Source organism: Osmia bicornis, unplaced genomic scaffold (genome assembly GCF_907164935.1).
Source record: "Osmia bicornis bicornis unplaced genomic scaffold, iOsmBic2.1, whole genome shotgun sequence".
NCBI classification, from domain to species: Eukaryota; Metazoa; Arthropoda; class Insecta; order Hymenoptera; family Megachilidae; genus Osmia; species Osmia bicornis.
In genome coordinates, this window is record NW_025791458.1 from 2,588,925 (window position 1) to 2,661,013 (window position 72,089).

General features: G+C 37.3%; 1 protein-coding gene and 1 long non-coding RNA gene across 2 annotated transcripts; one reads left to right on the forward strand and one right to left on the reverse strand.

The window, feature by feature from the left end:
* The first annotated feature begins 20,016 nt into the window (after positions 1 to 20,016).
* Positions 20,017 to 23,493, forward strand: LOC114882371 (SCAN domain-containing protein 3-like). The gene is made up of 3 exons (XM_046290002.1): positions 20,017 to 20,865; positions 23,125 to 23,349; positions 23,470 to 23,493. The coding sequence occupies exons 1-3, from the start codon at positions 20,017 to 20,019 to the stop codon at positions 23,491 to 23,493; spliced, it is 1,098 nt and encodes a 365-aa protein (XP_046145958.1).
* A 5,136-nt stretch (positions 23,494 to 28,629) lies between these two features.
* Positions 28,630 to 33,169, reverse strand: LOC123989279. The gene is made up of 2 exons (XR_006830501.1): positions 32,476 to 33,169; positions 28,630 to 28,765 (listed from the first exon to the last, which is right to left on the reverse strand). It is a non-coding gene; the product is annotated as an uncharacterized LOC123989279 (long non-coding RNA).
* Between the last annotated feature and the right edge of the window lie 38,920 nt (positions 33,170 to 72,089).

Sequence of the window (72,089 nt, forward strand, 5' to 3'; positions counted from 1 at the left end):
TGCGCTACACTTCCAGAGGAATGTTTCAAATTGTTTCGGGGTATGATTTCTTTTATAAATAGCAGCCCTAAACGAGCTGCAATTTTCCGGCAGTTTCAGGAAAGCTATCAGAACTGTCCGCTAAAAGTTCTGAAACTGTCGGACACGCGCTGGTTGGCGATGCACCAGTGCGTTCAGCGATTTTTGGAAATTTGGGACAATTTGATTAGATTCTTCACAGAACAGGTATTTTCCGAAAAATCTAATGTCGCTGAAAATTATTTATTATTATTCAATGACCCTCTTATTAAAGGGTATTTTTATTTTCTCGAATATACCTTAAACATTTTAAATATCTATAATGCCTCTTTCCAGGGTAGAGAAACTATGATCCCGGAATTGCAGCCTGCATCAGCGAGGCTGCTGCAATTTTTCTTGTGCAGGTTTTTGAAACCTGCTCTAATTAAATATTCAGATTTAGTTAGGCAGATGGATTTCTCCTGCCAATCTAACCAACTTCCACTAAATGAAGTGAAACTTGGAAGTGAGTGTGAACTGCACTTGGAGGAGGCATTGCAGAACGGTGTTACAGAAAATGATATTGGAAACTTCCGCGAAAATTGCTTACGGTTCTACGTTACCGTAAGTAATGAAATACGCAATCGTCTTCCTCACGACGATGTATTTTTACGGGATGTAACTGTTTTATCATATGCCAACGTTTTCGGGAGTAGGGATAGGAAGCAAAGTTTGGTTAAGGTAATTGCGGTCGCGCGTAGGTTAGGCCACTTCGATATTGCAGGTTTAGGAAGGGAATGGGATTCTCTATATTTTGCATCAAGTCGCGAGGATAGAAAACAATGGTTTCATTCTTCTTTCGACGAGCTGTGGATCGATATAGCGAAAAAGGGTATAGTTTCACAGCTCACCTCGTTGTTAAATGTAGTTCGATGTCTTCCGCATTCTAATGCAGAATCGGAAAGAATTTTCTCCATGTTGCCTGGCGTGAAAAATAGAAAGAGGACTAAGGTAAGCAGCGATTTACTAAATTCTATATGTTTAGTGCGCACAGCGTTCAAAGCTAAGCAGGAATGCAGTCGCACAATATTTGTTGACGACAGGCATTTAGAATTGATGATAGTGTAACGTCCCAGCGGTTCCCCAATTTAGAAATTAATCGTAATATTAAAATAAGTCGATAAATGTTCAGCCGGTAAGCTAGATCATCGGTAAATTATCGACAAGCGACCACGTGTGCGCCAGCAACCCCGATGATCTCGCGGTGGGGTAAACTCCCAGAGTAGGGAGGCCGCGTGAATTAAGGAGCGGGGATGCTCGACCGTCACGTGATGGGAAATTCCAGATACCTCAAGTAATCCTATATTGAAAAAAAGCGCTAAGTCAGCAAAACCTGACTATAAATAGAGGCGTGCAGCGCGAAGAAAAGTCAGTTTGGTTTCGACCATTCTCGGCTCGACTTCGACTTAGGTCAAGGGCAGCTACCACTCTATCATTAGAGGAAAAGCTACGGTTGCTCAGCGCTGGACCACTTAGGTAGGAATATGGCGACAGAGTAACCGATGCTAAACTAAATTCCTTTCAGCGACACGTACAAGTTTCTACGGATCTACAGACTTTCTACTCATGGTACGCAACGCGTACACTACATGTGGGTTTAGTCACCTATCAAGTGTAAAGAGCTAGCGAGGAGCGGAGCTCCTTGATCAAGGCCTGTACTACACATAGCTCTGGCTTGCCCAGAAACCGATTGCGACCTGTAGAGTGGTCTGTTCATATCTGAGGGAATAGTACAAGTTGCTTTTGATAATAATTTCCAGTACTTAGCGTAGTTGGTATTTATTCAGAGTGTTGGCTGTACCTATAGTCAGCTCCGCGCTATTATCGATTATTATTAATTATCATTTATTACTAATTACTTAATATTAATTCTAATTATATATATATATATATTTTACTAATCATATATTTTTCACTGTATTTTCAAATCTAGGGCGAATTCATTATAATTTCTTATTGTATTCCTATTCTAGCCGCACCTATTGTTATACCAGCGATTTTATTTCTTATTACATTCAGAGCTATATTCAATTAACATTCACTTACCTTCTTGAATAAACAAACAACTATTAGTCTGATACATTGATGTTTGGATTTTACTCCTCAACCGCACACCACACGAACCTATAATCCCTGTTTCATTATTACGAGTCACCTTCTAAGGGAACCGCTCTCCCTACAAGTCGGTGCAGTGACGTACCTATCGTTGGGTCGTTACAGTAGGTTCTAATTTGTACACTCCGCGTAGTGATAGTAGTAATTTCCAACAATAAACTTTACATAGTGACCATTTAGAGTAGGATGTCGTAGGTTTTTTTGTAGTATTGGCGAGTCAGTTTTGAAATTGTATACAATTACAAATGTATTTTTTTCGTCGCGTATAGTTTTTCCACGTGTATTTCCGCCGCGTGTAGTTTTTCCGCGTGTATTTTCGTTGTGTGTACACTCAGTCCCATCGAAGTTGTCGCAGTGAAGTTGGCGCGCTAACGCCGCTGCGGCGTGAATGCGTTAGCGCGCCAACTTCACTGCGACAGCTTCGATGGGACTGAGTGTACGTTTCCGTGTGTATTTCCGCCGCGAGTACTTCTGTCGCGTATACCGAACATTTTCCATTTCAGGCTCCATCTCACATTTGCATCGACAGACTATTTTTGTGAAAAAAAAAAACGGGTAAGTTACCATTCGGATTTTAATCTTATTTGTGTGAATATTTCTTTTTACAGGTGGACCACCTACAACTCCTAATGTTACGTTCATTAGTTAATAAAACTGCCATCTTATGACAGTCATCCAGTTGAACACGCCTGTACCTTGTTTTGGTTGCAAACGGGTAATTGTTTAGGTGATATTGGCAATTAAGGTTTATTTTTTACATTCTAAAGCATAATGCACTAATACATACAAACGGTTTCGCTCCATGGTTAGGCATGTGATTAAAAATCCGAAGATCCTCTGTTTCATATGCCGGCTCCCCTCTAATTTTTTGTTGGTAGATGCTTTAACACGTCGAGCGCGGCGTCGGTCCTTGGGGACCGACACTGAACTTTCCGTTTAGCCGGCGTCGGTGTTAGTGGGTCGTCTGGTGTGCCTGGTTCTTGGATAAAATTCCGAAAGACGCAACCCTCCGATTACGGGAAAAGGGTATAGCCGGGTAAGATAGGTAAAATGGCCCTTGAACCAAATTAAAAGAAAATACTGTACACCAATTTTCAATCCTTTATCTGAACCAGGGGAGCAGTGGGGGGGGGGGTAAAAGAGACGCCAGATCGTGCCCCATTTCTCCTATTTAATAACATTCGAAAATTATGAAAAAATTCTGATCCACTACAAACACGGTAGCGCATATTAGAGAATTTTTTCAGATTTTTTGTTGTGGTGCAACATAGTTAAAAAAGCAAAAACCAATTATTTCGCATGAAAAAGTAACTTCTACTTTGAATTTTTATTTCCTGTTTGTTAAGAATATGTATTACATACTTGACGCTGGGCTCGCGCCGGTTGATTAGACTAAAAGTCGTTGTACTTCGTCGTCCTCCATGGAGTGAACCGCCACGTGTTGTTGCGACATTGCACGTTACTATATTGTCGTTGGCCTTTTCGTCGAGTCAGGACGGTTCCTGACCGAAGCCATTTTATGGTGAGACCATTCGTTTCTCCTTTCGCAGTACACTGCTTTTTTCCTACCTGGTTATATGCGTTATTCATATATTATCTTTGCTTAATCTTGATATATTATATATCACATTCTTTATATTAATTTTCGTTTCTGCTTATACATACATTCTTTTATATAATTTTCGTTTTTGCTTATACATATATGTTCTATAGTATATTGCTTTATTGTATTTCTTTTTGCCTTTATGTTTAAATATTGGACCATTAAAAGGCTCTCTTTTTTTTTGGCAAATCTAGTCTTATCAATTATTTCGTCCACAGCACGGCCTTCTTTGATTCTTGTTTGTTTAACAAGTGCTCCGGTACAATGTTCCCAATCCCAAGAAATGAATCGGAAACGTATCGTCACAAAGGAAATAAAAATTCAAAGTAGAAGTTACTTTTTATTCATGTGAAATAATTGGTTTTTGATTTTTTTAACTACGTTGCACCACAACAAAAAATCTGAAAAAATTCAAGAATAATACCTATACTAATATGTTATTACCACAGTAATATAAAAGTAGTGCTTTTCCATTTTCAATAACAAATCGCGTTTCTTCAGATTGTTTGTTCGGGTTTTTATTTTTTACAACTAGGATTTGCAATGAAAAAATCTGAAAAAATAACTTAATATGCGCTACCGTGTTTGTAGTGTATCAGAATTTTCGGATGTTATTGAATAGCAGAAATGGGGCACGATCTGACGTCTTTTGCCCCCCCTTACTGCCCCCTTGGTTAAGATAAAGGATTGGAAATTGGTGTACAGTATTTTCTTTTGATATGCTATCGAATGACGCATTCTGAATTTAATTTGGTTCAAGGGCCATTTTGCCTACCAACCCGGCTATACCCTTTTAACCAACGTTTATCCTTATAATTCCTTAAAAGGATTTTGGCGACGAGGCCTCGAAAAATCTCGAAAAATATTGATTTCACAGAAAAAAGCTTGAAACAAAAAATGAAGCTCTTAACAAGCTCTACAAAAAATACGAATAAATCTAATATTAATAAATATTAATATTAATGAAAATATTAATAAACCTAACCTAACCTAAATACATCAATAATAATTATACGTTGTAACGTGGTGACACCCGTGCCCCCCCGTTACAATCGCTGCGCTTCTCCCACCTCACACTCCCACCTCAAGATAACCCTTAACCCCTTTCTCACTTTACCCCTTTTCCCAGCCCACCAGTGTCGGGACGATGGAGGCGACGGACAGAACCACGAAGGACCACTCTCAACAGGAGCTTCGAGGCCGGCGACAGATACTCAACCCTCCAGCGAAAACGGAGCAACGTGGGACTTCGAAAAACCCAAATGAAGCTGCCCAAAGGATTGCGAAAACGCCCACCCGGAGCCATCTGTCGCCGAGCCCGAAGACCTCAGCCCACCCGTCACCGCAGGATATCCGTCAGCCCCATCGACCCCGATCACCGACAAATCGACAATCGATCATGGATCTATCCCGTTACCGGAAGAGGCCCCATTCCTAGTCCCATCCCCTCCCCAAAGTATCCCGCGACGATCTCGTCGTCGCAGCAGCGGCGACGAGCCGTCATTGAGCCCTAGGCAAAAATAGCGAGCGTTTAGACAGAGTAATAGAAGCGTTTAAGGAGATTTTTGGAGAGAGATAGAAAGGAGAGATTTATAGAGAGCGATCTTGAAGTGAGAGTGTCTTGGCACGTGTGAGGAGTGCACCGTTTGGTGAGCCCTTTGGATTACATACATAAAATTGTATCTCGGTATTGTCTGAGTTCCGGCAACGGCGATCTTCGACTGCGTATTCGGGTTTGCGTATTGTTTGCCTCTTCCATATTATACACTGCGAAACTCCCTTGCCCAACCCCTATCAGTCCCGTCTACAATCATCTTCCTACGCGTAACGTAACGAACTTCCTGAGAACCCTTCCCACCCTGAGACTTCCCTTCCCCCGACAATCCTCCCTGCGTACTCCCCCGCGACATATTGTACGGACGTAAGTGCCACGAGTCCCATCCCCTGTAAAGACCCCGCTTCTACCCACTTTGCCTCCACTTTTAGATTGCCACGAAACGTGGCTGGCGCCCAACGTATTATATAATTGCGATTAACATTTGTGTTGAAGTGAAATATAGAGTGCACCCACGTTAAAACGGGTCACAACGTATATAACCTTTTTTGTAGAGCTTTTTACGAGCTTCATTTTTTGTTTAACTTTTTTATCTGAAATTAATATTTTCCGAAATATGCAGTGCAAACTGTCCAAACTTTGAGGAGATGTAGAAGGTAAACGAGGCCTTGTCGCCAAAAATCCTTTTAGGAACTTTCTTTTATAATCAAGGATAAACTTTGGTTCAAAGGGTATAGCAGGATAAGATGGTCAAAAGTGCCCTTGAGCCGATTTTACTTCGCAATGCACCATTCGATAGCTTATCCCAAAAAACCATAGTACACCAAGTTTCAACCCTGTACCGTAATAAGACAGGTCATTATGCCAGCAACTGCAATGCTAAGGTGAATAAAGCACGCACTACACATAATCCCAAGTTTAAAACAGATGGAGCATTTCTATTATCATTAAACAATGTAGATTTAGACACAGCATGGTTATTGGATAGTGGCTGCACACACCATGTCAGTAATCGTAAAGACTGGTTTGTAACATTTGAGGAATTAAACAAAGAAATGGTCAATACTGCAGCAAATCCACAGAAACACAGTGGTGCTATGCTCCAAGCCAAAGGTGTGGGTCGTATAATATTATATATGAGGGTAGGAAAAACTACAAAGAGAATAACCCTTGATAATGTGTATTACGTACCAGATGTAAGAAAGAACCTGATGTCTGTTTCGCAAATAGAAAAAAGAGGACATGAGTTGTTAGTCAAAGATGGTTTAATTAAAATAAGACATCAAGAAACAAAAACGGTCTTATGTATTGCTCATAGAAAGGATGATGTTGTGCATACAGTAATTGATGATTTTGACAAAGCTTTGGAATCACATGCAGTGAATATCAAGCATGAAATGCTTTGGCATGAAAGGTTCTATCATATTAATAATGATACAATTAAAAGGACTTTTCAGCTGCGAAAAGTATTGGGACACGAAGACAGTGCTGTGCAAAATACAGTGTGTGATGCATGTTGTACAGGTAAACTAACCAAAGCAGCATGCAAACCAATAACTACTAGACAATCAAAGGACATTGGAGAATTGATCCATTCAGATTTATGTGGACCAATGCCAGTCAAATCTATTGGTGGCAGCAGATATTTTATAACATTTGTGGATGATTATTCCCGTAGAATACATATACAATGTATCAAGTCGAAAGATGAAGTGAAGGACTGCATTCGGAATTATATTACAAAACTTGAAAGGCAAACAGGTAAAAAGGTGCGAAGGTTCAGATCGGACAATGGCCTTGAATATTGTAATAATGAGGTGAAACAATATTTCAATGAATTAGGCATTAAGCATGAAAGAAGCAATGTCGAGACTCCACAGATGAATGGTGTCGCTGAACGAGTAAATCGGACATTGTTAGATCTAACCAGATCCATGTTACATTCCGCGAAGCTATCAAAGGCGTATTGGGCTGAGGCAGTCAATACAGCCGCATACGTCAGGAATAGGGTCGGTAACTCGAGAATTGACAACGAAACTCCACTAGGGATGTGGATTAAACGCCCACCTAGTGTAAAACATTTAACGGTATTTGGATGTTTAGCCTATGCGAAGTTGCCAATGCAAGGCATGAAGAAGCTGGATGGCAGAGCATCACCATGCATACTAGTTGGTTATGCATTGAATACCTCTGGCTACAGGCTGTGGTGTCCTGAAAAGAAAGACATCATAACGACAAAACACGTTAGATTTTGTGCAACAATAAAAGGATCCGAGTGGTTTCATGAAAGAAATGGAGCGCAGTGCACACAGCAAGATACATGATCAGATGGTGACATTGACACTCCTGTAATGAATGCTAGTGAAGAGGATGCTGAATCAAGTCTGCTACCAAAATATAGCAAATCTAATGAATCAGAAGAAGAAGATGCTGAGACAGTGGGGGTACAGGAGATGTCAAGCGATGCGCCACAAAGGGGCAGACCAAAGAAGAAGATAAGAAATCCATACGGCAGAAAGGGAAAACCGAAATTGAATGAAGGCAAACAAGATAGCCAGACTGAAGTGGACGAGTGTTCAACTGATATTGAGGCGAATCTATTACAGATAGTTGAACCAGAAAATGTGGATGAAGCATTATCCTCGCCTGAATCGGAGTTCTGGAAGCAAGCAATTAATGAGGAAATTAATAGTTTAAAGGAAAGGAAAACCTGGGTCGTTACGGATCTACCTAAAGAAAAGAAATGCATTGGTTGTAAATGGGTTTTCAAACTCAAAACCAATTCTGATGGAGAACCAACTAGGTTCAAAGCGAGGTTGGTCGCACAAGGATTTGGTCAAGAAAAGGGAGAGGATTACAATGAGACATATTCGCCAGTTGTAAATATTTCTATAATTATAACATTATTAGCTCTCTCAACAACGTTCAAATGGAAGACCAGACATATTGACGTCAAAAATGCGTTTCTATACGGAAAGTTAAAACAGGAAATATACATGAGATTACCTCCATTGTTCGAGAATGAGGATGGAAAGATGGCGAAACTGTTGCGCCCTATTTATGGCCTAAAACAAGCAAGTCGAAGCTGGAATGAGGAATTGGACAGCTTTTTTATAATTTGGGGGCTCCAGAGACTAAAGACTTCAAATTGTGTATATAAGTCACGAAAGGATATCATATTAGTGGTATATGTTGATGATATTTTAATATTTTCCTGTGAAACTAGAATTATCGATAACATTGTAAAAGCAATCTCTAAGAAGTACGAAATCAAAGATTTAGAGGAAATTAGTTTTGTACTAGGAGTTAAAGTAGAGCGCGATGCAGAGGGCAACATGCGTTTATCACAAAAGGCGTACATAGATTCAATTTTGAAGAAATATGGTATGGAGGAATGTCGTGGCGCTGCAACGCCGCTAGAGCCTGGGATAAAATTGTCGAATCAAGAAAGTGAGATATCAGGAATACCATATAGGCAAGCTATTGGTTCGTTAATGTACTTAGCATTATGCACTAGACCAGACATATTATTTGCAGTAGTAAAGCTATCACAATATAACGTTAAGCCAGGTAGGGAACATTGGCTCCAGGTAAAACACGTATTTAGATACTTGTATAAAACACGAGACTATGGAATCGAGTATACTTGTAACGAGGGCAAAAGTATAGAAGTATTCTGTGACGCTGATTGGGGTAGTAACTTAAGTGACAGACATTCCTTCTCAGGTTTAATTGTACGAATTGCAGGTAATCTGGTCCATTGGAGGTCGCAAAAACAAAAATGTATTTCAATGTCAACCATGGAGGCTGAATATGTATCGATGTCGTATGGAGTCAGAGAAATTATGTGGCTCAATATGTTGTTTAAAGAACTAGATTTATTGCATTGTTTTACAGGTTTTCAAATGTTTAGCGATAATAAGGCAGCAATAGACTTTTCAAAGAGTAAGACAGACAATACAAGAACTAAACATATCGATATAAGTTATCACATAGTTAGAGAAAAGTTACAAGAAGGATTGATTCAAATGCAATATGTACCAACGGACGAGAACCCTGCGGACATTCTTACAAAGGGATTGAAACCAAAGAAGCATATCGAGTGTATAAAGACAATAGGATTGAAGTCTATCAAATAATTTTTAAAGATTGGAAGGATACCACGAACGTCGCGAAAGTGGGGGAATGAAAGATGTTCGCGACATCTGTGGTCACTCTTTTCTTGGCGTCACAGCGTGTGACGACTTCCGCTCTTTATAGTGCATATATATATGTAGCTCTCGTCGTACGTAAGCCATGCGTTTTTTTTTGTACTATTAATAATTATAATTCATCATTTATGTTTTCTTATTATATATACATTTAGTTTAGTGCTATAAGTTTTTCATGTTCACTTTTAATAAAATAAATATTATCTATCATAATAAATGCGTTTGTGCCAAATGCGTTTCAGCGCGGTTGAAAGCCAACGCTCTCGTAGTTCGGCCCGCCCTAAAGGTGCGCTCTGATTGGCCAGTGTTTCTCGTTAATAACTCAAAAACGAAGCTTCAAACGACATTTTGGTAAAGGAAAATGTTGTTCAGAATCACCCTAGCAACTCCCCGTTTCCGGGAGCTACAGGAGTTACAGGACATCTTGTATACCCAGATACGCGTGAAAAACATAACCCTGTCTTTGCTGTTGCGCAGTCGGGTAAAAATCTCCCTAGACCTAGTGAACTGCGCGAGGTAAGTATGGTCTCTCGTGAACTGCAGTCTACATGTATAACGTGAAATGTTATTACGTGAACATTGTTAGAGTAGTATGGCGACAATGTCGTGGAAATATTTATCGATGGTCTGTTGTATTGATATATATCGAATATTTAAAGGTCGAGGACCTTTGTATCGATAGTTGTAAATTAAGAGCGAAATTTAAACCATCTGTGCGTGCGCTCATGTAAACTAGATAATTAACATATTCTTTAAAATATTTAATAAATTATTAAATTTTGTAAAATTGATGTATTGCTTTGCCCGCGATTTTTCTTACGACGATACCGCCCACAAGCTGTCTGATTGTACGCGGAGGGATGACGCTCCAACCGTATCTTCCACCACAATAGCTGCGTGGTTTCATTACTGCCGCGAAATGATAGTAGATCAGTTTTCAAATATGCAGGCGGAGAAACCAAAATTAGGAGGAATTTCTGCACCTTTGTACAGGTGCATTTCATATTAATTCGATATTTTGTTATTATTCCACTTGCGTTATTTTTATCTTATTATTTTGACATTATTCAAGATCGATGAGGCGAAATTTGGAAAACGGAAATACAATCGTGGAAGAATTGTGGAAGGACACTGGGTGTTGGGAATGGTTGATACAAATAGTAACGATTGCCGAATAATCGTTGTTCAAAATCGAAAAGTCGTAAGTTAATTAATATTATAAAAGAACACGTTGTTGCTGCCAGCGAAATTCATACTGACAGTTTTCGTAGCTACATGGGACTTATAGAAGCCGGATTTATCCACAAAACTGTTAATCACAGTGTAAAATTTGTAGGAAAGTAAATTTGATACTGTCCGAGTTAGTTAGGTTTATATTTATCTTACAAGGAAGGGTTTTTAGGTGTCCGCCTCCGATTGTTTTGATTTATGGATATGTTTTAAAGGACCGAAAAATAAGGTATAAGTACTTTTTTATTTTTGCCCGTTTTCATATTTAGGGGGTGAAACGACCCCCTAAACTTTATCAGAAAGGCTATCTCAGAAACTATCATAGATAGAAGAAAACTTTCGAAGGAAAAGTTTCATGGTTTTTTATGAACATATAATAGATGGTCATTGTCGTGACTCGTGGCAATTTCGTAAGTTACCCGAACGTCGTGTTAAATTCAAACTTAATTTTCTTTAACTAATTGTCCCTTTCTGGTCTCCGAAAAGAAAACGGTGAGACCAGACGATAAATTTTGTTTGCCCGAAACGATGGCGAATAAGTGCGCTCGTCGCGTTACGAGCACCGCTATATCACCTCTGATGGAGATGTCAAGTTGGGGGACAACGCGCTGATTGGTTTTCCTACGAAAAGTCAAAATTCCAATCGGTGTGCCCCCTGAAAATCGGTCCCACCCTCTCTAGCGCCCTTAGCGCGTCTTCGTCTAGAGAGGGTGGGGCGACGTCGGTGAGTGCACGAGCACCTCGAAAGTCCGGCTACGCCGGGGTTTTTCCATCCAGGTTGTCCCTCGAAGGCTGGGGTACCGTTACGGAGTACCGAAATTTTAATTTACCCTTCGGAAAGACCAGTTTATGACATGAGCGGAGCTATTGAGGACGAAAACGAAAACTAAAATCGGACTCTATTGTTCAAAAAAAGGTAAACGGTTATTGCCCGGAAATGCTAAAATGCCTAAACTCAAAAATAGCTTTCCGTCGAAGAACTGTCATAAACTCCTTTAGAAATTCTCGTACATCTGTTCCGTTGAACGGTCGGAACAGTCATAAATTTTGTAAAAAATAATTTGTTTATAACATTGTTTTAAAAGTAAGCACAATTTACATAATAACAACAAGGAACATAAATTTGTTTCTGATTCCATTGATGTATTATATGCTATATTTGCCTCTTACATTTTTGCATATTTTAATATCATATATGCATCGCGCACATATGTCGGGTCGCGGGCATACCAGATATGACGTACAGTCAATATCTTTCTTGACAACCTCCACGCGGTACACCTTGGCTACTGCTAATGCCGACGGTACTTAAACTTTATCGACTCATATCTCGAAAAGTACTCAACCGAAAGAAGCTCATGACAGTGTTTTGAAAAGTTCTCGATGTCAGCTACAAGAATATTAAATAAAAAGTGGGGGTTCCATTAAAAATTTTTAACTTGACCTTGATAGCTCCTCCATACTTACGCTCAAGGTCAAATACGTACCACCGTTTGATGTATCTATTGAAACCCTACAATTTATGTATGAAATATTTTTTCCTAAAATGCTTTGTTTTCGAGATATTTTACCGGTACCGGACTTTTTTCTCACCCTGTATATCAAATAACCAAGGAAGTTTTGTCGGCCAAGCAGAAGTCATATCATTAAATCGATATTAACGCCATGAAACAGTATCAGTGAATGCATAGAGAAGTGATACTTATTACGCACTTAACAAACAGTAGACAATTAATCATATGTGTATATATAGTTCTTCAAACCATTATTTATGCGCTTTGCACTTTCTTGAGAAGTTCTGCCACTCATGTACGAGTCACTTGATATTTTTGTATGCTTAATAATAGCAGTTTATCAAGTCATGCGTTATATTTTGCGAAGCTTTGCTACTTATATCCCGACAGTTGGTTAGTTCTTTAGTCAAACCCGAGCATTCAACTTTATCACAGCATTGATTTTGTAATACAGTGATTAGAAATGATTATCAATCCGATGAACGTGATTAATTTGTTATTAGCAACATTTCAAACGATGTATCTAATGGATACTCCTATAACAAGAGAGGAAGTACAATTGAAAGAAGCCATTCAAAAAATGTTGCTGATTGGACTTTTTGGATCAATTTAAAGAATGTGAGGCTGAAGCTGTTGAAGAAGATGATGCAGACGAAAATGGGTCTGGGGAGACATATATTGGAGTTTGTTCACAGCGTGATGAAGATGTTGATGTTAATTACAAACGGAAAGCAGTTGCGTTTTGGACAGAGGGAGAAAAAAGACGTAAACTTGCTACCGTTCAACATAATTTTAGACTTGTGTCTTCTGAACGGCAATTACGAAGATGGGCTCATCAAATTGAAACAAGTGGAACTAAAAAAGAAAGATTAGCTCAAATTTCCGAGTTCGTGATAACAAATATGAAAAAAGCTATTGAATCCGGTTATATTTTGCATGATAGAGATATTCGACGATGGGCTTTGCAAGCATATAAAGAACAAGGTAACGATCATATGACATTTAAAGCTTCCAAAACATGGCTGTATAATTTTAAAAAACCTCATCGTATTGTTTCTCGAAAAATAACAAAATTTGTAACACGAAAAGCAATAGAAGACGATGAAGTATTGAAAGTTAAAGCGACAGACATTGTCAATGAAGTAAACCCTTTGATTACGTGATACGGAGATAAAACTATGTACAATTCAATTAGAAATACATTCTGGACGAACTTTAGCAGTGAAAAGCCAAAAGAAAGTAGAGCGTGTTGTACAATTTGTACATTCAACAACGCATAGTTACACAATACAATCAATAATAACTGCTGATGGAAGATTATTGTCGCCCCTTTTTGTGGTTTTGCAAGAAGCAAATGGACAATTTGGACCAATAGTTCAAAAAACATTATTCAAACCAACTAATGTGTACGTGATTGCATCAAAATCTGGGAAACTCACTTCTGGTAATCAATACCTTCAAATTATTTTTGATTGATAACTACCATTACACATGTGTATAATTATTAAAGATTTCAATTTAATATTGTAGCTCATTTCAAAATCTGGTTGGAAGAGGTCTTTTTTCCTAATACTAAAACAACGTCTGTGTTGTTATTACACTCTTGGAGTGGACACTGTGAACAAGATACACATACATAATGCGAAACCAACAGGTAAAGAAATTATAATTAAGAAAAAGGTACCACTGGCCGAATCCAACCTCTAGATGTTTATGGATTTAGGGTGTGGAAGAATTATGTTAGGCGTTTCTCCGATGATGTGCTGTTACATGATTACGATGTTAATCTTCATTTAAGAAATAATAAACAAATTATGTTTTACAAAATTTATGATCAGCTGTTATATGTTCATAAAAAACCATGAAAGTTTTCCTTCGAAAGTTTTTTTCGATCTATGATAGTTTCCGAGATAGCCTATTGTAGTCGAAACCTCAGGGGGTCGTTTCACCCCTTAAATATGAAAACGGGCAAAAATAAAAGAATATGTATACCTTATTTTTCGGTCTTTTAAAACATATCCAAAAATCAAAACAATCGAAGGTGGACACCTAAAAACCCTTCCTTGCTAGTATCGGACAGTAGCTATATATCCGATATATATAATAACTGCAATGTAACAAAATCAGGGATGGAAAAAGAACCGTTTCGGAAAAATCAGTGCGGTTCCGGTATCGAAACCGCTTCCGATTTTGTCATTATCGGTTCTATACTAAAGAACCGGAACCGCTTAATTTTTGTAAGAACCGGTTCGGAAAAATCAGTGCGGTTCCGGTACCGAAACCGCTTGCAGTTTTCTTATTACCGGTTTTGTTTTGTTGTCTGGCACGAAAACAAATGCGCTTGCATTATTGTTTGGCTGTGCATTATTGGAACAAAAATAGTCATTACCAGTACTCCGTTGAACGCTCACAGTTGCGGTATAAAAACTGCTTTTCTTTACATATTCATTAAAAATGTCCGATTCGGGTTGTGATTCTGAAACTGCTACACAACAACCTCCTGCCAAGAAATGGGCCGCCAGGCCACATGAATTTATAAGAATTTATTTTAATTACGATAAGAACACCAACGTTTCGATTTGCAAGATTGATGGCTGCGGAAGTGCTATTAAAGTAAGTATCATTTTCTTTTTACCTCCTGTTATAAAAACTGTATCTGAAGTGCTTGAAAAACCTTCTGCCATAAAACAATTTTGCTAACCGTACCGTATAAAATGACGAAAATTATTATGCCGTTGTAGTCTCAATACACCACCAATCTTCAGAAGCATATATATGCCAAGCATCCAGTACAACATGGTATTATCACCATGAAGCGTATTGAGATGCTGAAAAATAAAGCCAGCTCATCGCCAAAGGCACGAGAAGCAGAAAATTCATCCATAGGTGTCCTCAGCAATTCAACACCCGCATATGGCTTCAGTTCTTCAAGTTCCTTCGTGCAAACCCCATATGTTCTTGCTGAAAATCAGAGTCGCAAAAATAAAAAGAGGAAGGTCAGCAAGGAGCCCGTCATCACCATTGCCATTGTTACGTTGCGCGACGTGAGGCGAGCGCGCAACGTAAAGTGAATGGAAATTTACAAGGAAAGAAAATTGGAAAAGATCGATTGTTAATTTTCCTTGATTTGATTGATCTTTGCGATGAGAAAGGTCTCGCTGCCACCAGCTCTGACCGCGTATGACGCGTTAACGTCCTCTACGATCAGAACAATTTTTAAAAGACGGAAATTTAGATAGAATTTATTTCCGTTGGGTTCGTCAGTGTTCTAGGTCCCATACGGGTCCTTCCTTGAAACGTTGTGTTGGCGTGCGTGGATTTGATGTAAAAATAGGCGTTGTAACTCAAAGAAATAAAGTAGTCTGGATAGTGTGCAACAAATAAAAATGTAATTCAAAAACTATTGAAAGTAGTACAACTGAAAATGACTATTGAGTTTAATGCTATTAATGCTTGATAATATTTATTATTACTATTAGATAAGTTCAATTCAAAAACAATACTGGTTTGACAAGGGTAAAGATGCTTAACCTATTTCATATAATAATGACTATTGTTTGTCCGAAAATCGTGTAAAATATGGATAGCCTTTGATTCGCAGTTGGACTTCGTATAAATGATGATTTTAAACGTGTTATCGAATCTAGGTGTAAGACGACTTCCTCAACTAATTAATATATTAATTGGATGGAAAATTAGCGGTGTTTGGCCGCGAGGTAACGACCTGAATGGAGAGGCTCTCACAACCCCCGAAAGGGCTTTACAGGTCGCCCCTGACAAAATATCGTAGTCGAGCAATCGTCACACACACAAAGACGCGATAAATCAAAATTCGGAATTTTAGAATAGCGTATTATTTATAAACGGTACCTGAACGTGAAAATCAGGACGATCTAAAATGGAGTGACTCTCATAACCCGAAGGCTTAATAGATCGCCCGTTTTGCCTTGTTGAAAATTCAATGATAATGCCGTGCTCGAGAAATTAGTAATAAACAGGCTTACCGTGAGATTGGAGAATATAATATACGATAATAAATCGCTTTGAAATCTTTTGCAGTTAATCGTGGAAGAATCGCTGTTGCATCTGGAACACCAAGAGAGAGATGAGGAGATTGTCGCACTAACACTTGTCGCGCGCCCGATTGCCCTTTATTGCGTATCAAAATTTTACTATAACGATCACAAGACGATTACGATTTTTGAAGAAAAATGATAGAATAATTATAAACGCGATTGAATTTAATACGATATTACGCGATCTAACGGATTAAAACGAAAGAGAAAAAGATAGAAATATTAATAGTGTGAAAAGGCTTTACGTGCGCGTCACTGAGTCTTTGTCGCGTATTCGCGAAATTCACCCTCACGATACTCTGCCTAACGGGTAGGACTTGCCGCGCAGCTAATTTACACAAAGTACAAATCGGCAACTCTATCTCTAGACGCACGGGCTCCCGTCACGACTTACTCGATTGTTCGACGAAGAGTGATCGGAATCGATCGCGATCCTGGCCGGAAGGGCCCGTCGCGAGGATGATGTCCTGCGTGGGGACATTCCAACAAATCATAGCGCGTGACGACAGCGTCGCGCGCGTCGCTATTGGTCGAAGACGCGTGCTAGCTAAATTCCTCTAGACTATGTTCTTTCTCTCTCTTGGTGTTCCATCTCTGTCTAACGGCTTTTCGGTGTTCCTACGCCGTAGATTTTTCTGGAATATTCCATTTCTCGCTTTCGATAATCAGATATAACGAATATCAGCAATTATTTAAATCTGAATTAATGTTTAAACCAGAACCATTCAACAATGAAGCGAATAATTATGAATAAAATTTATATCCATCATACCATTATGTATTAATAATTTGATCGATTGGCAATCGCACGATTTAGACTAGCAGTCGGCGTAATTAATTAACATTATCAGTAGTCGTTTGTTCATAAATCGCAACGCGAGTTTCGCCGGCGCGCATGTTGTAAAACATTCGATGTTTGGATGAAATTCTCGATTAGCTAACATATTCCTTGATTATTAAATCGAATATAAGTTATTTCATTAGCAGCGTAGCTAGTTCTAGAACGTTCTTGCTATTTGAAAAATTACCGTTGGGTCTTGGTTTCAGGCAAATTCTCGGAATTCGATACAAAGACTTTTATTGCCCCGTTCGACCCTTCGCCCCTAAACAGTCGTCGAACGCTTGCTAACGCTTGACTGCGAGGGTTCTCATTCCTCGTTCATTCTATCAACCAAATGTTCAAATAGATAGATTAATCCGCGCTTCCATTCCAGCACTCATCTCACGCATACGATCGAATTAGGGGCCGACTGGCGCCCACGCGTGGAAAAGAGGAGAGATTCGGTTGAAATTCGAATGATAAATTGATCTTTACGCTTTTGCGCAGTTAACCTGAGGAGACCCCTATAATGCGAAGCACTGGCTAACTGCGCAGCGAACGCTGTTTATGATACCTCTCCTCTGTCGAACCCGTGTTTTTGTATAGTTCGAAATCTGTTACTACGCAGTTGAGCACGACGATAGTCTCAAGGAGGGGTAATAACTAAAGAAAAGAATTGAGAGATGTAAGGAGAATAAAGAATAGAAAAGACAAAATAGAATAATTATAAACTCAAACTCTTCCCTGTGCCTTTCCCACATGAAGAAGACTCTCATAACCCGAAGGCTTGATGAGAAAACACAGAGTCGAGGAGAAAATTGAAAAAGATGAAGTAGTAATTCGCCCTCCCCACGTCCCTTACATGAGGAGACTCCTATAACCCGAAGGCTTGATAAGGAAGCGTGAGGCGGACAAATTTGCAAAATTTTCCAGACGTAACACCATGGATAGAGCCCGCGTCATAAACGCACTGGTGGAAATGACGACTGTCAATGGCCGCCCTTTTTCTGTGGTAGAGGACTCCGGCTTGCGGAAAATCCTCAATCCCATTATTTACGCTCTTCGCACACAGCATAGCATCAACGTGGGTATCAATCGACATAACATTCGGGACTTTGTCCATTACGAAGCTCAGCAGTTGAAAGAAAAAATTAAGAATGAGATCCAAGGCAGAATGTTGTGTCTGAAGCTGGATTCCGCCACAAGATTGGATCGTTCCCTTCTTGGAGTGAACATTCAGCTATGCAAGAATGGTCGAATCTGCCTGAGGAATCTTGCCGTAAAAGAGCTTTTCTTACGACAAACGGCTGAAAATCTGAAAAGAGAAGTGCTTACTGTACTCTCTGATTTTTACATAAGCTCAGAGCAAGTATATAGCATTACCACCGACAATGGCCACAACATGATAAAATCCATCGCTCTCCTGGGTGAAGAGGTATCAGTTGCAGATTCTCAACGATCAGAAGAATAGGACATCGAGGGCATCCTTGCATCTGAATTAAACGATGCCAATGAAGAAACGCTGGAAAACACTCTTTTGGCGGTTGCGGAGGAATGGCCCAAAGTTATGGAAAACGTGCCACAAGTAGAGCCAGCCGTGGGAATTATTGGTCAGCGTTGTGCAGCGCACACATTGCAGGTTGCCGTGTCGGATGCACTTGGCAAGTTTCAAGAGCCGATCTACAAGGCAAGGAATATTGTGAAGAAGCTGCGCAGCCCAATAGCTGCTGGCGTTCTCGCAGGGTTGGGACGCAACAAACCTCTACTGGACGTGGAGATTCGTTAACACTCCACACACGACATGTTAACGAGTCTGTTATCTGTGCAAAATGTGTGTACGCAAGTTCTGATGGAAGCCAACAAAAATAATAGAGACGAAAATGTAGTATTAACGGAGAGTGACTGGATAACAATAAAGGAGATAGTTACCGCTCTCCACCCCGCCAAGTTTTTAACAAAGAAGCTTCAGTACGAGCAACTTACAGTCGGCGACTTTTTAGCAGCATGGTTGCGATGTAAAATAGTCACAAAGAAGGTGAAGTCTGCCCTTGCCATAGCCATCCATACTGCCATGGAGAATAGAGAAGAGGTTCTTCTGCACTCAATATGTGTGGCGCCCCGAGGCGCCGCAACCTCTTCGCAGGGGCGCCGCAAAATATTTTAAACGCTTCATAATTCATTGAACCAAGACATTTGGCTTAGCTAAACAAAAAACAAAATGAGAAATTAAAAATATCTAGATTTTTTACTCGCTCGGGACCGGCGAGTTACTTATTACGAGGGAAGGATCCTATTCGGCTTGACTTTGATCTTAAGCTCGAACTCGAATAGGTGGCACATATCATAAAACCGCATGAAAGAAGCACGATAAACTGTTCGACAATGTATGGCCTCTGGCTTTCATGCTGCTCTCACTCCTTCTCAGATCTCTCACTCGGTGGGTGACTTCAAACAAAAAGGAGGCGATAGCGATTTGCTTATTTCAAGACACGAAAGTGTTGCTTATTTCGGGGCAATATTGTACACTCAGTCCCATCGAAGTTGTCGCAGTGAAGTTGCCGCGCTAACGCCGCCGCGGCGTGAATGCGTTAGCGCGCCAACTTCACTGCGACAACTTCGATGGGACTGAGTGTACATATTCTTCGGCGAATTCCTTCACAACAGATTTGGACTGTTCTAGAAGATCTTGCGGAAAACATATAAGCAAGCGTTGCCGGCTAGATTTAGTCAGTCGGTTTATAAGCTAAGTCAAATGAAATAAACGTAATAGTCCAGATAAAGAAAGTATGGCTTCAACCAGTGACACGACTGTGAAGAATCGAAAATATCGCAAATATGATGAAGTTTGGTTTTACGTCAACAGAAATTAATGGTGAAGAGAGACCACAATGTGTATTGTGTATGAAAGTTTTGGCAGCGGAGTGTATGCTTCCAAGTAAATTGAAGCGTCATTTAGAATCTAATCACCACAGCATGGTTGGCAAACCTCGGGATTTTTTTGCCAGGAAGTTAAAAGAACTGAAACAACACAAAAATACATTTTTTAAGACTGCATCAATAGCAAACAACGCTTTGCTAGCATCTTACAAGGTGGCTTACAGAATCGCGAAATGTAAGAAACCTCATACCATCGCAGAAGAACTTATTCTACCGGCTGCTGTAGACATGGTGACCATCATGGTTGGTGAGTCTGCTGGGAAAATGCTTTTAAAAGTGCCTTTGTCCAATAACACAATTAGTCGAAGAATACAATATATGGTGGAGGATATCAACTATCAATTAATTGAAAAAATTAAAGGAGTGGAATTTGGATTGCAGCTAGATGAGGCTACGGATAATAATAAGGATGCTCATTTGATATGCTATGTACGGTTTATAGATGGTAATAATATTACAGAAGACCTTCTGTTTTGTAAAAGTATCACTGCAGGAGCGAAGGCTCAGGACCTGTTCGAGATTTTTGATACATTCATATCTGAAAATAATTTGAATTGGTCTAAGTGCGTTGGTGTCTGTACTGATGGAGCTCGCTCCATGTCTGGCTGCTATGGAGGATTACAGGCACTTATTCGAAGCAAATCACCAAATGCACTGTGGACCTATTGCATTATTCATAGAGAAGCGCTTGCGTCAAAGCATCCGAGTCCTGCACTGAATCAGGTGTTAGAATGTATGGTGAATGTTGTAAATTTTATAAAATCTCATGCATTGAAAGCAAGGTTTTTTAACAAACTGTGTGAGGATATGGGAGCCGAACACTCGTCTTTGTTGTACTATAGCAGTGCACGATGGCTCTCTCGTGGTAATGTTTTATCACGTACCTTTGAATTACGGCAAGAAATTTTTATTTTCCTTAAAGAGAAAGGATACAAAGATGCAAAACATTTTGCCGATGCCGATTTTTTAATAAAACTGGCATTTTTATGCGACATTTTTGAAAAGCTGAATTCCCTTAATCTTTCTCTGCAGGGAAAAAACATGCACCCTTTGAAGTCAACGGACAAAATATCAGCTTTCATAAAAAAACTCAAACTATGGAGAAGAAAATTGAATGAAGATGCAGGCAAAGATTGTTTTTTAATATTGCAGCAATTTTTGACGTCAAATGAACTTGATCTTTCTCAAGATATAAAAACCATGTTTGGAGCGCACTTATCACAGTGTAAAGAGATATATATACAGGGTGTCCCAGAACTGGGGTAGGAACGGAAGAGGAATGATTGGTGAGGTCATTCTAAACAACTTTTTCCTTTGCCAAAATGTTGGTTAAGGCTTCGTTTTCGAGTTATTAACGAAAAACACTGGCCAATCAGAGCGCGTCGTTAGCGCGGGCCGAACCACGAGAGTGTTGGGTATGTTCCGCGCGGTCGTGATCAAGTGCCTCGGCACTACGTCGGTATGATGAGATTCGTTGAGTAGAAGTTGCATCGGATAATGAATAAAAAAAAGAAAAGAATAATTGTATCGAATTATTGATTACTCATGAACAACGAACAAAGTGATGAATTGTTGTTCATGTAGAATGAATAAATCGAATTGATTCAACACGTTTATTAGTGTACGATAGGAATTAAAAAAAAAATACTTTGTAATCATTTTTGAAAAAATATGGAAATACAAATATACGATTTGGAAATAAAAAACGTTTCCACATAATAAAAAAAGGATTGAAATAGAATAACTAATAAACGTGTTAAATTGGAAAACATTCAAAATTAATGTAAATAAAATTTACCCATTCGTCCGTAAATGACCCAGTTGCAATGAAAACGGTTTGCTATCACTGGGTCATTGTGCCGACCCTAACCACTCCAGGAGAGAACACGTTACGGTGAACAGCTGATCTCCGGGTGGGTTCACTGAACTCACTCAACTGCACGATCGCTATCACTGTTTAGACAATTTCTTTTTTCACTTCTAAATATTCTCATTCAATTGATACCGACGTTAGTGGTACTTCTCCGTACGATCAAATAATTTTTGGCCCCGAAAGGGGCCGATTTGTCACAGGTGAGTTATAACAAATATGGCTCCAAGTGCCCCCCTTCCGCTGTAATACACTGTACGGGTGGCCCCTGTCACGTTATTTAACATTTAATATTTAATATTCCGCACTACTTCATAACGTTTTGACGACGTTAATGGTGTTCCTTGCCAACTTCAAATGGGAGTGCTACTGTTTGTTGGAGCGACTGCGAGGTCTTTTCCGCTCTTTGTCCTTTTCTATGTTTGCCAATATTGTGACGCACGTGGCCATAAACCGGTTTCGATAACTGAGAGTAATCGAGAACCTAGATAAAGACAAAGAGCGAAAAAGGGAGGTCCGAGAATTAAAGGGATTGAAAAAAATCATATCGATAAGACAATATTAACTTTTTTGTTTTTTATTTCTTCTAAATGAAACTTTTTCCCATGTAATTGTGAAGTTCTTCTGATTAAAATAAGACCAAACACGATATAATTTGCATGATATTTACTCATTTACTTAAGATATCATGCAAATAAATAAATAAGTAGTTATAATTCAAATTATGTTGTGTTTGGTCTTTTTTTAATCAGGAGAACCTTACAAGTACAGTAGTAAAAGTTTCATTTAAAAAAAAATGAAAAATTTTCATTTTTGGAGTACTATTGTCTCACCGATATTGAAGCTCATATCATGTTACGCACTCGTTCGTTGGCTTTGCAAGTATTTGAAATCAGAGTGATTGAAAAAAGGTATCGTTTTACAGCACATCGTGTACGTAAGAATGCTAGCTTCTTTTTCCAAATATTCTAAATTTGTTAAATTCTAGGAATATCCCTTCCCGCGTTAAAACTGTTCCCACCTCGAAAATGCTAAAGCTCTCAGTCCCATTCCAAGTCAGACAGTTGAAGTGATAATAAGTAAAATGGCAAGATCTAGTGCAGAGTACTACAACATGTTTGTTGTATTTGCAAAAGCTGATTGCAACGCGGAGGCTGCAGCAAGAATCTATCGGGAACGTTATGGCGGGGAAAACACCCCCAATGCCAAAAAGCTTCCGAATGCTGGCGAATCGTGCATATTGCACCGGCTCATTAATGCCGCAGCGGCATGATGTGGGTCGCACCACGGAACGCGTCGTTAATGAGACCGATGCAATATTGCACGAGTTCGAAAAAGACCGCACTACCAGCATCAGTGAGGTAAGCTTGAGGTAAGCTTCAATCTGAAAGAAATCATAATTATAAAATGAAAGTATAATAATTTCTTTTATGAAAACATAATTTTTCTTTTAATTATGTAATTTCTATGTTTTATTTTAGTGTCAGCCAGAGCACGGTACATAGGACACTCAAGGACCACGCGTTTCACCCGTATAAATATGTGCGGGTGCAACATTTGAATCCCCAGGATTACAACCAGCGAGTTCAATATTCCCGGTGGTTGTTGGGGGAAATCGCGCGGAACCCATCGTTCTGCAAGCGCGTCTTGTGGACTGATAAAGCCCTCTTCACCAGGGAGGGGTGCTTCCATGCCCACAATTCGCACGTGTGGGACGATGAGAATCCGTTTGCGATTAGAACACGAGCAGGACGAGTGCACTGGTCAATTAACATATGGGCCGGAATTTGCGGCCCATAGATTGGACGGCTCATCGTACAGAGTGTTTTTAAAAGATGTCCTTCCGAATCTCTTGGAGGAAATTCCTTCAGATATTCGGCCGGGCATCTTCTATCAACATGATGGTGCACCTGCACACTTCGCCGCAAATGTTCGCGCTCATTTGTGTCAAGCCTTCCAGGACAGGTGGATTGGCCGCGGAGGTCCTGTTGCGTGGCCCCCAAGATCACCGGATCTGAATCCGCTGGATTTTTTTTTCTGGGGATACTTAAAGGTACGTATGCTGTTACAGCTTTTAATTTACTTTAAAAATATTTTTTGATACGTACGTACACGTATTCACCATTTCGTATTTTTATTTACTATTTCAGAACCACGTGTACAGGGAGTTCATCTCCTCCCCCGCGGAAGTAGTGGCGCGCATACACGCCGCTGCTGTCTGTATAACCCCAGCGATGCTGCAACGAGTGCGGCGAAACATAAAAAAAAGGGCAGAAGCTTGTGTTGCAGCGGAAGGGGGGCTCGTGGAGCCATATTTTTAATAGAAGCTCAACTGTGACAAATCGGCCCCTTTCGGGGCCACCAAAAAATTGGAAAACATAGAAACAACTACCGCAAATGTCGGTAATATTTATTTATTTGACACAATCGGCCCCTATCGGGGCCAAAAATTATTTGTACGTAAGGAGAAGTACCACTAACGTCGGTATCAATTGAATGAGAATATTTAGAAGTGAAAAAAGAAATTGTCTAAACAGTGATAGCGATCGTGCAGTTGAGTGAGTTCAGTGAACCCACCCGGAGATCAGCTGTTCACCGTAACGTGTTCTCTCCTGGAGTGGTTAGGGTCGGCACAATGACCCAGTGATAGCAAACCGTTTTCATTGCAACTGGGTCATTTACGGACGAATGGGTAAATTTTATTTACATTAATTTTGAATGTTTTCCAATTTAACACGTTTATTAGTTATTCTATTTCAATCCTTTTTTTATTATGTGGAAACGTTTTTTATTTCCAAATCGTATATTTGTATTTCCATATTTTTTCAAAAATGATTACAAAGTATTTTTTTTTTAATTCCTATCGTACACTAATAAACGTGTTGAATCAATTCGATTTATTCATTCTACATGAACAACGATTCATCACTTTATTCATTGTTCATGAGTAATCAATAATTCGATACAATTATTCTTTTCTTTTTTTTATTCATATTCGATGCAACTTCTACTCAACGAATCTCATCATACCGACGTAGTGCCGAGGCACTTGATCACGACCGCGCGGAACATACCCAACACTCTCGTGGTTCGGCCCGCGCTAACGACGCGCTCTGATTGGCCAGTGTTTTTCGTTAATAACTCGAAAACGAAGCCTTAACCAACATTTTGGCAAAGGAAAAAGTTGTTTAGAATGACCTCACCAATCATTCCTCTTCCGTTCCTACCCCAGTTCTGGGACACCCTGTATACATCAGCAGACTCGGTAGGATCTCCACGCCAAGTAGTTCAGGCCGAAGGCTGGTCCGGCGACGACAGCGAGTCACTACCGAGTATATTATCCCGAAGCAGAGCGTTTTGAGCGTTATGCAAAAAATAATTTGCTGTTACAGAAAAAGTACGCAACTGAACTTCATTCTAATAACACAATCTGCTTCGGCTTGTCTTTCTCTTTCTTTTGAGCCCAATAACACCTCAATCGGTGCATTTATTTATGAGATATTAGTTATATTGTATCGATAAATTTCGATCAGTTTCATTTCATGAACACCTATGTCTTGCCTACGTCAGCGTGGATTACACATTTTTGCTGCTAGAGGCGCTGTTAGCGCTGTGGGTTACGTTACGCACATGCGCCGTTACTAATGTTCGCGTTTGTTCAACATCATGGCGAACGATACTCTAACACGTTAAGATCGTATTGCGACGGCGCGCGGCAACAGCCGCGTCATGGCGGAGCGTACAAAATTCAAAACGGTAGTATGTACATCGATCGCCTATGCATCTACATAATGTAAAACTTAATTTACACCACAAATTATCACAAGATTATTTCAAACAATATCCAACTCTGATCATCCCTTATGAAAACAATAAACAGTCCGTCTATTTACTTTCCACGCGTATCATAACCCAAGATCATCTTACTATTACACATGAAAAATACTTTCTGTAACCACGACCTTTTTTCATTGCTGAGAAATGACATATACAGTGTAAAAATATTTTTTAACAAAAAGAAATCCGACTTCGAAATGCACTAAAAAGTTTAAAATAATTACTATTTCATTTATACCAGTATTCCACAGCTATTAATATGCGACGACAGCCGCGGATCGGCGTCGCGCATCGCAGGCCCCACCGCGGCGGCATCCCCACTCCCGTGCGATTAGACTATAAGTAGGACCGATCGGTGCGATGATCGATGAGTTGCCTCGGGCAGTGATGCCAGAACCGTGGGACGTGGGACAAATTTTTACCCTCTCCACGACGTCCCATGACGTCCCAGTGACTCCCCTACCGCCGCTGTTTCATCTAACACAAGCGCGTTGTCCCACGTGTCCGTGTGAGCTCTGCGGGTTTAGCAGAGTTCGGCTGCTCTCGTCATTTCTACGTTATCGGCTCGATGCTGAAACCGCTAAAGCACGTGGCAGCAGCATCGACGAATCGACAAAATAATATAATTTCGTCCATGGCAATATGGCTGAATTAAGAAACCAGGAGAATCAGTTCGAATCCCGATTTTACGGTTTCAGTTCTGATTCTTAATGCATTAACGGTTTTTTAATATATAAAAATACATTTTTAATACATTAACATTGTGACGTACATGAACTTGGGAAGCAGTTAAAAAAAGGAGTTGAACTGCATGTTTCTTTGATATTTTTTTTAATATTTCAGTTTTATATATACACATATGTATGGACGTACATGTAATAAAAGAACGTGATATAGAAGTTATTTGTACAATTAGATATTACCGTTATTCTAACTATTGCAATACGTAAATGCGAAGAAAAACGAGGAAAATTGGTTAGGTTAAATTGTAAGGATATAAAGAAATTTCAATCTTTTACGGTTTGTTAGTTTTATTTTTTATTCGTTACAACTATTATCATTTTATTCTGTGAATGGTCATTAAAATGAAAGACAGAAAAGTAAAGTTTAATTTTTTAGTTAATTTGTACTGCATATTTCATCAGGTTTCCGGCAACTGTTGAAGCTGGTCCACGCTTATACGATGCTGAATATTTTACCTTTCTATAATATATTTAGGAAACAAATAAAAATATAGTTTAGTAATTGTTATAATACAGTATCAACTGTTATCCTTATTAAAAACTTATCTTATTTTGCGTAATTATTCTGCATTTTCGCTTCCTTGCTTTGTAATGACTGATTTCTCTTTTAAGTGAAACTTCCACTAGCGTATTGATGAATTTTTTCGATTAAAACAAGATGAAACATGTTATAATTTTTATTTACTTATTTATATCTAAATAAGTAAAACTAATGCAAATTATATGGTGTTTGGTTTTATTTTATTTAGAAGAACCTTACAATTACATTGGTAAAAGTTTCATTTAGAAAAAATGAAAAATAAAAAAGTTATTGTTCAGTAAATATTGTCTCACTCAAATGTTTTTTCTCGGGCCCTTTAATTCTCGGACCTCTTTCTCTTTCGCTATTTGTCCTTTTCTACGCTCGCCAGCATTCAAGAACTCGCTCGAGCTATATCGGTTTGTCAGCTTCACATTTTCATTACCTATTCATGGAATATTTGGGCATAACGCAAAATGAAGACAGTACAGTATAACACATTCTACGCTGAAAGAATATACGAAGTTATCTGTCTAAAAAAATGTTGAGATATCTCAACAGATTTTTCTCGAACTGCTTTTCTTAAGTAATCAGCATTTTACCAGTCTCCTGTAATAAAATCATGTGTATTACTTTCTAGCAGAATAACTTAACATTTCGCATAATACAAATTATTAGATCGTGCAAGTAAAACAGTAACCAAATTTCAACCACATGGGTTATGCCGATATCCGACAGATGAGCGAGGTTAAGCCTACGTTGACTGCGGTTCACAGAAAGATGGGTGAACGCCCGCTTTGCTGTGGTTTCTTTTATGTTAGCAAAGCAAGCCAAAGAGAAAAAATTAAATTAAGTGTGGATGGATTATTAAATCTTCGAGGAAGATTGAAGTATGTTGGAGTGTGAGAAATGTGATTGAAATTTGGTCGCTAAGAAATCGAACTTAAAATAATACTTCCAGATTTACAAAGAGAAGAGTTGGTAGACAAAATTAAATTAAATATAATGTACACTCAGTCCCATCGAAGTTGTCGCAGTGAAGTTGGCGCGCTAACGCCGCCGCGGCGTGAATGCCTTAGCGCGCCAACTTCACTGCGACAACTTTGATGGGACTGAGTGTACACTGAGTTGCAATGAACTTGTCGCAGTGAAGTTGGCTCCAGATTTACTGACACATTCACGCCGCGTCGGTGAGACGATGGGCGAGATCGACTCACCGACGCGGCGTGAATGTGTCAGTAAATCTGGAGCCAACTTCACTGCGACAAGTTCATTGCAACTCAGTGTACACTATCCTTGAAACAGAAAAAAAATCTATCAGTTCTGGAGGTGCGATTTTTTATACAACAAAATTTTATTTTTTTTTTCCTATACATTTATGAATGAATGTATGTGCATATGTGATACGTACAGAAGTTATATTTTCATTTAAATGTTACTTCAACTATTACAATACTTAAAGGCGAGTATAATGCGTAGGAAAATTGGTTAGGTTAGGGTTAGGTTAGTTGATAAATAAATCTATGATCTTTTCAGGTTTGTTTCTTTTATATATTTTTTATTTTTGAAAGATTAATTACAATTAATATTTAGTATATATATATATATATCTTGTGGTTGTTGACATCCGTTGGAGCTGACCCACGCACGGACGATGTATCAAGGTCTTCTTCCGTCCTATGCATAACAGAAAAAAATAGAATTTAAAGCTTAATGATACATGTTGAAAATATATATATTGCTATAAACTTATCTTTTTTTTGTGTTGTTCCAATGCATCTTCCTTTCCTCCCTTCTTGGTTGAATCTTCTGTTGTGCCCGAACTCATACAGCTGATCCACGCACGGACGATGTATCACAATTTAAATCTTGGATGTAATGATACATGTTAAAAATATATATATTGCTACAAACTTATCTTTTTTAACCGACTTCGAAAAGGAGGAGGTTACTCAATTCGATCAGTATATATTTTTATTTTGTGTGTGTTCACCGAGTACTCCGAGATGGATGGACCAATCGGAACGAAACCCTTTGCATCTTGTAGGGTATGTCTTCCGATTGGTCCCTTAAAAAGAAATTTTTTCATTATTTCATTGTTATTGCAAAATACAGGAAGTTTTTAATCTCAAGATTGGACAATTTCAATGACCTTTTAAGATGCTGTCGGAGGCATGATTCTGAACAACTTTTTCCTTATGCATAATTAACGGAAAGCTTTACTTTCCGAGATATTCGTGAAAAACTATTGTTACTACTACATTGAATTCTATGTATGCCTACGTGTCTCTACCCGTGTATGAGTCAGCATGTAGTCGCTGATTCTCTACTGTTTCTATTGTATACATGCATATGTATACTCTGTAAAGCATGTACCGATTGCGATGAAACCTTTCACATCTAATAGGAGATATTTTCGCGATATCTCACTTGCAAATATTTATGCAATTTGTTATTGTTAATAACTATTGTTATAACAAAAACCCAAAATTTAAAATACCCGAATATACGATGCTGCCAATGAACAGAAAAGGCACACTGAGAAAATGTGTTAATCTTCGACGAAGATTGAAGTATGGTGGAAAATGCGACTGAAATTTGGTCGCTAAGAAATCGGACTAAATACTTCCACATTTGTGAACAGTAGAATATCTCCGAATATATAAATCGTCGTGAGGAAGACGATTACGTATTTCATTACTGACGGGAATGTGGAACCTTAAGCAATTTTCGCGCAAGTTAATAATTTCACTTTCTACTTGACTTCCAAGTGCAGTTCACACTCGGTTCCAAGCTCTACTTCATTTGGTGGAAGTTGGTTAGATTGGGAGGAGAAATAAATCTGCGTAACTAAATCTAAATGTTTAATTATAGCAGGTTTCAAAAACCAGCACAAGAAAAATTGAAGCAGCCTCGCTGATGCAGGCTGCAATTCCGGGATCATAGTTTGTCTGCTCTGGAAACAGGCATTGAAGCTATTTAAAACATTTAACGTTTGCTCCAGAAAATGAAAGTACCCTTTAAAAATAGGGTGATTGAATAATAATAAATAATTTTCCGCGACATAAGATTTTTCGGGCAATACCTGTTCTGTACAGAATGTAATTAAATCGTCCCAAAATTCCAAGAATCGCTGAACGCGCTGGTAAATCGCCGGTTTCCCGAACGCATAAAACATTATTGATGATTTGTGTACATTTTGTGCGGCCTACTCTCATGTTGTCTAATACCCCTGGCTATTTTCCTGCACAAGAGCAAGAAAGTCTGACGCGATGGATAATGGTACATTATGTTCCGCGATCTTCACTTTGTCCTGAAGGGATAACGGAGGAACCTCACTTTGCTTCACTTCCTCTCATTTCCGTTATCTTTTAATAATCATATAGGTTTATATGTAATTAGTGGAGTCCGACGTTTCGACCTCATAAACGGAAAAGGCACACTAAGAAAATGTGTTCATCTTCGACGAAGATTGAAGTACGGTGGGAAACGCGATTGGAATTTGGTCGCTAAGAAATCGGACTAAATACATACTCTCAGATTTGCAAACAGAAGAATATCTCCGAACAGAGCATTATCGCAACTAATCGTCATATTTTGTAGTGGAATTTGCATTTTCAGCAATTGATTTTCAACAAATTTCACTATCTTTTCCGGTGAACATTTAATATGTTGAATGTTGTGAAGAATACATTTGGTTTCCCGGGCGCATAAAACATTATTTACAATTCTAGTACATCTTAATGCGACCTACTTTCATTCTCCCTAATACCCGCGACTGTTCAATTGTGCCCATAATTATGAAAGTGGTCTAAGTCAAAATTTGAAAAAAAATGAATTTATCACTTATTTCACACGACATGATTTTAAACTAAATTTATTCAATGTAATTTTTACGATATCGTCAAAAATGAACCTTTAGATAGTAGTTGTAATTACAACGTTATACGGAATTCATTTAGTGTTAATTTTGAAAATGGTCTAATTGTAAGTCAATTCAAGCTTTAAAAACAACATTTTCCCATGAAATTCACACAAAATTTCATGTCTATAATAAATTTCCATTAATCAAGACTAATAAAATTATAAATTAAAATGTCGCATAATGTAAAAATATTTTTTAATTTATTCAAATGCGATTCATTAAATATCTCGAAACAAGAAATATATGACTTAGACCACTTTCATAATTATGGGCACAATTATCAGTCATTTACTTCATTTCATGCTGTTCATTGAAGAAAACCAATCCGAAAAACAAATGTATATTGGAACGAATATGTGTGACGCTGGGAAAAAACTGCTCGAGCCGAGTCCTCGAATCTAACCGCTGAACGCAGAAAAGGACAAACAGCGAAAAAGAAAGATGTCCGAGAATTAAAGGGACCGATAAAAACAGAAGGGGGACAAGTTTAATTCCAGAATTATTATTTCTTTTCACTTTTACTAAATGAAACTACTAGTGTAAATTCACTTTGCAGAAATGAAAGAGTAGTCATTGCAAAGTAATAAGCAAACACTTTAATAAATTTCAATAAGACCTTGAAAAATAGTTTCAACGAAGAAGAATGATAAAAAATGGGAGTAGAACTGAAGTAACAAAAAAAGGACTAATGTTATTTTATGTAAAGAAATTAAAATATATTATCATTTATAACCACAATTTGATTTCTGTTCCAAACTCCATCATTAGACTGTACTGTGCGACGAGGAAACATCGTACAACGAAGAAACTCGCAGAAAGAGCCGACAAAAGCGATCTCGAACGCTTTGTTTAAAACGTCCATTCGACAACGGTTTGGCTACGTATCGTCACGGATATTCTAACCGTCGAATGGAATGTTGTTGATTTAGACGACTTTGTCCATGTGTTGTTATGTTTCTGAATATAGTCTATTATATTACCATCATCGTACCGCGACTGTGTATATTTCTTCATTACTAATCGGGATTAACCGTTGGATACAAAATTGAACAGAAATAATTTCGAGAACCTTCGTGTATATAACATAGAACATGGTACTAGCGGCATAAAAAAAAAGGTGTAATGCGAGACAGTTTATAATTCTTATATGTTGTACCTAATATTAAAATGTGTACCTTTCTGCTTTTTTTTGTCGCGATCGGGCGTTGCCGACATTCTAACAGCCAACGCTATGTAATTGGAATTTAAAAAATTTGATGGCGCTACATTTTTAATCAGACAAAAAGACAATTGTTTAACAATTTACGTAATTTCTGATAAAATATTATTTTAATGTACGAAATGTAAATACATATTTTCTGCTTCTTAATGTTTACTGGAATTGGATAAAATTGTTGAATGAACATTCCACGAAGTTTCTCATAATAGTTAATAATGTAAAATAGAATGATTGGTACGTTACTCATAGTTGCGCAATTTCCGTTGCGGAAGTTCGTTGCACCAGCGGTTGCTTTTCCGATGGAGAGGAGAACCTGTTGTTTCCTTGTCGCAAAAGCAAGTTGGATCCTTTCTTCTTCGATATGTTGTTTCCTTCAAATCGCAATCGTGAAATTAGAAAATGTTTCTTTCGACTTCGTTCTTGACCTTGTAATATAAACTGACTTATGTTTCATAAATGTCCACAGTGAACCGTTTTATTCAAAATTATAGCTAGTATTATTACATTTTACGAATCGGTGTGTTATAAATTAGAATACTTTTGGCGAAACGTGGAAATTCGATAGATTTCTTAGCTGTCACGTCAGTTTATATTACAGTATAAAAAACAAAATAGTGATACATTTTAGATAATAATAATGCCGAGATAATAATGTAATAATAAAATGTGGTTTACTTATCTTCTTTGCTGACGATGAATGTTGAATCTTCCCTTATAATCTGCGTCTGGACGTCGCGTCGCGTGATGTTCCTTCACCGATGTTGCTTCCGTCAGTCGTTCGAAACAGAAGAGATCGAGAAATTCCCGTCGCGGTCTTATATAGTCGTCGACGGCGGGCCAACGTTGCCATTTACGCAAAATGCGTATTATAGGCGAATCCTTCGCACGACGCGCGAATTACAAAGCAATTAATTGCTTCTGACGCATTATAATATTCAAAAATATAAAAAGTGGTGACAAAATACACACGTAGCAGATGTTTTATTTAATGAAGAAAGGCACAGAAAAGTTCTTTAATTTATATAAATATATTCTTTTCCCCTCTCTCGTGATCACGAAGGTTTCGCATACACGAAAATGATCGCCAAACTTATATTTATCAGCGTGCACCCCGAGCTGAATTTTACCGATAACTGAGCAGCAATCTTACGCTTTAATGCAACTTTCCAGATATGTATATAGAATACTGGAACATATTCGACACTTGTCGTTTAGTTGCCTAAACGTATCGTGTATACATATATGTATCTTCTTTGCATAATATATTTCTGTTCAGACTTAAGAAAACTATAGTAAATTTGAAAATTATTAAACCTGAAAACTGAAACCAAAAAATTGTAAAACATTGGAAATACAGGAATGGCTGTTTTGAAACCAATAAAATTGAAACCTACAGAACGAAGTGAGAGAACAGATATAACAGGAGGAAGTGAGAGAGCCGCTGCACATCCAGCAGCGGCGCGGCGGGGCCCCGCGCTTCAAAAAGATGCCGGGAAAAGCGGCACCTCACAAAGATCAGTCGAAAATTACTGAAACTATAGCATATCAACAGTAACTTTTTTTTGCTCGCGGCATCTTTTGGAAACGAATCTATCTCATTTTCACGTCTTAAGGTCAAATAATACATCGCCTAGGCGAGTTGGAGCCGATTCGTTTGTATGTATTTTCGTCGCCTCTACGAATACAGAGAATAGTTGAAAATAGGATGTAATACACTATTGGCTCGTATTCGACACGTTAATGTAGGAACCTTTATATGAGAAACACGTTAAATTATACATCTTTATACTTTTAATTATTCTCTGAAACGAATACACACATATACATATATATTTATACGGATTTGAAACAATTACAAAATATACCTGTCCCACATTTTCCAGCATTCAGCATATCTGCAAAGTTCCAAACAAATCTGAGAGAGATCAGGGACCGTTTAGAATTCTGCGCGGGGGGGTGTATACCAATAGTGGTTGCGCGATCATCGTTGCCAACGTGATCGGTTTAAGATGACGGGTGGGAGAATAACAATGGTCGTTAAAGAACTGCAATTCGCGGGAAATGTCTTAGAAAGCGAGCGAAAGCGAGCAAAGACATTACGAAGCTGCCATTTTGCATCCAAGTTATTAAACACTTTCCGTCCGTTTGTTACGAGTTTTCGTGTTATATAGTGCGTTTGTGTGGCGTAAAATCGTTTAATATATATATATCTATTGTATAGTGAATATAAAACAGGTGTAATTGTATCAACAATGGATTGCAGACCCGCCAAAAAATGTAAGAAGCGATTTCAGCATCACTGGTTAGACAGTGATGATTCTTTGAAGGTATGGTTGGAACCAGTTGCTTCAGATGAATCTAAATTTTTCTGTAAGGCTTGCAACAAAATCTTCGAGTGCGGCCTTTCAGAAATAAGAAAGCATTCATCGAGACAGGTGCATGTAACTAATATGGAGCAAATGCTCCATAATAGTAATATCTCAAGTAGTGTGGATAGGATAGATTTAAGTGTAGGAAATTCTCCATCAGAGGAATTAGGATGTGACATAGTGAAGGAAAGTGAGGTTTGTTCGTCGTCCCTTCAGGACAAAGTCAAGATCGCGGAAATTAAGTATGCCGCATTCTTCGCGGAACATAATGTTGCATTATCCATCGCGTCAGATTTTCTTGCTCTTATGCAAGATATAGGAAAAGAGCCAGGGGTGTTAGAGAGAATGCGAGTAGGTCGTACAAAATGTACACAGATTATAAATAATGTTTTATGCGTTGGGGGAAACCGAACGCATTGTAGATAGCATTCGTAACGCGAAATTTTCGATACACGAGGACGAAACGTCGGACTCGACTAATGATAAATGGCTTACATTAGCAGTAAGGTATGTGGAGCCATGTAGTTTCTCAGTGCGCACCGAATTATTGCAATTAATTCATCTGGACGCCAGCGATTGCTCTGCGGAAAAGATTTTCAAATCCTTCGAAAATCAGATGCTGAAGATGCAAATTCCGCTGCAAAATATCGCGGCCCTTAGTTGCGATAATGCCTCTGTTATGACGGGGAGGAATTCTTCTTTTAAAACGAAATTGCTGGAGAAAAACAGTAATGTAATGACCCTCCCTTGTGTTTGCCATTCGGTAGCGTTGGCAACGAGTGCTGCTTGCGCTACACTTCCAGAAGAATGTTTTAAATTGCTTCGGGGTGTGATTTCTTTTATAAACAGCAGCCCTAAACGAGCTGCAATTTTCCGGCAGTTTCAGGAAAGCTATCAGCACTGTCCGCTGAAAGTGCTGAAACTGTCGGACACGCGCTGGTTGGCGATGCACTAGTGCGTTGAGCGATTTTTAGAAATTTGGGAGGATTTGATTCGATTCTTCAGGGAACAAGTATTTTCGGAAAAAACGAATGTCGCGGAAAATTATTTATTATTATTGAATAACCCCCTTATTAAAGGGTATTTCTATTTTCTAGAATATACATTAAATATTTTAAATATCTATAATGCCTCTTTCCAGGGTAGAGAAACTATGATACCCGAATTGCAGCCTGCATCAGCGAGGCTGCTTCAATTTTTCTTGTGCAGGTTTTTGAAACCTGCTCTAATGAAACATTTAGATTTAGTTAGGCAGATGGATTTCTCCTGCCAATCTAACCAACTTCCACTAAATGAAGTGAAACTTGGAAGTGAGTGTGAACTGCACTTGGAGGAGGCATTGCAGAACGGTGTTACAGAAAATGATATTAGAAACTTCCGCGAAAATTGCTTACGGTTCTACGTTACCGTAAGTAATGAAATACGCAATCGTCTTCCTCACGACGATGTATTTTTACGGGATGTAACTGTTTTTTCATATGCCAACGTTTTCGGGAGTAGGGATAGGAAGCAAAGTTTGGTTAAGGTAATTGCGGTCGCGCGTAGGTTAGGCCACTTCGACATTGCAGGTTTAGGAAGGGAATGGGATTCATTATATTTTGCATCAAGTCGCGAGGATAGGAAACACTGGTTTCAGTCTTCTTTCGACGAGATGTGGATCGATATAGCGAAAAAGGGTATCGTTCCACAGCTTACCTCGTTATTAAACGTAGTTAGGTGCCTTCCGCATTCTAATGCAGAATCGGAAAGGATATTTTCCATGTTACCTGATGTTAAGAATAGGAAAAGAAATAAGGTAGGGAGCGATTTATTAAATTCGATTTGTGTAGTGCGCACAGCGCTAAAAGCTAGGAAGGAGTGCAGTCGCACTATGTTCGTTGACGCTAGGCATTTGCAATTAATGGTAGGTTCGAATTTGTACACTCCGCGTAGTGATAGTAATAATTTGAAACACCTCACTTTGCGTACTGACGATTTAGAGTAGGATGTCATAGGTTTTTTTGTAGTATTGGCGGGTCAGTTTTGAAATTGTATACAATTACAAATGTATTTTTTTCGTCGCGTATGGTGAATGTCCCTATTCCGAATCACGTCCCGATTTCTGCTCAGTGCGCATATCTTTATTTAATATGAAGAGTGAAATAAGAAATTAGTTTTACAAAAATTATTACAAATTAGTTCAGTATTCCCGTACAAAATGCTACAATCCGCTGTTCAATAGATGGCAGCATTTTAATAGAAATAAATTTAATAAGTGCCTCCGCCATAACGATACCGGACTTGAACGATTTGGTTACGATCGCGAGTAACACGTGGACATCCGATTTTTGTTAAAAAAACGTGTTTAATTGTTCATATTTTTTGCCAAAATTTGGCAGAAACGTGCAGTATAAAACTTGAAGTGCAGAGTGTTATTTTTTTTCAAGTTTTACTTTCTATTTGCAGAAAAAATAGGTGAGTAGTAATACAGTCACTCACATAACCAATAAGTTCCTATTTCTAATCGGATAATTTCAATGAGATGACCCTCGAATATAAATATATAACTGTCATTAAAAAATTAATACTTTCTTTGGACGAATTTAATTATTATATTTAAGGTTAAATTTATTTATTTTATCGTTTCTTAGTTGATAAATATGTCCCGAACAAATAAAAAAACTACATTTACAAAGAAAAAAGAAAAAACGAAGACAATGAAGAGGGAAAAACGTAAAAATAAATACTTATGATTTACCGAAAACGATTTAATAAATGCATTACAAGCTGTAAAGAATGGAATGCCCATAAGAGTTGCGAGTAAGCAGTTCAAAGTGCCTTACTCTACAGTCAGAGCTAAACACAAGGGCATATATGTTATTGGAAAGAGAAGTGGCCCTCCAACAATTTTAAGTAAAGCGGAAGAAAGTATGCTTGTGGATTGGATCCTTTCAATTGCTAACAAAGGTTTTCCTTTTACTAAAGATGTCTTGTTGGATAGTGTACAACTGTTAATAAAAAAAATGAATAGACAGAATCCATTCACTAATGGAAGGCCAGGCAGGCATTGGTTTGAAGCCTTTATGAAACGCCACCCCCAGCTTTCATTAAGAACACCCCAGAATTTATGTGAAAGACGTGGTCAGGTGTCTGAGGGAAAAATACGGGAGTGGTTTAAACAAATTGAAGATTATCTTAAATCAAACAATCTGCTTGATATTGACTCATCTAGGATTTTTAATTGTGATGAATCAGCTTTTTTTTTAAACCCAAAAGGCAATAAAGTTATCACAAATAAAAAATCTAAAGGGATTTATAATTTAGTTGGTGCAAATGATAAGGAGTGTATAACAACATTGATTACAGGTGACAAATAAAATAGTATCTTTAGTTTAAAAATATATAACTGTTTCTAGTAAATTTAGTAACCCTATTAAACTTATAGGTAATGCAGCAGGTGAGCTATTACCACCAATGATTATGTTTTCATACCAAAGGCTACCATCAAGCATCATTGATAAAGTGCCTCCAGATTGGAGTGTAGGAAAATCTGACAATGGCTGGATGACTGGAGAGTCATTTTATGAATACATGACCAATGTATTCTACCCATGGTGCATTAAAAAAGAAATTAAATTTCCTATAATCATGTACCTAGATGGACACTCATCACATGCTACAATGGCACTAAGTGACTTTTGTGTAGAACATGAAATAGAAATTATTTCATTATATCCTAATTCCACCCACATTACCCAACCAATGGATGTTGCGTTATTCCGTCCATTGAAGGAAGCCTGGAAAAAAGCCGTCACAGACTGGAGAATGCAAAATGGTGGCAAAGCTGTAGAAAAACAAAACTTTGCACCTGTTCTACAAACTGCTTTGCATTCTCTTAATGTTAAAAATATTCTAACACAGGGCTTTATTGCTTGTGGACTTGCACCGCTTTCTGCAGATGCTGTCAACTATGAAAAATTATTGAATCACGATCAACTCTTGCAGCAGAAAAATCTTACAAATATGAACAGTTCCACAAGCTCCCACAATAACTATGAATGCACTTTAACATTTATAGAAGATTACATAGATGATAAAACAGTGCAACTTTTTAAAGTAGCTGAAGGCAGAGATGGAAAATGGTATGGAGAAGAAAAATATGAAGTACTATTTTCAATCTGGCTGGAATGCAGAAAACTTATGTTAAATAAGAGTGCGGGAATGATAGAGAAGAGAAGCATTGAAACGTCTTCGGTACTAACTGTTTAAGATTTCTATTATAATTTCTGAATTAGTTTAATTTTTTATTCTGATTTATTTCAATTATTTATTTTTATTTATTTAGTAATTTATTTAAATAATTGAAAACACATGATTATATATAATTTTATGATGAAAGTAATATTGATAAATGACTACATTACAACAAGTAGATTTCTAAAAACTTTTGTTTGATTGTTTTCTCTTATAGGCAGATACAATTGCTAATCATGAAATAGTTAATATTGAATTTATTAACGATAAACAGGCAGGTAGTAGCAAGTGTGATGGAAACATCATAGATAATAATTTAGAACACGTAGATTTAAGTTCTATTAGTGAGGATATATTAGAAAATAATTTAGACATAAGCAAATATGAAATAGTTTCATATGACTCAACTAAGATTTACACATCCACACAAATTACACAATTAAACCAAATAAAATCTAAAAATAATTCAGATATAGCAGAGCAGCCAGACATTTTATCACACGACGTGATAGTTGATTATAATAGTGAAGTAACCGATGAAATTGCATGTCCAAATAAACATGGTAAGTATTTAAAATAAATATTTTTGAAGAAAAAATAAGTAAAACAATTATTTATAAATAAATCGTTAACTAATTACAGATAATAATAATACATCTATTCCTACACTTTTTCAAGAAGTGCTGTTCTGGCCAGAAGAAAATTTGTCTCGTAAAAGGAAAATAAACAAAGAAAAGATTCCAGCGGTTGCAACCTCCGATAAATGGAGGGAATATCAAAAACGAAAGATTGAAATAAAAAAAGAAAAAGAGCAACAAAAAGAAGAAAGAAAGCGATTAAAATTAGAGAACATAAAAATAAAAAAAGAACAAGATGAAGAGAGAGCTAAATTAAAAAGGCTTCAAAATGAAGAAAAAGCTAGAATAAAGAAAGAGAAAGAAGAAGAAAAGGCTAGAATGAAGAAAGAGAAAGAAGAAGAAAAAGCTAAACAAAAAGAAGTGAAAGAAGTTGCTCTAAAAAGGAGCAAGAAAAAATAAAAAACATACATTACTATAAATATTTAGTATTAATATATTTTGTACCTTGTATCATAAATAAAAGGCATTTTTATATTTTAAGTGATGTTATAATTATAAACATTTCAATTGCAATATAAATCGCATATTTGACCAGAAACTGAGACTGGATATTTGAGCACAAACTGGGACACGCTCGTGAGCAGAAATGCGAGCATTTCCATTTTCGCTGAGCAGAAATAGGGACATTCTGTATTTCATATTAAATTAACTATTATTAAGTTAAAATAATATTAAAAATACTTTTCATTAAATTTAATGTTAAAGGGAGATATCAACTTAATATCTAATAAGTTTGTTCTTAATTATTGCATAAACAAATAATAAAGAATCTATTTTCGCGACAGCAGAACTCTTACATGGTTAGAAATAGGGACATTCACCTTATAGTTTTTCCACGTATATTTCCGCCGCGTGTATTTTCGTCGCGTTTACGTTTCCGCGTATATCGAACATTTTCCATTTCAGGCTTAATTTCACATTTTCATCGATGGACTATTTTTCAGAAAAAAAAAACGGATAAGTATATAACAATATCTTTATTTCATCTTAAACTATTACCACTCGGATTTTAATCTTATTTGTATGATTATTTCTTTTTACAGGTGGACCACCTGCAACTCGTACTGTTACGTTCATTGGTTAATAAAACTGCCATCTTATGACAGTCACCCAGTTCAACAGGCCTGTACCTTGTTTTGGTCGCAATCGGGTAATTGTTTAGGTGGTATTGACAATTAAGGTTTGTTATTTTTTACATTCTAAAGCATAATGCTCTAATACATAGAAACGGTTTCGCTCCATGGTTAGGCACGTGATTACAAATCCGAAGATCCTCTGTTTCATATGCCGGCTCCCCTCGAATTTTTTGTTGGTAGGTGCTTTAACACGTCGAGCGCGGCGTCGGTCCCTGGGGACCGACAGTGAACTTTCCGTTTAGCCGGCGTCGGTGTTAGGGGGTCGTCTGGTGTGCTTGGTTCTTGGATAAAGTTCCGAAAGACGCAACCCTCCGATTGCGGGGAAAGCGTATAGCCGGGTAAGATAGGTAAAATGGTCCTTGAAGCTAATTAAAAGAAAATAATGTACACCAATTTTCAACCCTTTATCTGAGCCAGGGGGGCAGTGGGGGGGGGGGGGCAGAAGCGACGCCAGAGCGTGTCCCATTTCTCCTATTTAATAACATCCGAAAATTCTGAAAACATTCTGATACACTACAATCACGGTAGCGCATATTAGGGAATTTTTTCCGATTTTTTCTTGTGGTGCAACATAGTTGAAAGAATCAAAAACGAATTATTTCGCATGAAAAAGTAACTTCTACTTTGAATTCTTATTTCCTGTTTTTTCAGAATATGTATTAAATACTTTTCAATGGATTCACATTCATATTGTAAATAGGAATATGGAAATAAAGGAAATTAAAATTCAAAGTAGAAGTTACTTTTTCATGCGAAATAATTGGTTCTGGATTTTTTTAACTACGTTGCACCACAACAGAAAATCTGAAAAAAATTCAAGAATAATACCTATACTAATATGTTATTACCACAGTAATATACAAGTAGTGCTTTTATATTTTCAATAACAAATCGCGTTTCTTCAGATTGTTTGTTCGGTTTTTTATTTTTTACAACTACGATTTATAATGAAAAAATCTGAAAACATTCCCTAATATGCGCTACCGTGTTTGTAGCGTATCAGAATTTTTCTAGAATTTTCGGATGTTATTAAATAGGAGAAATGGGGCGTCTGACGTCTTTTGCTCCCCCCCCCCTACTGCCCCCCTGGTTAAGATAAAGGATTGAAAATTGGTGTACAGTATTTTCTTTTGATATGTTATCGAATGACGCATTCTGAATTTAATTTGGTTCAAGGGCCATTTTGCCTACCTAACCCGGCTATACCCTTTAAACCAACGTTTATCCTTATAATTCCTTAAAAGGTTTTTTGGCGACGAGGCCTCGAAAAATGTCGAAAAATATTGATATCACAGAAAAAAGTTTGAAACAAAAAATGAAGCTCTGAACAAGCTCTACAAAAAATATTAATCAATCTAATATTAATAAATATTAATATTAATAAAAATATTAATAAACCTAACCTAACCTAAATACATGAATAATAATTGTACGTATATAACCTTTTTTGTAGAGCTTTTTAAGAGCTTCATTTTTGGTTTCAAACTTTTTTATCTGAAATTAATATTTTCCGAGATATGCAGTACAAACTGTGGAAACTTTCAGGAGATGTAGAAGGCAAACGAGGCCTTGTCGCCAAAAATCTTTTTAGGAACTTTCTTTTATAATCAAGCATAAACTGGTTCAAATTTCACCGCAATCGGAGGGTTGTGCTTTTCAGAACTGCACCCTTATACGGGAATTTTTCAACTATAATGAAAATTTAAAATTTTATCCAGTTTGGTCAATGAAAAAATTACAATTTCAGAAAATCGCGACGTTTGATCTAAGAACGTGACTAGTTCTGTTCTGGAATCTAATAATTGTGGCATTAAAATTGTTCTCCTGTTGTTTTCCTCGGTCCCTTTAATTCTCGGACCTCTTTCTTTTTCGCTGTTTGTCCTTTTCTGTGTTCAACGGTAACATTCAAGGACACAGCTCGAGCAGTTTCTTGCCAGCGTAACACATATTCGTTTCAATCCGCATTTGTTTCCGGATTGCTTTCTTTAGCGAACAGCGTGAAATGAAATAAATGACTAACAATTAGTAGTATATACAGTAGGTATAAAAAGGCTACGTACACCGTTTCAAACAGAATACGTTATTTAAAATTGGACGGAAAGACTGCAGGTTTCTCGAAAAGCTATACAAATCAATCTATTAAAAACAGAACTAGTAACGTTCTGAGGTTCGATGAAAAGTCGTGATTTTCAGAAATTTTAATTACTTGTAATTTCTAAGAGTATTGATCGATCTCGATGAAATTTTCAGTATACACATAACTTATTTGAATCTATACAAGACATATTTTAAATTTTCATTATAGGCTCACATAAAAAAGTTGGGAATAGCTCCCACACCCGATTTCCTTAACCTTGACATGTTATCAAGGACACCCTCCTGAGTAACATTCAATAGGTTTAAGTCGGCGATTATTGTTTATTCAAAAGTTATTAACAAAGAAAGATCGATATATGCGCCGCAATTTTCCCAGAAATCTGAACATTTCTATGGATATAATGTTTGTTTCGATGATTTGTTTCGTGAAGACACTTTTCGTGCACCCCCGCCCCAAAAATACCCTAACCTAACCTAACTTTCAATCATTTCAATTATGAAATAGAAAACCGGATTGAAAGTTAGGTAAAGTTAGGGTATTTTTGAGGTGAGGGTGCAGGAAACAAATTGAATGTTACTCAGGAGGGTGTCCTTGATAATATACATATATGTATATCAAGGTGAAGAAAATCGGGTGTGGGAACTATTCGGAAGTTCAGTCTAACCGACACACCGGACGACCCTCTTAAAACTCCGTTTATCCGGATCAGTTGAATTGTTCTAATACAAGTAGGTCTCGATTAGTGGGAGTAATAAATCCCGATCAAAATTTTGAAATATACCTTTAATACGTATATTATTCAATTATAATAGCATAAACATCGCACTATGTGAACTAGCATTAACCCTTTCGCGACGGCGAATGTACCATTGCACGCACTGTTCGTGCAAAACCTACAATATTTATTAACACAATCTGTGCCGTATATAGTTGGCGTCAACCGCTGTAATGCACCAAGTGACTGCCGTATATAGACGGTACCCGTCGCGAAACGGTTAATCGAGACTTACCTGTATTAGAAACCCATCACTTTATATTAGCTTTAGAATTAAACGGAAATATATCCGTTTTTAATGTTCTATTATATGGAACATTATCATAGCAATGTTGCGTGTCACTACAGCCGGGAACTATGTATTGCTGTTATGGAAACATGTGTTGGGAAACGTAGAATGAGCCACAGCCAAAATTGTACACCGTAATTGTCTTCTTACTGTGCTTGATAATTAAATTGTATGAACGTGATGGCTTTGTAATACACGTTATTATATAAATTAAGATCAATCAAACACTTCTTGTAGATGTACAATTTTGGTAGTGAGAACATTTTGTATATGTCATTATATATACATTCAATTTGTATTCAACATTTGCTAAAATTTGACTTTTTTCACATGCAAGCAATAAAAATACAGTAAAAGCGGGATAAATACAAGAGAGATTGGGACCTAAAGAATGTATTATATTCAGCCGAGGCGAGGTGTCGATTCTATATTTACATGCGGCTCCAGCTGACGATGAGCGTGAAAATAGAAAGGGACAGATAGTGGAGGATAGAAATAGGTCGAAGGAAACAAAGAACGGGACCGAAACGTATCGGTGTGACTAATACCAATTCAACGATGAACCTTTTTTATTTTTTACTTTTTCTTAATGAAAATGTTACTAACGTATTTGTGAGATTTTTCTGATTAAAATGAGACCAAACACGATATACTTTGAATTATATTTACTTGTTGATACTGATGAAAAAGCTGGATAGATGCAAGAGAGATTGGAACTGAAACATTACATATCACCAGCCTAGGTATCGATTCTATGTGCTGCATTGATCTTTTATATTATTCCCTTATTATTACTTTATTAGGAACAACGTGTTTCTGTACTTCCTATAAATATAATTATGCCCATAATTATGAAAGTGGTTTAAGTCAACAAATCGCAACATGAAAGTAGCATTGACATGGCTGAAAATTGTCCAGTCATCGAATAATAATATTGAAACGATAGACCACAAATTTTTGGTATCGGGTCATTCCTTTCTACCGAATGACTGTGATTTTGGTTTCATAGAGATGAAAATAAAAAAAGCAAATTACTTATACAATCCTGAACATTACTATGAATTGATCGAAAATTGTAGACAAAGAAATACATTTCCGATCAAACGAATGTCGCAGCCGGATTTAATTTCAACGAAATCACTTGAAAAATCAATAACAAGGAGAGTAAAAAATACCGTGGGCGAATCTGTCTCTTGCCTAAAAATTGAATGGATGAGATTCTTGAAAAATGAACGTTATAAAATGTTTTATAAGACTTCTTTAGATGATTCTGAATTCCAAGTTTTGGATCTTTCACGTAAAAGAGGAAGACCAAAAATATACGAAAATATTCAATTACTTCCATTATACAACACCACTAGACCAGTAACGGAAGAAAAACATAAAGATCTTATGTGTTGACTACCATACATCCCTCCAGTTTTTCAGGAACATTTGAAAAATCTGAAAAACTCGAAATTATGATAAAAATGGATTACTTTTTAAAAATGATTAATAAATGTTTATGAATTATTTCGTTAAAGTTGTTGTTTCAAATAAAAATCACAATTTTTTATTACTTTAAGTCAATTATAGGACATTCAGTTAATTTTGAAAATGGTCTAAGTCAATTCAAGCTTTAAAAACAACATTTTCCCATGAAATTCACACAAAATTTCATATCTATAATAAATTTCCATTAATCAAGACTAATAAAATTATAAATTAAAATGTCGCATAATGTAAAAATATTTTTTAATTTATTCAAATGCGATTCATTAAATATCTCGAAACAAGAAATATATGACTTAGACCACTTTCATAATTATGGGCACAATTCAAAGTATATCGTATTTCGTTTCATTTTAATCAGAAAAAATGTGTTAGGAACAGTTTCATTAAGAAACAGTAAAAAATAAAAAAGTTTCATCGTTCAATTAATATTAGTCACACCGATATTCGAATTATATTACACCGATTCCTTGTCAAGCGTCGAGCTTCGCCAAAGCAGATCCCTCCACGTGGAGGGGATAGTCACCTTGCATTTATTTAGCTTTTACTGTACACACGGAATATTGTTACATGCATTACAGAGGTGTCGCGTTAATACACTGTATTTTTTAGCCAAAATAAAAAATGATAAGTGGTGTACAATTTCGGCTGTGACTCACTATACATGACATAAGATGGCACGCAACGTTGTTACGATACAGGTATTTGTTATAAGTGGATACGATTGTCTGTAATCGGATAATAGGAGCTGAGCTATAAGTTTCTGTATTTGAAGCTGATGATTAACTGATTCCGATAAACGGAGTAAATAAATGTTTCCAAGCGAAAGATACCGCCCCCTTATGGGTGGTGGAACGAGGGGGGGGGGCACTAGCCTCATCTTAAAAAGGGACGGGTAGGCTCAACAAGTTTCACAATCACTGAATTAGCGAATTATTAGAATTTCTGAATGAATGTAATCGGCTGTACTAAAAGTACCCGCAGTTAAAGAGTTAATGTGTCGAATGTGAGAAACTATTCACATATGAATCGCATTGTACAAACGATGCAACTGCATTATCTGCAAATTCGTCAATCGACGAAAGCGAACGTGATATTCAATATATGGATATCAAGAAAGAAGAATATTTGTAAGATAAGAATTTATCTCCTTTGCTCCGAGTGACGACTATAGTCGGCGCTAAAGTAATGGTGAATTCATGTTTCCCGACGCCGCGCCGGCCAAACGGAAAGTTCATAGTCGGTCCCCAGGGATTGACACCGCGCTCAACGTGTTGAAGTACCTATCAACAACGAATTCGAGGGGAGCCGGCATATGGAACCGAGGATCTTCGGATTTGCAATCATGTGTCTGACCACGGAGTTAACCGTTTCTATGTATGAGTGCATTTTACTTTCGAATGTAACGAGTAACTAACTTCAATTGTCAATACCTCTTAACAATTACCTGCTTTCCCCCATAATGGGGTGCAAACGTGTTCACCTGGATGAACCATAGTAAGGTGGCAAAGTTGATTAACAACTGAACATAACACGTGGAAACTTTCCTCGTGAGAAGTAAAGAAACGTAGATGCATTGTAACATCACGAAAAAAAGATAAGTTTATAGCAACTTATATATTTTTAACATGTATCATTACATTCAAGATGTAAATTTTATTTTACTTTCTTATGCATAGGACGGAAGAAGACCGTGGATGAGCGGCATGGGTTCGGACAACAGGAACAATCAACCGAGAAGGGAGGAAACGTAGATGCAGAACAATTACATACGAAAAAAGATAAGTTTATAGGAATCTATATATTTGTATTATATATCATTATATTCGCAATTTAAATTGCATTTTTCTGATGTATAGGATGGAAGAAGACCATCAAACATCGTCCGTGCGTGGGTTAGCTGCAAAGGTTGTCAAACATCACATGATATATACTGAATATTATTTGAACAATACAAGAAGTAGTATCTTTGTATCTTTCAAAAATAAAAAATATATAAAAGAAACAAACCTGAAAAGATCATAGATTTATTTAAAAACTAACCTAACCCTAACCTACCCAATTTTCCTACGCATTATACTCGCCTTTAAGTATTGTAATAGTTGAAGTAACATTTAATTGAAAATATAACTTATATACGTATCACATATGTACATACATTCATTCATAAATGTATAGGATACATAAAAAATAAAATTTTGCTTTAGAAAAAATCGGATCTCCAGAACTGATAGATTTTTATACATTATATTTAATTTCATTTTGTCTCCCCTCTCTTCTCTGTTTCTAAATCTGGAAGTATTTGAAGTCCGATTTCTTAGCGACCAAATTTCAATCACATTTTCCTCACACCCCACCATACTTCAATCTTCCTCGAAGATTTAATATTTAATTCTCCATCCCACACTCAATTTCATTTTTTCTGTTCGGCTTTGCTTATTTCAAACAAACCACAGGCAAAGCGGGCGTTCACCCATCTTTCCTGTCAACCGCAGTCAACGTAGGCTTAACCTCGCTGATCTCTTGGATATCGGCGTAACCTATGTGGTTGAAATTTGGTACATAGTTTACTTGCACGATCTGATAATTTGTATTATGCGAAATGTTAAGTTATTCTGCTAGAAAGTAATACACATGATTTTATTACAGGAGACTGGTAAAATGCTGATTACTTAAGAAAAGCAGTTCGAGAAAAATCTGTTGAGATATCTCAACATTTTTTTAGACAGATAACTTCGTATATTCTTTCAGCGTAGAATGTGTTATACTGTACTGTCTTCATTTTGCGTTATGCCCAAATATTCCATGAATAGGTAATGAAAATGTGAAGCTGACAAACCGATATAGCTCGAGCGAGTTCTTGAATGCTGGCGAGCGTAGAAAAGGACAAATAGCGAAAGAGAAAGAGGTCCGAGAATTAAAGGGCCCGAGAAAAAACATTTGAGTGAGACAATATTTACTGAACAATAACTTTTTTATTTTTCATTTTTTCTAAATGAAACTTTTACCAATGTAATTGTAAGGTTCTTCTAAATAAAATAAAACCAAACACCATATAATTTGCATTAGTTTTACTTATTTAGATATAAATAAGTAAATAAAAATTATAACATGTTTCATCTTGTTTTAATCGAAAAATTTCATCAATACGCTAGTGGAAGTTTCACTTAAAAGAGAAATCAGTCATTACAAAGCAAGGAAGCGAAAATGCAGAATAATTACGCAAAATAAGATAAGTTTTTAATAAGGATAACAGTTGATACTGTATTATAACAATTACTAAACTATATTTTTATTTGTTTCCTAAATATATTATAGAAAGGTAAAATATTCAGCATCGTATAAGCGTGGACCAGCTTCAACAGTTGCCGGAAACCTGATGAAATATGCAGTACAAATTAACTAAAAAATTAAACTTTACTTTTCTGTCTTTCATTTTAATGACCATTCACAAAATAAAATGATAATAGTTGTAACGAATAAAAAATAAAACTAACAAACCGTAAAAGATTGAAATTTCTTTATATCCTTACAATTTAACCTAACCAATTTTCCTCGTTTTTCTTCGCATTTACGTATTGCAATAGTTAGAATAACGGTAATATCTAATTGTACAAATAACTTCTATATCACGTTCTTTTATTACATGTAAGTCCATACATATGTGTATATATAAAACTGAAATATTAAAAAAAATATCAAAGAAACATGCAGTTCAACTCCTTTTTTTAACTGCTTCCCAAGTTCATGTACGTCACAATGTTAATGTATTAAAAATGTATTTTTATATATTAAAAAACCGTTAATGCATTAAGAATCAGAACTGAAACCGTAAAATCGGGATTCGAACTGATTCTCCTGGTTTCTTAATTCAGCCATATTGCCATGGACGAAATTATATTATTTTGTCGATTCGTCGATGCTGCTGCCACGTGCTTTAGCGGTTTCAGCATCGAGCCGATAACGTAGAAATGACGAGAGCAGCCGAACTCTGCTAAACCCGCAGAGCTCACACGGACACGTGGGACAACGCGCTTGTGTTAGATGAAACAGCGGCGGTAGGGGAGTCACTGGGACGTCGTGGGACGTCGTGGAGAGGGTAAAAATTTGTCCCACGTCCCACGGTTCTGGCATCACTGGCCTCAGGGCTTCGGCCCCGAGCAGGCCCTCCAAGCTCCACTCTTCTGAAGTTGATGCAAATTTTAACTCACCCCCGGACTTCCAGGCGGCGCTGATGTCGCTTCTCTACATACATAGCTTGTATCACTGATTGTAACATACACAACTAAAGATATCGTGACGTCATGTTCCCGCGAAATTTGTCGCCGCGGTTTTCAATTGTTTCAAAATTTAAAGAGACTAAAGAAATATGGCGATTATCTATGATAACCGTCATTAATAGCGACAGCGTGACAAAGACGATTTTGATTATTTCTTTTATTTCTATTATTACAATTATTATTATTATTATTATCATTATTACTATTATTATTATTATTACAATTATTATTTTTTTATTATTAGTAGTTTTTTTAATTATTAGTATTACTATTATTATCTCTATTATTATTTTTTTTAAAGATATTTTATAAGGTTTTTTTTAAGTTTTCTTTAGAATTTTTCAGATTTGTCGAATATTTGTACTTAAATGCAGCAGCAGCAGAAGAAGATAGAAATTAAGTAAGTACAGAATTTTTTAAAATTGGTATTGAAAACAATAACTCTTTATACATTAATGATTTAATAGTATATTGTTTGCTTTAATTTAAGCAGTTTCTTTTTAACGTAACGTTTCTAAGATAAGATTGTAATTATCAAAATGTATGTTTAAAGAAACAGCAAGAAAAAATGCAGTGTGAGAGGATGCAGGAAGCAAGATACAAGGATGTTTACCCTGCCCCCTGGAGAACAGGATAAGGAGAGGATGATGCAGTGGGTGGAAGCATATGACAACCCAATTTTGTCACTGCTTCCACCTGAAAAACTAAAGTACCGGGTAGTCTGCAGCAGCCATTTCGAGAGCAAATACATTATGACGAAGAAGCTGACAACGTCAGCAGTTCCAACGCTCAATTTACCAGGTAATATTCTTACATAATTTGTACAGCGTATGTAGATAATTGTTAATGAAACTATGTATTATACAGTGTCAGAGGCTGCCTCTATTCAAATAGAGCAAGACACCCGGATGGAAATACCAGAAGAAGAAGAAGAATGTAAGTTTTCACTTATACCTGTATACTGAAAATACATAATAATACTTCTAGCATAAAATGTATCTATAATGTTATTTAATTTTGTTCTGACAGGCAAACCTGACTGCACCGGGGGAGTGGACGATAAGAGTGGCATCGTGGGACATGTGGAATACACAGCAGTTCCTGGACCATCCAGAGGTTAGTCTGTTACCATAAAGGAATATTACTTTTGGTTTTACTATCTTTCTTAGTTGTAGACTGGTATGTTTAACAAATATTCTTCTGTTGTTTGTAGAAATCCAATGCAACGACTTAGACAGACTAAGTCTAAAAGAAGAGAAGCCATTGCATAATGCAGGTATGAGTTCCTATATTACTGGATATTAGTATTAAATATGCATGAGTCATTTAAAGGGAACTTTTATTTAGTCTTTTATACAATTACAGATTGTGCTGTCCCTGGAAGAGAGCATCAGCGATCACAAGCCCAGAAAGGCCAGAAAGGTATGAAATAAGTATTCAAATATTAGGTTAAGTAATCATAAGTGCAGGACAACACTGCAAAGAATATAGAATAAATAAAAAAATATTTGAAGTTATTAACTCAAAGCGGTACAATTTAATTAATTCCATTAAACATTCCTTGTTACATCCATATGATAAAAGGGGAGAAATGTATACAATTTTATTTCTTACCGAAACGAAATTGTTGATATTCTACTCCTTTTTTTTTATCATTTGTACATGTTACTGGCCATGTATGAAAAGCAAACACTGTACAGAATGCCTAGTCAGTACGAATCCAAAGTTGATATAATATTAAAATAATTGGGATATTTTATACTTTGCTCAAAAACGCCAGGCATTCTATACAATGCTTGCTTTTCATACAATGCTGGTAACATATACAACTTAAATTTTTATTTTATGTATTTCTTACGTGCATTATTTGACGTACTTTTTCTTTGCAAGTACAAGGAAATAATATACCCCAGATTGATGTACTCCAAATCGGATAAACTTCCTCGTAACTGGAGGTACTCTCAGAGTTATACTGAGTTATACATCCTCCATTTAAGGTCTCGCTCAGTGCGCCACCCTAGTTTGTACATACCTTCAGTCGATATTATGCGTTTGCATGTGTAAATTACACTGTGTATACGGTATACATGGCAGTAATACACATGTAAACTGTATTGTACTTTATATAACTTTGTATATCCTTTACAGAGTAATTTTATTGTATGTTTCCTTCTGCAGGTAATATACTGAAGATGCTCAGGGACAACATCGTGGAGAAGCCCCTGCAGCAACGAGTCTACAGCGCCGTGGCAGCGGTACTGAAGACGGCGCGGCAATGCAAGCGGCGGCAGATGGCAACGAAGGACCGCATCAAGAAGATAGAGCGTCTCGTGCAGGTAGGTGTATGCCAAGTTTTGGAAAACTTGCCAACACCCCTGCACGCGATGATTTCCGCCCAGATGCGCAACGAGGGAAGACCCATCTTCGGACGACGCTTCACGGAAGAGGAGAAGGTACTAGCACTAAGTACAGTATTGCCTCGAAATAAGCAAGTGGCTCGGGACCGAACCGTTGCTTATTTCGAGGGAGGTAGCTATTCGGCTTGACTTTGTTCTCGAAACGGGACGATAGAGAACGCGAGAAACGAGTGAGAGATCCGAGGTAGCGGCAAATCATATAGTGATCGGCCGAGCAGCGATGTTATTTTTTGAACAAGGATAGAAAGCATTATATACATATATTCCATCCTTCTTCTACTAACCGATGTCACTGCTCAGTCGAGCGTGAAATTTATTACCCTAAACATCGGCTTCGCGCTTTCATGGACCTCTCACTCATTTCTCGTACCTCTCACTTTGCGGGCGACTTCAAACAAAGAAGAGGGGATAGCGACTTGCTTATTTCGAAGTCGAGACCACTTGCTTATTACGAGGCAATACAGTATTTATAAGCAAAGTCCAAAAGCGTTTCGATATTTGTCAAAATTATTTCTTTTGCCAAGTATCGAAACGCTTCGGAAATTATTGTCGCACATTCCACTAAGAGCTGGAATTTGCGACAACGTATTCCATGAACTCGAAGAGCGGTCCGAGTCCTTTCAAGACGAGAAAAGCAGATACGCTATTCTGCTTTTCGACGAAATTAAATTATCGCCGTCACTGGTCTACAATCCTTCAATGGACATAGTTGAAGGATTTGTAGACTCCGGTTTTTCGCGTTCAGTAGATATCGCGGATCATGCCATGGTGTGGATGTTGAAAGGCATACACGGAGTGCGACCTTGGAAGCAACCTGTGGCATATACTTTTTGTAGGGGTACATCTTCCGCGGAGAGCATCGTTAGGATGTTTAAAGAATTAGTTCGCCGTGCATGTCAGGCCGGCATTGTAGTTGTAGCCTCAGTTTGTGACCAAGGCAGCACGAATTGTAAGGCGATACAATGCCTAATAGATTATTCGAAAAGAAATGCCTTTCAGCAGTCCAATCCATTGCGGCATGATATAATTGTTATTGATGAAAATCAAATCGTGCCGCTCTTCGATCCTCCGCACCTATTAAAGTGCATGCGAAACAATCTTTTGACTAAAGATTTGCAATTCCATTTAGCGGATAATGTTCCACGTGTGGCTAAATGGTCACACGTGGAAGATTTATATTTTATTGATAGCAGTAATGCTTCTTCTCAGGACCGAGTTCTGAAGAAGCTTACTGCAAAGCATGTAGTAGCAGATAAAATTAGGAAAATGAAGGTTAAGTATTGCGCGCAGGTGTTTAGTCAATCGGTTGGATCCGTCATGACACTGATGAGTCGCAATAAAGTTAAGAGTGTGTGCGGTACGCGTGAAATGTCTTTACAAGGTGTTGACACTGCTCGATTCATTCATTTTATGAATGATATTTTCGACAGTGTCAACAGTAGTCGTCCTCTTCCGGTAGTAGATACGAACTGCAATAGACCCAATATCTGGGATGTAGGAATTAATGTTTTTCGAAGCATGACGTTTATCAAAAGAAAGTTTGCGGATAAAGAGCGTCCACTGGTAGTACACAATTGGATTAGAACGCTACAAAATTTTAAATTTTTAACAACACTTCTAGGCAATCTTGGATTTTCTCACTTTGTTAGTCGTAATTTTAACCAAGATGCCTTAGAAAACTTTTTCGGACAGATTAGACAGCATGGTACGCGAAATACTAATCCAACGTGTACTGCCTTTCACGGGTATTATAGGACATTGCTATTAAATTCCTATTCGCAGTTGGTAAGTGCGGATACTAACTGCGAATCTGAAGAATCCGCAAACTTTTTAATTAGTCTAAAAAAATATTTGTCACTTGCTCCAGCTGCATCAATGATCGACAATTCCAATATTTTTCTAAATTACAACGTTTCGGCAGCTGCTGAATCCACTGTATTGACAGTGGTTCAGTATGTTTCATGGGGTGTTCTGAAGAAGAACACCACCTGCAAATTTTGTTCGGCATTAGCTTTTGAAATGAATGTTTCTGAAGGTTCATCGATGCGTGCTGCGTGTAGATCCTTAATAACGCAGGTAGTGTCTATTTGCCTCGCTAATATGCCACAGATAGCGCACACTCCTAACCTTATTGCGACTCTTAAATTATGCATTTCGGAGCATGTGGATTTTAAATTGACATGCTCCGAACATGGCAATTCTTTGACAGCATATGTGATACATCAATGTATCATATATGTTGTCAAGAATTATATAGGAAGAGTAAATCGTGTTATAAACGGATCCGAAGAGCCTGCGTCTTCGGATCCACTTATAACACGAGCTCTTCATATAAGTAGGAAGTAAGTTATGTATGGAATGTGTGCCTTGTATGGAATGTATGTACTGTATACAGTATTTTGTAATGTATACAGCGCGTGTAATGAATGCAATGTATACAGTGTTTTGTAATGTATACAGTGTGTGTGATGAGTGCAATGTATACAGAATTTTGTAATGTATACAGTGTGTGTGATGAATGCAATGTATGTATGTAAAATGTCATGAAAATCACGATACGAGCAGGATGGAGACGAATTTTCGTGCAGAAGTGAGTGAGAAGTGTGGAATGACAATCCCTCATTCTTGACTGCACTCTCAGGTAAATTGACTACGAAGCTCCGTCAAGCACGTGTGTATCTGAACAGGCAACAGGGGAGTCGGTTGAACGGCGTTCCTCGCATTCAATGTCATAACTTGCAGCATTAATTGCGACCAACTTATTGTCGATATTTTAAGCTTCTTTTTTGTCTGCTACAAGCCATTTTCCCTGCGATGTTTTGAACTTGAAGAGGTAACACCACTTTGACCGCTTCAAAATTTAAGGCTTTTTCGAGAATTTTTTTTTAACCCTTTCGGTGCGAGTGCCGGATATATCCGACATCCATTTGATGACCTGTGTGTACCTGCGCCGGATATATCCGGCATTCATGTGATAGCCTGTAACTATATATAACAATACTTGTTAGAAGAAACATTGTTTTATGTTGAAAATCTTGATGTATGAAAATCTTCATACAAAATGGGACTGATCGCGGACAGAGCGCTCGTACCGAAAGGGTTCAGAAATGCAATATTAAAATAGAAAGTTTTTTTTTGTTATATGAAAAATGGCGGCTCATAAAGTAATCCTTCTGCATTAACACGTTCGCGACGGGGCCTGAATTTCGCGTCCCTGCCGTGGGGCGGGATGTAAATAAATTTGTTAATTACAGTAATCAGTTATTTCAATGCTATGACGCGACAATAGTTAATGTACCACCGGTGGCTCATCTGATCCCATGGGATAGACAAGAATGTACCACCGGTGGCTAATCCCATCCCATGGGACAAACAAGATTGTACCACCGGTGGCTAATCCCATCCCATGGGACAAACAAGATTGTACCACCGGTAGATCATCCCGTCGTGAACGTGTTAATTGAAGCGATCAAAGCGGTGTTACCCCTTAAGGGGTTATACATAGTCAGGAAGCTGAAAAAAAGCGATTACATTGAATTAAGCTAATCGTCACGTATACACTCATTTTTTTTTTGTTAAATATTGATTTGTCGAGCTGCTAGGGCCGATCTCCAAGAGCACCTCCAAAAAAAGGCGTCTTGTGGTGAACAATATATCTCTGGAGTGGATCATCTGAAATCAACAAGCAATGAAGATTTAGATAATATAAGGTAAAATCTTGTCTTTAATAAAAAGAATCAGAAAAAGATCACGTTTGAACAAAATGACGGCTGTTCAAAACAAAATGTCATTTTTGAAAAAAAAAAATGTTTTAAATTGCTTATAAACCTTCCATTAAAGACAAGATTTCACCTTATATAAACTAAATCTTAATTGCTTTGTGATTTCAGATTGAGTGTATACGTGAAGATCAACTTAATTGAATATAAAAAGATTCATTAAAATAAATGCAAACGTCTTTCCAAAAAAAAATATTTGAAAAATCGCTTTTTTTCAGCTTCCTGACTATGTATAACCCATTAACTCGTTCGCTACCAGAGTCTAATGGGAAATATGTCCCATGACGTTTAGAAGAACAGACTTTATATAAATAGTATTTATATTAACAACATTCTAAAAAAGTAAAAGAAAGATTCTTTGAAACTGGCACACATGTGTCGTTCGGCTATATAAAAACTATCCCTTGTAGCCCATGCGTCACATATGTATGTGTGACATATCAAATTAGAAGGAAATGAATAGAGTTGGAATACAAAAAGTAAATAAATACAATTTTGTAAAGTGAAGTACATTTATATATTATATATATTATTTTGTATGATAAATTTTACAACATATGTGACGGCTGGTAGCGAACGAGTTAAAAATAGAAATGTCGCTACAGACATACAAAAATTTATTTCAACATTAACACGTTGAGTGCCACATATGTCATCGGTGACTGACAGTGTAAAATACGATATAAAATTAAAAAAAGGACATTGTTTTAACACTTAAATGACCGACATCTCAGCATTGAAACACGAAAAATCTCGTGAGCGGTCGTTTAAGTGTTAATTATTGTACATTGTAACTTTGAATTTTAGAAGTGCACTTGGCATTGCTATACCACAATACCAGCACACTTCTAAGCAGCGCGCGTGGCCTGACGAGGATTTCCTTATAAATTCGCGTGGCACTCAACGTGTTAAATTTGCCATGAATTTGAGGATTGGATATCCCTCTTGAGATGATCCTTGAAACGTTACTATTTTATACTGTTTTATACCATTTCCTACAATTGACATCACAATAACCAAGAATTACAATAACGAGAATACAGTCCTCGTTTAGCATGGTCGGATACCATATATTTACCACCCATCAGTAAATCTCGTATGGGATACTCTAGGCCGCTAGGCCGTACATTGAGGAGTGTCAAAAGAACTCTCACAAGCCTATAAATAATAAGGCAGCAGGGTGGTAATACACGTTTTTAAAAACGCACAACACACACCAGGTATAAGACGGCCATGCAATTTCTTCCTGATGTACTTAGGATTATTGTAATGTTGACGACACATTGTTCATTCAAACTCAAGTAAAAAACGTACAGTAATTTTGTATGGATCATTTCAAGGGGGACACCCGAATTTTCAAATTTATGAAAGAAATTTTTGTATATCTGTAACGACATTTCTATTTGTAAACATAAAAAGAAATATGGCTTGTAGCAGACAACAGTATAGGGTGATCCTCTCGCTACGCTACCCGAAAAGAAGTGCCGCCACAACAGAATGTACAGGGTGATTCTCTCGTAACGCAACACAAAAGCCGTGCCGCACAATGGAACCCCTGCTGTTCCGTTTCTTGTCTTCGTCTCAGCCATAAACACACACAAAGCAGTTTTGGGTCCGGCGATATGACCCCTGGGTCTTTTTGCCCGCAAACACAGCATGGTTTCATTGTGCGGGGCGGCTATTGTGTTGCGCTCCGAGAGAATCACACTGTAGAAGTCGACATCCCATTTCTGTCATCGTTTAGTTGACCCCTACAGCGAAGAGTTCCATTTAAACGGTGCGGAAAACAGAATATTTCCTTAAAGCCTCGTACTCAGTTGAGCATTTTTGCTCGAACGAATGCTTGCGGAGCACGAATGCTGTAGTGAGTACGAGGCTGAACACATTTTACATTCACCCTGTACATTCTATTGTGGCAGCACTTCGGGTAGCGTAGCGAGAGAATCACCCTGTAGAAGCTTCAAATATCGGCAATTTTTTGGTCACAATTCAGTGCTGCAAGTCATGACATTGAATGCGAGGAACGCCGTTCAACCGACTCCCCTTTTGCCTGTTCAGATGCACACGTGCTTGACGGAGCTTCGTAGTCAGTTTCCCTGAGAGCGCACTCTTGAATGAGAGATTGTCATCCTACACTTCGAACTCACTTTTGCACGAGAAATTGCCTCCTTCCTGTTTCTATCGTGATTTTCGAGACATTCTGTATGCGTGTGATGTACATACACCTCCGTCTATTAGTATGCAGATACTCTCTAAAACATAATGCTCTTCTTAAAATTGCACCAAACAACTTGAGATTTTTTGAGGAGCTGTAACAATTAATCTACTAGATGATGTGCTTTTTTCGTTTTAATAAAACGAAACTGTTCGCGTCGCGCGATTGCATACTTGCTCGAGCGGTTGTTTTAAATTTGCGCTGTGCGAGGGTCTGCGGTTGGACGATGTCACGCAACCCTGCGCAGGCGCGGGCGGCGTGTCGGTGGTGGTGGCGGGGTATGGCCCGGGATCGGGCCCGCGCATTGAACCGTGATCGGTCAATTTGTGCGGGTGTTTTCCCAGAGTTTTCTGAGTTTTCCCAAATCTTTTAAAGAGTGAATTGTGTTTTGGATCTTGGACTGGTGGTGTTCGTTGACGTGCGCTGTGGCTGTCGGGCGTGGGTCCTCTTGTTGAAGCAACTAGGTGCTGTCATTTTATCTGCACGGCCGGGCGATCTTGTGGGTGGTTCAGACGGCTAACTGTGCGCACAGTTCTGCGATCGGTTGATTCTGCCCACCTGGCTAGCCGTGCAGTTAGTGGTGCGTTTTTTACGGCCACTTTGTCCTCTTTGCCGGGACGTTACCTGTGATCAGGGTTTGTAGTTTTTTGGTAAGGACCACGACGATTTGTTGCGACGTCGGCGAGACACCATCCGATACGATTGGTAAGAGAGCTCTCGATTGTGCGAAGTTATAGTACGGCTTGAATGATTATGCAAGTGCATGTTAGTTTTAATTTCTAGTTTTATTTCACGTTTTAGATTATTAGATTTTGTTGTATCCTTTTATGTATATATTCTTTTAGTATAATTTGTTTGCTGGGACCAGGCTTTTTCCCCACTTTTGACTGGGGTTTTTTACAGCCGGTACCCGTAGAGTAGAGTCAGTTAGGGTTTTGAATTATTAAAGTTATTTTTTTGTTTTAATTATATATCAGTTGTTTTATTTATTTACCGGTGACGCCAATTCCACCTCATGTCCTTCCTCATTTTATTGTAACTCCGAATAGTCGGAACAGAAACGTTTGTCACAGTCGCGATAAAAATACTGAAGGACACTTCTTATAATTGCTTCTTTTGGGCCTGTAATGCAAATTAAAAACATACATGTTGTACATGTAAGTAAGCTATATGCATGTTGAAAATGTCAACGCGTCTAACAGTTATAAGCAATTGAAATTAGTGAAAATTATCCACGACTAGTCACGATTGTCACTAATTTCAATTGCTTATAACTTTTATATACGTTGACGGATCTCGATTAAATTTTCAGTATGCATATGCATGCATATGACTCACAAAACTGATCAAATAGTTTCCATTGTTCTACTTTTTATTTAATCAAAATGTAATGACAAATTATACATCTTTGGAAATGTATTTAATCAATAATTTAAATTACTAAATTTTAAATTTCTAAGAAAGTTGTATTTCAAGAAAACTAGGAACATTGGTACGATGTGATCAATTTCGTGAGTCACTGTAGCTTACATCTACGAAATCTATGTTTGTAATTTTCATTATAGGCTTGCATATAAAAGTTCAAAAATTATCCTTCACTATTTTTTTTAACGATTTCAACAAATTTTAATTTTTTAAAACGACCAGGCACATCATCTAGTAGATTCGTTTTGTACAACTCCTCAAGAAGTCTCATTTGGTTCATGTTTAAAAAGAACATTCTGTTTTCAAGGGTATCCGCATACTTGTAGACGGAGATGTATGTATGTTTTGTATGAAATGTATGTTTTATATTGAATGTATGTTTTGTATTAAATGTATGTTTTATATTGAATGTATGTTTTGTATTAAATGTATGTTTTATATTGAATGTATGTTTTGTATGATATGTATATTTTATATTGAATGTATATTTGGTACGAAATGTATGTTTTATATTGAATGTATGTAAATTAATGCATTGTAATGTAATCTGCGACCAGAATGTATGATTTATTGTATAATTATACTTTTTATATTATTTATAATTATACATATTTATATTATTTATAATTATACATATTTATATTATTTATAATTCTATTTTTTATATTATTTTTATATTATATATGAATATATATACACATTTCTCGTCAAAAACTTGGAATATATTTTCGTTACTATTTATATACTGTTGTTGTTTGAGAATCCGCTCAGCCATGATGGCGCTCACGGTCGATCGATTTATCGATCGGGAGTCGACCATCTAGGTAACGCGTGAGCAGGGGTCTTCTCGCCGGCTCGCGCGCAACGACGCCATTATTGATCATCGATCACCGCGAATCACACGTGAAAATCTGTTTCTGCTCAACTCAAATTGTTCAAGTGCAGTTCATCTGTGAAAATCACCAACCAAGCTCAGTGAAGAGATCACGATCCACAGCACCTGTGCAAGCTACTGGATCAATAGGTATTGTTCCTTCTACACATAATTCATTGTACACGTGAGCCGCCAACCACGTGCCGATCACGCACACGCTCATGGGCATTATCACAGCAGCGGGCTGAATTAATATAATTAACGGCGCTGAGAAGCTCGCTGTTCGCAATTTGTAAAGGCATTGTTCAGTTACCACAGACCAGGTGACAGATCAAAATAATAATCTATGTGTCTCGACTCATGTAACTTCATTATTCACGACGAATCATTGTAATTTGAAACTCATTCAGACGGTTCATTTTCTCACGTGTAAAATTCAAAGCGGATCATCGCAACGATCACACATTTGTCTTGTTTGCTCAACCACTAATTGTCAGATCAGCGTGTTCATTTCATTTTATCAGTGACTCAAATAAATCAATTTGTGAAACCCGAACCAGTAAGCGTAAAATTCTTTCCCAGCGCAATCCATCCAGGATTTCCATCATTCCTGAACAGTTGTAATTTCTTCCTTTCCTTCATTTTTAGTTTTCTAAGTTTTGAATAAGTACGCCCATGCACACGTATATAGCGACCATGTGCTTGTGTGTGTACCTCACCGATAACATTTATATGTGTTTGTAGCGACACCAGCACCGCCTGGAAGTCCGGGGGTGAACTAATTTTAATTACAGCATTAAATACGGGAGTTTGGAGGGCCTGGCCCCGAGGGGACCTCCTGGGAGGTCCAGACCGGAGCACCAGAGCCTTCGACGTCATGGGTTTCCTGGCGAAGAGATCTCTGGCCAACGGGCCGTAGCATTGCACTACACTACGACCTGGCAGCTCCCGTAGGTCCAGCGGCCGTAGGCGTCTAGCCTCGTCAGTCCCGTGGTTGACCCGGGGTGACCATGCTAGTGCGCGTCCATAATCTCTGCTGGTGCTTCCGCGGGGATTCCGAACGCTAGTCTACACGGCACCGTATTCTGCCTTTGGCAGCCGATTCCGTCCAGCGTCGTGGCGCTACCCAGGCTGGCCAGGATTGGTCGTCGTCTCGTTCGCTGCTCGGTTCTACCACAGCGTACGAGAAGACGAGCCGCATGAGGCAAACGGGCAACAACTCCACCGCAGCGCGAAACACCGCAGCGCGTTTGAATAAAACACCGTCGGCCCAATCGGGTCATTCCTTTCCCGACTCTTGCGTCCGCTTTCTCGGCACTCGATAGTGCCTCGTCGCTTTCGCTAAATTGTTCGCGTTCGCGCTCCGCTTGCGCCCGCGCTCCGCGTACACCAGCGTGCGTCCGTTTAGTTGGTAAGAGCGTTAGATATAAGTTCCGCGGGATTTCTGTGACGGACGGGGTTCCGACCGTAGTACGTAAGACCTGTACATTAGTTTTAAGGCAAAACACTCCACGCGTCTAACCACCAGCCACTGTTCTGATTATAGTACCCGAGGCCGGAGAATACCGCCCGACCATCCCGGCGAGGATAGCCGCCGCGCTGTAACAAGAGTAGTCACACCTAGTTTTTTTCTGAATAAATTTATATTTTTCTAACATAACACCGCCTCGTTATTTACCGACCTGTTCCCTTGCGAATCCTGGCACGGGGAAACCGACCGCGGTGCGCAACGCCGTGCGCACCGAACCGACCGACCCCGTTACACATAAAATCTACTTAATCGTTAAATAGGATACTAAATACATTTCACCCTTTTCGGAGGCGGCGCAAAATTAAAAACTTTTCTTCTACTAAGAAGATCTTAGTTCAGGCGTCGACAACCTGTGACAAATGACCCATTTGATAATTTCAAGTAAACAATATTCAACGGGAATCAACATACCCATTGCCGATTAACTATACTGCAGTTCATGAGAGACCATACTTAACTCGCACAAGTTACTAAGTCAAGGGACATTACAATAACGTGTGTGATTCCCTAGCTTGCTTCTTTCTTGACGATCATATAATTTTTTTCTTCGATAAATAATAGGAATTTCATTGTATCGTGTATCTTTACCATGTCATCATCGCTTATCAGTTATCGTACGTCATATATTTCTGTCCACTATTTATATGATCGGAAAGTAAGAAGCAAGCTGTAGAGGGGAATCACACACGTTATTAAAAATCTCCCTAGACCTAGTGAGCTGCGCGAATTAAGTATGGTCTCTCGTGAAATGCAGTATACATGTAGGTAATTATACATAAAAGGACCCCCACCTCCAACGAGCTTGATCTTGACACATGTTGTCAAGGTCATGACCCTGAGTAACCTTGACCTTGAGAAACGTGGCGGTCGCGATCCGTTCAAAAGTTACGAAGCATTAAAGTTTTCCCTTTCTTTCGGTGTTTATCTGCACGCAGTGTCGTTGATTGGACTAACTTCTGTCGAGAAGTAAGTAGAATGAAAAATTATTATATTTTAAAACGCTGAAAATATTTTGTCATTCCTAGCAAAAATTGTAAAGTTCCTACTTTATAATTATATAAACAGATTATGGCGGCCGAAACCTAAGAAGTATAACGGGTGAACTAAAAAATCAAACTTAACTGATTTCAATGATTTTGAATTCTGACTTGCATGGCTGGCCGCCTAACGGCGGCCGGAATATTGTGTTAGCTTCATCTAACCTAATTTACTGATTAATAAGTTCACTAATTTAATTTTGTATTAGATTAGATTAGGATAGGCTAAAATAATAATCCGACCGCCGTGAGGCGGTCGACCACGCATGCCAAACTTCAAAAAAAGACTACCACTTGTCGTCTACTACTTTTATAAACAACAACACTATAACCGGCAAGCAATATATGCATGTTAGAATTTATCAAAAGACACCCACGCCTTTCTCACCAGCCATCGCTGGACATCTGGATTGCCCTTTTTCACAATGGTTTCTGCGATCAGTGTCGGTACTATGGCCAAGCGGCGGTTATATGTATAGGAAAAGGTTGCTTAAAACGCGAAAACGTAAAAAAAAAACGCGAAACTTTAATGCTTCGTAACTTTTGAACGAATCGCGACCGTCAGTTTTTTCAAGGTCAAGGTTACTTAGGGTCACGACTTTAACAACATATGTCAAGGTAAAGCTCATTGGAGGTGGGGGTCCTTTTATGCATAATTACCTAGACGTACATCAGAAACGCTACCAATGTCTGATACAATCGTTACAATTACAAATGTTTTCTAACGTATCTATAACGTTTCGAATTTGTTTTCTTACGACTTATTAATTACCAAGTTTGCCATACCGCAATCAAATCGTTATTGGCAGGATCGTATATTCAGGTATTTTTAATTTTGCGCCGCCTCCAAAAACTTTGAAATGTATTTAGTATCCTATTTAACGATTAAGTAGATTTTATTAATAGCTATTGAATACTGGCATAAATGAAATAGAAATTATTTTATACTTTTTAGCGCATTTCGAAGTCGGTTATATTTTTCGTTAAAAATTATTTTATTTCCAAATTTTTTAGTGGAACAAGCAGTATTTGTAGGATGCCGTAAGGTGGTTTACCGTTCTTATTGGTTAATTGCAATAACGATAGTTTTTAACGATAACAAGTTCCATACAAGTTATAACAATAGTTATTAACAATAACAAATTGCATAAATTTTTGCAAGTGAGATATCGCGAAAATATCTCCTGTTAGATGTGAAAGGTTTCATCGCAATCGATACATACATGCCACCAGAAGTGAATCGACTGCATGCTGACTTATGCACCGGTAAAGACACATAGGCATACGTAGAATTCAATGTACATAGTAGTAACAATAGTTTTTCACGAATATCTCAGAAATTAAAGCTTTCCGTTAATTAAGCATAAGGAAAAAGTTGTTCAGAATCATGCCCCCGAGAACATATTAAATGATCATTGAAATCGTACAATCTTGGGATTAAAAACTTCATGTATTTTGCGATAACAATGAAGAAATGCAAAATGTTTTTTAAGGGACCAATCGGAAGACATACCCTACAAGATGCAAAGGATTTCCTTCCGATTGGTCCATCCATCTCGGAGTAATCGGCGAACAAAAAAAAAAAAAAAAAAAAACACTGATCGAATTGAGTGACCTCCTCCTTTTCGAAGTCGGTTAAAAAAGCATCCCGAAAATAAATCTGTTGCCAGAGTTATTAAAATGTTTTTAGACAGATAAGTTAGTATGTTTTTTCAGCATAGAATGTGATATTATGCTGGACTCTCCTGATTTTGCGTTACGCCCAAATATCCGATGAATAGGTAACGAAAATGTGACGCTGGAAGAACGACAGGGCTCGAGCGAGTTCTTCAATACTGGTGAACGTAGAAAAAGACAAATAGCGAAAGAGAAAGAGGGCCGAGAATTCAAGGTCCCGAGAAAAAACATTTGAGTGAGACAATATTAATTCAACAATAACTTTTTTATTTTTCATTTTTCCTAAATGAAACTTTCACCAATGTAATTGTAAGGTTCTACTGATTAAAATAAGACCAAACACCATATAATTTGCATTATTTTTACTTACTTATATCTAAATAAGTAAATAAATAATTATAATTCAAATTATGTCATGTTTGGTCTTTTTCGAATCTGAAAAATCTCACAAATACGTTAGTAACATTTTCATTAAAAAAAAATTCAAAAATAAAAAGGTTTTATTTTGATTGCGTTAGTATTGTCTTACACGTATACGGCTGTCACCACATCAAACGCAAGCCGAACTCATTCACGAAACGTGTTCTGTATGCCTATGCTCCAATAGTGCATATACATATTACTACTCTCTTATTTTGTCGGTGAATAGTAACGCGGGTTTTGCGTCGCACAGTGGATCGAACTGTATTAAAATGCGGACATAGGAAATGCGGAATATAACAAAAACTTTTTTTCTTTAAGGCGATGCGAGCGTCGAGGACGAACTCCGAATTCCGGGTCGGTAAAACAGTCAACGTTTCATCGAAAATTAGGCAGTACAGAAACTGATTTCAGCGCTACCTCAGTTATTGCATCCAACTAACGGCATGCTATTCTACGTCACTCTTCGCATACACCTAAATGACACACGGATGCTACGATAGCTATATGTTCTATGTACGATGAATCAGACCAATCTTTGCGTGTCGCCGGAGAAACCACAGTTTCTCGAGCGAGTTCGGCTCGCCTTTGATGTGGTGACAGCCAAGAATCGACGCAGCGTACAGGGAAAAAAGCAAGTTTAAATGTACGTGTGAGACAATACTAACGCAATCAAAGTTTAAGATTAAAACCTTTTTATTTTTGAATTTTTTAAAATGAAAATGTTACTAACGGATTTGTGAGATTTTTCTGATAAAAACAAGATCAAACATGACACAATTTGAATTATAATTATTTATTTACTTATTTATATCTAAATAAGTAAAAATAATGCAAATTATATGGTGTTTGGTCTTATTTTAATCAGAAGAACCTTACAATTACATTGGTAAAAGTTTCATTTAGCAAAAATGAAAAATAAAAAAGTTATTGTTGAATTAATATTGTATCACTCAAATGTTTTTTCTCAGGCCCTTTAATTCTCGGACCTCTTTCTCTTTCGCTATTTGTCCTTTTCTACGTTCGCCAGCATTGAAGAACTCGCTCCAGCCGTGTTGTTCTTCCAGCATCACATTTTCGTTACCTATTCATCCAATATTTGGGCGTAACGCAAAATCAGGAGAATCCAGCATAATATCACATTCTATGCTGAAAAAACATACTAACTTATCTGTCTAAAAAAATTTTAATAACTCTGGCAACAGATTTATTTTCGGGGTGCTTTTCATAAGTAATCAGTATTTCACCAAATTGTTCAGAATATCAATTTTTATAACGTATCAAAAAATCATTGAAATCAGGAAGGACGTATTTGTTCTTTAGTTTCACTAAAAAAAAGAATAATAATAGCAACAAAAAATAATGATAGTACGTCTTGTGACACATGGGTTGAAAATGGCTATCCTAGTCGATAGAACGATGCGTGAAAAAAAAATTTACGCGTCGGAGTTCATCGCCTCTTCGAGACTCGAACTTCCCATTCTCCACGATACATTGTATCGTTGTCGACGGTTTGGTCGACGCACACATCTTCACATATACGAGCTGCGAATGAGCGCGCGGTCGAGCACAGAAAACGAACAAACTGCGTCCTACAGAAAAAACGAGGAACTAAATTTGTGGTCTGCTTTACCTTTTTGACGTCTTTCGCGAATGAAAAATCAACGAAATCGTAGAACACACTATTTTTCTAAACGAAAGCTTGTACACCATTACCCAAGTGCTCGTTTTGCTCTATCCGATCCAAAGAATGGCGCTCTGGTCTCTATTTGGACATTCGATTCGCAAAAATGTTTATATTAGGAATAAATTAATGCAGGTGAGTCCGATCCGCCATTTTCTTGACCGTGGACAGACAGCAATTTCAATATTTTACAACTTTTTGACGATTTGGGTAAAATAAGGACCAGAGCGCCATTCTTTAGGGCCTCCTGAACACGTCCCTCAAATTTCTTTGCAATCTGTTCAGCAAGAACGGAAAATGGTGTGTTCTACGTTCTAGGGATTTTTCTAGGGACTGTCGGTAAAGTTTTCGACGCTCGCATCACCTTAATTAAGTTTCTAATTGCTAATTTGGTTACTTAATACATTACTTTAAGAACAAACAATTGTAATTTTTAAAATACCCTTACTATTTATATCTAAAATAATCATAATTATCGTATTGTGACAGTTATGTATTTTCATCGATTTTTTGATGAAACTTCAAGGCGATATATTTCTTCTAAATTTATGTATGATACAATCAAACTTTTTTCATTTTGTAACACTTTGTTTAATTTATGAAAAATATGTGTTTTAAATAGATAACAATAACGTTCAATGTTTAACAATTATTTTCATAATTTCTTAAAAGTCATAGTAATATCTTAACTTTTTATTAATATTTAAGAGAATGTTTGAGAGTTGTTACATTTTTTCTTGTTCTAAATTATCAATTGGACATTTCTTTCCACAAAACAACTTATTTCAGCTGCCGCCATCTGCCACTTTGGCAGCAGTAGCATACGCAAACAAACGCGAGCGCGTACATGCGCGGTGCGGTACGCTCTGTATGGGGGTTCCTATTTCGTACGATCTGACTGCAGAGATGATAAATACTAAAAAATTTAGTATATTTGCTTTAGAAACAGCCAAACAATTTGTTAACACCTACGGGTGGTATTACATGTCTGCCACCGTACATAAATTGTTAATCATGGAGAAGCAATAATTTCTCATTCTTCGATTCCGATTGGTCATCTGTCAGAAGAGGCGAGTGAAGCACGAAATAAAGAATTTAGAGAGTATAGAAAGAGTCATTCGCGGAAAATAAACAGAAGAGCTACAAATGAAGATGTTCTACATCATTTGTTAATTACATCTGACCCCGTTATTTCGAATTTAAGACCAAAAGTAACTAATCCAAAAAAACAAGAATTACTGCCCGAAACTTTAGAGCTTTTACTCTAATACAAACGCGCGCAAATGTATATATTATATAAGACAGATGTTCAAAGTGTTAATACTTGTGAAAACGACAGATTGTTGTGTACATGAAATATTCTAAATGTAACTTAATAATATGTATATAATATATGAATTAATAAAAATTTAAAGATTAAAAAAAAATCAATAAAAATAAACATAAATAAAAGTTTATAAAAATAAATAAAAACAGAAGTTAATAAATTATTAAATACATGTATTTTGATTTTATGTGAATAATCATTTAGTTCTTAGTACTACATATAATATAATTTCCAAAGAGCGATACATGCTATGTCCGGCTCCTCCTATGCTTCGGTCCACTGTGCGTCGGTGGGCTGGCTGCCCTTATCAAAGGACTGAAGATCGAGGAGAATTGGTAGACGATGCACTTATTGTAACAAACACAGGTTTTATTTATTCACACTATGTATGACACAACCACACGAACAACGAATAAAAACGATGAAAATTACAAGTTGATGAAGAATGAATTGAAATTTAGGAGAATAAAATGAAAGGAATTTATTACAACCCATGAAGCAAAAGATGAGAATCTTCATTGAGAGAAACCGCACAGTCAACTTGGTAGACCATGCGGAAGACTGGTGGGCGGACGGCCCCCATTTTCAGCTAATGGTGCCTAAGAAGGTACACTGAGTTCCATCGAAGTTGTCGCAGTGAAGTTGACTACACATTCACGCCGAGGCGATGGGCGAGGTGCATCGGCTCACCGACGACGCAGCGTCAATGTGTAGCCAACTTCACTGCGACAACTTCGATGGGACTGAGTGTACACAGGAAGGTACAGGCAAGAAGACAAAAATTGGTCTATTCTAATCTATTGAAGAAGAAAAAAAGAAACAGGAGGAACTGGGACTGAGACAACCAAAAAAAACTTTTGACGAAAGCGAACAACAGTCGCAGCGACTTAAAGAACAGCTGGGTATGGCGAGGGCATCCACGCCTCTCCCGCCTGTATTGGTTCCTAAAGTAGAAGCCGAGGAGGGGGAGACCTTGATGCCCTACGAGGAAGAAAGTGAAGAGTGTAAGAAACAGGAAGAAAATGGAAAAGAGAACGAGAAAGAAGCGTGGTAAAAGCACTAACATGATGAGAAACGCACGCGGATCGAAACTGAAGAATATTTAGAAAGAGAAAATTTATTTGCAATAGAACACAATAACTTCAAAATACATTACAATTGGCCATTAATGATGTTCTTAAAGAGAGTGCAGTAGACAGTATTATGCAAAAAATTCGTCTCTTACTAGTAAAAAAGTTTTGAATATCTTCAATGTTGATCACTTTAAGAACAATGAAATTGAACAAACCAGTTTTACATTGTGTTACAAGTTGGAATTCAACATTTAATATGTTGGAACAATTTTTGGAATTAAAAGAATTGTTCAACGAAATTAATGAAATCGATTTAGAAGATAAAGAATGGACCAGCGTACAAGAATTAGTATGTACTTTAAAACCCGCAAAAATTGCTACAAACAGATTACATTTACGCATTATGAATCAAATTAAAATTGAACATAACAAAAATTCAAAATGATTATGCAACGATGCTAATAAATGCAATTAATTCGCTAGAGAAAATACTTCTCAAGAATGATTCTTTATTAGCATTGGTTTTTCTTGATCCAAGATATAAAAATTAACTGTCAAAAGCACAGAAAGAAATTGTCACAATACATTTAGTAAACATATGGGAATATTATAAAAAAAACATATCAGTTAAAAACATTAGGCACTTCTACTTCAACGTCTGGTGTCAGTGTTTCTGTTGAAAATGAAGATATTGGTGACATGGACAAACTGCTATTTGAGGCAGACAAAGAATTAAAAGGGGATGCAATTCATTCAGTTTTTATTACGCATTCTCTAAATACTTTTTCAAAAATCCCAAGAATAGAAAGAAGCACAAGTCTCTTGCAATACTGGGAACATGAAAAATATACCTATCCCGATTTATTTATCCTTTCGCAAATTGTATACGCTGTACCAGCTACTTAAGTGTCAGTAGAACGCTTGTTTTCAGGATTGAAATTTATATTAAATGACCAACGATCTTGCTTAAATCATAATATTATAGATGATATCATGATTATACGAACAAATCAACTTTAGTTCTGGAAGATTATAATATTTATGGTATCTTAATATAATATTTATGTTTAGTATTTAATAATCTAATAATTTTGTTATATATGTGTATGTATCCCTATGTATATGTATATGTATATGTAATAATATATTTCATAGTTCTATTAAGAACGTTTTCTTCAATGTTACGTTACTTGATTATATTTATTATGTTAAGTGCAATTGTCAGTATATTTCTAGCAAACGGACCGTTCACAGATTTTGACATGTTATATATCGCTGGATTCATCTTGTTGAGTACATTACGAATATATACATCATTACTTACGGAAATTTGTTTTTCGTGTGAAATTTATTATAAACTTTCAATAAAAAGTGAAATTAGGTTAGGTTATAGTAATGGCCAGCCAGCTGGCAGTAATATTTCATTTAAAATTATTAGTACTTTGATGATAGCAATATTAGTAACTTGTCACGTTCGGAAAATTTTGCAAATTTGTCCACCTCGCGTTCCCTTATTAAGCCTTCAGGTTATAGGGGTCTCCTCATGTAAGGGGCGTGAGGGGAACACATCACTTCTACATTATTTCAATTTTCTCCTCGACTCTGTGCTTTCTCATCAAGCCTTCGGGTTGTACCTGTATGAAGTTAGCACCCCATTTTGAAAATTTTAGAATTCTAAAAGTTGTTCCAGGTTGTTCTAGACTTGTTCTAAATTGTTCCAGAAGATCAAATTTTTATAATAAATATTTTAGCGGAAAATTAAAAAAAACTGTTTTTTGACCTGGCACCCCATTTTTCGAAAATCAAATCTTGCGTGGTTGTTCCAGATTGTTCTAGTTGTTCCAAACATTGTTCCAAAGTAGTAATTCTCCAAACAAAGAATTTAAAAAGATATAATAAAAAAACGATATCGAGCGCGCAAACAGTATTTTTACATGTACGGCTATCAGTATCATCTTCTGAACACTGAATAGCATATTTAAGCTAATAATTAACGTGACAACTTGGAACAACTTTCATTTTTGCCAGAACAAATTTTTTAAGGGCACTTTACTCTTAGAAGTAAACATATTTTTTCCCCTTTTTTGTCATTTTTGATCGAAAACGGCGCGTCAGCGACACCAAAATGGAGAACAATATCAAATGAGCATAGAACAACCTGGAACAACTTTGATTTTTGCCAGAACAAACTTTTTAAGGGCAGTTACTCTTGGAAGTGAACATATTTTTTCTGTTATATTATGTATGTATTTTGGCACATGAAAATTAAATGTGAAACAAAGTTAATAAAGATGGAGAAAAAGCGATGCTTCTACAACTTAGGATAAAGGTTTCTTACAAGTAACACTACCCATCTGTTACTCACCGATTTGAATGAAATTTAACATATTTATTAAATACCGAAAAATATTAAATTCGTGTTTTTTCGTTTCGGCTAAATACGCTTTTTAGGGGTAGAAAGCACTCCTCAACATCTGGAGATGGAAACGTTTGTGGCTAATTATTTCTTAAAGGATACAGTTTCTGAAAAAAGTGCTTAGATCCAGAGTTGTACAGTTCAGAGTTGTTACGAGCCGGAGGGGGCGGCTGCGTAGCTGGGGCTTAATTTCGGTTATGGTATTTGTTAATGGCTTGACCAGTATTGTTATTAACACTGGGAATCTAAGGAAGTAGACGTGGAGACGAACCTACGTATGGCTAACGTAGAGAGCTGCAGGAGATTGGTTATAGTGGACAAACCTACGTATGGCTAACGTAGGGAGCCACCGGAAATGTTAGTATTAAGTCTCGTAACTTGATTGTGTACCTCGAGCTGTACAGGTAAAATGATTGTAACACCATATAAGGAAATTTCCGAGACGGATACGTAACAGAGTGATGCACTTGATGTCGTCCTTGAAATCGACCTTGAGGTCGATTTTCAAGGTCAATTAAATTTGGAAATAATAAGCCGGACTTGCTGGATTTAGCAGTTGTCGGACCTTGAGCGCATCCTGTATCTATAATCAGTAATTTAATGCAATGACTCTAAATCTGTCTTTAGAATTGATTTGTTGCGTTATTTTCCCAAAAAAGGAAAAAATCTGTCG

Excerpts from the sequence above, each read along its gene's own strand:
- LOC114882371 (XM_046290002.1), top strand. The coding sequence starts at position 20,017 with ATGATGAAGTTTGGTTTTACGTCAACAGAAATTAATGGTGAAGAGAGA. Across the intron at positions 20,866-23,124 it reads TAGAATGTATGGTGAATGTT|CTGATTGCAACGCGGAGGCT; the intron begins GTAAATTTTATA and ends TATTTGCAAAAG. Across the intron at positions 23,350-23,469 it reads GCACTACCAGCATCAGTGAG|TGTCAGCCAGAGCACGGTAC; the intron begins GTAAGCTTGAGG and ends GTTTTATTTTAG.